A 51,048-nucleotide genomic window follows, 5' to 3' on the forward strand; every position below is an offset into this window, starting at 1 on the left:
TTGCTGAGAGAAGATGCTGAAATCTCCAACTGTGATTTTTGACCTGTCCCTTTTACCTATTAATTCTATCAATTCTTGCTTCATGTATTTTGAAGGTATGTTTTTAGGCACAAACATGTTAATGATTGTTTTATCTTTCAGGTGGATTAATTGCTACTTTTACTATTATGAAATACATCCCTTTATCTTTGGTAATACAGTTTTCCTTGACATCTGCTTTTTCTAATATTGGTAGAACTACATCAACTTTCTTTGCTTACTATTTAGTTTTGTATGTTGTTTCCATCCTCTTCCTTCCAACCTGTTGGTGTCTTAATATTTTAACTGTGGCTCATGTAGTTTGGTCTTTAAAAAATCCTTCTAACAATGTCTGTCTTTAAAATGAATTGTTTGGTCTATGGCCACGCCACCCTGAACAAGCCTGATCCCATCTGATCTCGGAAGCTAAGCAGGGTCGGGTCTAGTTAGTACTTGGATGGGAGACCACCTAAGAAGACCAGGTGCTAGAGGCGAAAAAAATAAAAAATAAGGGATTGTAAGCTGACAAGGTCCTTGCAATCTGCGAGGTCAATCAAGGGTTGCCTTGCCAAAAAAAAATAATAATAAGATGGATTGTTTGACAAATTTACACTTAATATAATTACTGATATGGTTGGATTTAATGCTACCATTTTTTTTGTTCATCCCTTCTCTTTTTTGTTTTTGCTCAACTTAGGCAAAATGTACATATGGAAAAGTGCACACATTTTAAGTATACAGTTTTATGAGTTACAACAAAGGTATACACAACAAAAGTCAACGTGAAGAAATAGAACATTTCCCTCACTCTCACAATTCTCCTTGCTCCTCTAGACAGTCAATTCCCTCCTCTATATTCTGCTCCCAAACGACAAATAGGTTAGATTTGCCTTTTATAGAATTAAATTTGAACAGAATCATATAGCATGTACTCTTCTGAGTCCATCCTCTTTTACCCAGCGTAATTATTTTGAGATTCATCCAAACTGTTGACTTTTTCAGTAGTTCATTCCTCTTTATTGCTGGGTGGTATTACATTGCACGGATGTGCCATAATTTGTTTAACCACTCACCTGGTGATGGACGTTTGGGTTGTTTCCAAATTTGGTTTATTATTAATGAAGTTGATATGAAAATTTATGTACAAGTCTTTGTGTGAACATATGATTTTAATTATCTTGGGTAAATAGCAGAAATGAGATTGCTGGGTCATATGGCAAGTTTAAGTTTAACTTTCTAAGAAACTGAAGAATGGGTTTTCGACATGGTTGTACCAATTTACATTCCCACCAGCAACATATAAACTTTCCATTTTGTCTATTATTCTCTTTTAGTCACCCTTATATCTTTCAATTTTATTCTTTTTCAAGTTTGATTTTCCTATTCTAGGTTCTTTGCATTTCCATATAAATTTTGGAGTCAGTTTGTCAATTTCTGTAAAAATCAGGATTTTTATTGGGCTTACAATGAATTTATAGAATAGTGTGGTGAGAATGTACATCTTAAGAATACTGGGTCTTTTAATCCATGAACATGAGATATTTCTCCATTTATGTAGGTTTTCTTTAATTTTTTTTATCAACCATTTTTGGTTGTTACTGTAAAGGTTTTGCACACATTTTATTAAGTGTATCACTAAGTATTTCATGTTTTGAGATAAATGATAGTTATTTTTAAAATTTCACTTTTCTTTTTTGAAATAGGATTTTCTACACATACAAACATGTCATCTCTAAATAAAGATAATTCTATTTCATTTTTTCCAATTCGTATATCTTTTATTTCTCTTTCTTTCACAGTGCACAGCCTAGGATTCCAAGACAAGCTTGAACAGAATTCTTTTACTGTTAACTATCACGTTAGCTATAGGATTTTTGTAGATTCTGTTTATCAGATTAAGAAAGTTTCCTTCTAGTCATAATTTTCTAAGAGTTTTTTTTATCATGAATGGTTGTTGAATGTTGCCAAATGCTTTTTCTGCATCTATTAAACATGATCATATTTTTTCCTTTATTTTATTAATATGATGAATGACACCGATTCATTTTTTAATGCAAAACAAATCTTTTATTATTGGATAAATCTCACTTAGTCGTGATGTATCATCCTCTTTATATAGTGCTGGATTAAATTTGCTAATATTTCATTAATTTTTTTCCTGCGTAACTTCACAAAGGATATTGGTCTATTGTTTTCTTTTCTTGTAATATTTTCATCTGGTTTTGGTATTGTTGGCTTCATAAAATGATTCACAAAGTGTTTCTCCTCCTGTACTTTCTGAAAGAATTTGTATAGGACTAGTAATATTTTTCCTTTAAGTATTTGATAGTATTCACTAAAAAACTCAGGTGAGCCTGAAGTTTTCTGTTCCACTTCTTTCATAGATTTAGGGATATTCAAGTTTTCTACTTCATGAGTCAGTTTTAGTAATTTGGTTCATTCAAGGAATTTGTCCATTTCATTTAAGTTGGCAAATTCGTTCATAAATATTGCTCCTAATATTCCCTGGTTATACTTTTTATAAGTTTTATTGGTATTAAAAGCTTTTGGTTTCATAGATTTTTCTCTATCATTTGTCCATTTTAAATTCTTTTCATTTCTGCTCTTATCATCATTATTTCTTATTACATAGTTAGTTTTTAATTTGCTCTTCTATGTCCGATGTCCTGCAATATTGTTCTATCAATTACTAAATGAAGAATGTTAAAATATTTACCTCTGATTGTGGATTTCCGTATTTCTCCTTTCTTTTCTGTGTTTTGTTTCATGTATTTTGAAACTCTTTTATTTGTAATACATATATATTTAGAGTTATTATGTTTTATTCATGAATTGACCCCTTTATCATTATCAAATATTCTCTATCCCATTATATTCCTTGTCCTGAAGTCTTCTCGGCCTTCTATTAATATAGCCACTCAAAATTTCTTAAGATTTTAGTTTGCATGGCATATATTTATCCGTCTTTTTACATTTTCATATCTACATCTTTATTTTTAAAGTAGATTTCTTATGCTTAGTATATAGTTTTGTGTTGCCTTGTTATCCAGTCTGACAATTTCTGCTTTTTAATTGAGCATTTAGACCATTTACAATGAACATAATCAGTGATATGGCTGAATTTAAACCTACCATCCTGTTATTTATATTTCTTCCATGTGTTCTTTGTTCCTCTTTCCATCTTTTCATGACTTCTTTTAGATTAATTTTTAGAATTCTATTTTATCTCCATTATACACACACACATATTAGATTTAGAATTTCTAATATATAATATGTAATGTATAACATGTAATAACATATAAATAATTTAAACTCATTTCACTTATAATATAATAGCATTGTAACAATATATTTCCATTACGCATTCATATCCTTTGTACTATCGTTGTCATATATTTTATTTCTATAGAGTTTATAAGCCCCACGGTATATTGTTAATATTTTTGCTTTAAACAGATTACGGTAATTTAAAGAAATTTTAAAATGTGAAAAATTATTTTATATTTATAGACATATTTTCCATTTCTTGGACCCGCCCTTCCTTCCTTCCTACCTTCCTTCTTTCCTTCCTTCCTTCCTTCTTTCCTTCCTTCCTTCCTTCCTTCCTTCCTTCCTTCCTTCCTTCCTTCCTTCCTTCCTTCCTTCCAAGTTTCCATCTGGTATCATCCTTCATTGTGGAGAAATGTCTTCAATGTTTCTTACAGTGCAAGTTTTCCTCTGACAACAAATTATCTCCATTTTTATATGTCTGAAAACATTTTTAGTTCGCTTTTTTATTGAGGTAAAATTGACATAATGTAAAATAAACAATTTTAAAGTGAATAGTTCAGTGTCATTTAGTGCATACACATGTAAAGGAATTTCCAAGGATTGAAATCAAGAGAGCGGTAGAAAAATTAGCCTTAGATAGGAGGGCAGAGCCCTCTTCCACAAAGGCATTAAATAGATAAAGATATTTGTTGCTGTAAATCTGAAGATGTAATATGGAGCAAGAAGCTGACAGACCTCTTGCCTGATGATCAGAGAGGAGAGGGGAGGGCATATCACAGAAAGCCTGGTAGGGCGTGAAGAGGACTTTGGCTTTGACTTTAAGTGAGATGGGAGCACTGAAAGGTTTAGAGAAGGAGAGACCCAATTGATACCTTATCACTACTCCTGAACTGGGGTTCTGCTGGGTTGATGATGGTGAAATAATGAGGCGATTTCAGATAATCACAAAGTCCAGGATCACTTGTTCAGGAAGTTTCTGGTGGGTTGACTTCGATGTCCTTACCGGAGGTACATACACTATGACTTCAAGGTCTGTGTACTCTCTATTGTTGTGGGACCTGATGGGCTTACCATTCCCATTTCCTGGCCTCTACCTTACCACTGGCCTCTTCGGCCTGACCTCATTCCTCCAATTCTGAGTCTTATTCCTTTAAGCTTGAAATCTGTCTTCTCTGTCTCTAGACCTTCCCTCACTCCCACTCCCTTTTGTAAGTTGGAACTCCAAACTGAGACCCTCATCTGACTCTGAGTTGGGCTCTACAGGTGCAAGTTTCTGTGTGTGGTTCCATGCAGCTGGAGAATGAGACCTTAGTGTCCCAGTTCCTTCTGGAAGGATTGACTGACACAGAGGAGTTGAAGCCCTTGCTCTTTGCCACCTTTCTGCTGGTCTACATAGTGGCTGTGGTTGGGAACCTGGGCATTGTCTGCCTTATTGTAATGGACTCCCGACTCCACACTCCCATGTACTTCTTCTTAGCCAACCTTTCACTGCTGGACACTGCCTATATCTCCAACACAGTGCCCCAGGTGCTAGTGCATTTGCTGGCACCAGTGCGGACAATGCCCTATTGTGCTTGTCTAACCCAGATATTCTTTCTCCACTTCCTGGCACCCTGGGAGTGCTTTCTGCTCACAGCCATGTCCTATGACCGCTATGCAGCCATCTGCCAGCCACTCCACTACCTAGTCCTCATGGGCCGAAGAACCCAGACAGGACTAGCTGTAATCTCCTGCCTTCTTGCCTTGGCCAATGGACTCACCCACACAATCCTTGCAGCTCTACTCAAGTTCTGCAGGCCTTGCCTCATCACCCACTTCTTCTGTGACCTCCCTCCACTTCTCAAACTCTCTTGCTCCAGCACACAAGCAAATGAACTCGCGCTATTCTTCTTCAGTTTTCTGGTGGCTCTTGCACCCTGCACCCTGGTTGTGATCTCCTATATACACGTTGTAGCTGCTGTTCTTAGGATTCGCTCTGCTGAGGGCCGAAGAAAAGCCTTTTCCACCTGTGGTGCTCATATCACTATGGTCTGTATTTTCTATATCACTTCAGTCCTCTGCTACATTCTTCCCAGCTCCGCATACTCTGGCTTACGAGACCGGGTGCTCTCTGTGTTGTATGTGGTCCTCACTCCCATGCTCAACCCTATCATCTACAGTATGCGAAACAAAGAGGTAAAGAGGGCTTTGTTCAAGGCCCTTGGGAAAGAAACTGACTCCTAAGCACTAGTCACATCAAATCAAGGCTACGCACCTTCTTCACAGTGAGGGTGGCACATGCTTAATGCTTTGGGGGTAAATCCAATCACACAGGAGTTTGAAATTTAACAGAGGTGGTCTATTTGGTGAATCCTATTTTGTGTGCCAGGTTTTCCCCGTTCCAGCAAAGATAAAATATTTCTGTTGCATGTTTTTTTGTTCTAAAACATTGTTTTCCATTTATGGAAGTAAAACATGGTCACCGAATAAGTTGTGCAGTTACAAAAACATTATATAATGAAAAAATAGCCTCCACAATCTTACCACCCAGAGAGAACCACCGTGAACATTTTGATAGTTCCCTTCAGGTTTCTTTTTGAGCTATAAATGTGTGTGCATTCATTTTTAAAACGAGGAAACACAATTGGAATTAGAATGTATTTAATTTTCTGGATGCTTAAATATTTTTAATTTTTTCAACTGTGATATATATTTATTATAAAATTATTCATACTTTATAAAAGGTGTCTTGTAAAAGTTTCTCATAATCTGAGTCTCTGCACTAACCACTACGAACAGTTTTATGTGTTTTCTTCCAGATTTTTTTCTAGGATATATTAACTTGCATTTATATTTTTGAGATGAATAGGGTCATATCACACACAAATTGGCTGTTTATAATTCTTATTCCATCAATTCCATGTTGCTGTCATTTGTATAATTTTCTACTGGGTTGTCTTTCATGTATTGATTTCTAAAAGTATTTTCATTTTATGAATACTAGCTTTAGTTTACTATTTAGGTTACTAATTTTTTTCCTAACATGCTTGTCTTTTCATTTTATTTATGATGTTTTATTCTGCAATAGAATTTAACGTTTTTGTGTAATTACACATTGATTTTATTTTTTTGGTTTCTGGATTTTATATCCTGCATTGTTTACTATTTGATTTATAAATAAGTTTCCCAATTGATTCCCAATTTGATGCTTTTATTGTGTTTTCTGCCATATATACACTTAATGATTCTTTGTATTAAAACTCAATTTTTATTTATGCACGACTTATGGGTTTTGTACGATGCATAAATTTATCAGTGGTTTTTCCTTTTATTTCTACAGTTTTGTAAGCTTTTATTCATTTGAAAATTTATTTTTCTGTAAAAAGCAAGGTCGTGACCAGCTTTTCCTTCTGATTTTACTAATCCAAGTAATTTCATCCTGTTCCTTATGTAGTCTTTGGTTTCACTCTGGTTTCTGACTTTTAATTTTACATTTTTTTCTCCAGGCAGATCTCTGATATAAAAGGACAGTTCTCAGAAAGAGAGATGCCACTGGCCAAATGTCATATGAATTGTTAAGCCACATTTGAAATCAAAAGAAAGTAAACCAATATTGAGAGATGATTTCGGTTACTATATGGGAAAAGGTTTAAAGTTTTGAAATTGTTTTGTTTGGGGTGTGTTATGGGCCAAATTATATCCCCCCTCAATTCGTATGTTGAAATCCTAATCTTTGTATCATTACGATTTTTAGTGTATGTGCTGCTGAAGCAAGTAAAAAAATCCTAATCCCTAATGTGACAGTATTTGGAGATAGGAACTTTAAAGAAGTGATGAAGGTTAAATGAAGCCATAAGGGTGAGCCCCTAATCTAATAGGACTGGTATAAGAAGAGGAACAGACACAGAGTGCTCCCTCTTTCTCTCTTCACACACACAGAGGAAAAGGCCATGAGGACGCAGTAAGAAGTTGGCTGTCTGTAACCCAAGGAGGAGGTCTCACCAGAGACCAGACCTGCAGAAATCTTGATCTTAGACTTCGAGTCTCCAGAACTATGAGAAAATAAATTTCTGTTGTTTAAGCCATCTAGTCTGTGGTATTTTGTTATGGCAATCTGAGCTCATCAAAACAGGCATACTTTAGATATGTTGCAGGTTTGGTTCCAGACCACCACAAATAAAGCTAATATTACAATAAAGTGAGTCACATATTTTTTTTGTTTTTTTTCCTGTGCATATAAAAGTTATGTTTACAGTAAACAGTAGTTTATTAGGTATGTTATAGCATGTCTAAAAATAATATACATACTTAATTAAAATACTTTATTGCTAAAAATATTAACCATAATCTGAACATTCAGAGAGTCATAATCTTTTTGCTGGTGGAGGGTCTTGTCTTGATATTGATAAAGTATAATAAGGTACCAAAGAATTAGAAACAACCTAAAGGCCTACATATGAAAATGGCTAAAATAACTATGGCATATACATTCTGTGAAATATTATATGGCCAATGAAAATAATGTGGAAGGCAAATGCTTCTTCATATCAACTGTGTGGGCCACTTCTGAGCCAATTTTGAGAGCACTTTCTGGAAAGAGAAGGTCCTGCTTCTGTTCCTTTTCCTCCAGCAGTCCCTGGTAGTCCCTCCCCATCTTCTTTGGAGTCTTAGCCACATACTGTCCCCCAGAAGCTATGAACGTGACCTAATTTGGAAAAAGGGTTTTTGCAGATATAATTAATTGTAGGATCTTTAGAGGAGACCACCTGGATTAAGGCGGGCCCTAAATCCAATGACAGGTATTCTTATAAAAGATAGAAGACACAGTCCCAGTGAAGCCATGTACAGGTAGAGGCAGAGACTGGAGTGATGTGGCCACAAGTCAAGGGACACTTGGAGCCACCAGAAGCTGGAAGAGGCAGTAAGGACCCTCCCCTGGAGGGAGCGCGGCCCTGCCAACACTTGATTTCATACTTCTGGGCTTCAGAGCCCTGAGAGAATAACTTTCTATTTTAAGTCACCCAGCTCACGGTCAGCTCTTACAGCAGCCTGAGGAGATTAATATACCTAGTAAGAGGGGCTTCGAGGAGACCAATCAGGACCTGTTGAGTGTCCCCTGGAACTGAAGGGTCAAAGGGGGCATCTAGTATCTGATGCGTCCCGAGGAATCTGAAAGTGGGAGCTGGGCTCACAGCCTAAGACAGCGGGGCAGAGACACAGGCTGAGCTGTCCCCATTCTTCTGTGAACTAGAGTAGAGGTGGGCCACATGGGATAGCGCCAGCCTGGAGCCCTTCCACATCCTGCCTAAGGAGACCGGCTACCTGGAGTAGGAGGCCAATCTCATTAGAAGCTTCCAGGACCGGGCTGAGGGAGTCTTTAACACCGGATGCACTTGGACGTTTGACTATCACACTGAACACCGCACTAACCCATCAGCAGTATCTGACCAACCACAGATCCCTCCCTAAGCTTCCAGAACAGCCACTCTCCTGGTTTTCCTCCTACCTCACTGGCCGCTCTTGCTCAGTCTCTTTCACTGAATCCTCATCAACCCGCTCCACCATGTTGTGGTGCCCTGGGGCTCTGCTCTAGGATCTCTTCTGCTCCCACCATGCCCAAGATTCTGGCTCAGTTGGTCTGGGGAAGAGGGACTCATGCATTTGCATTTTTAAGAAGTGGCCCTCCCTCCTTAGAGACAGGTTTCTATTGTGTGTCAAGGTCGAAGACTACTGCTGTCTATGCTTATTTAAAACTTCAAGTTTTCCTATTGGAAGTTACACACTGTGTTTGTATGAGTCAATATCATTAACTACAATATCTATAAACATCTCAAATGTTAAATTGAGAGCAAGTCAAACACTAGAATATTTAAAAACCTTGCCTTGATGTCAAGCTTGGAAGATCGAATACACTTAACATTGTGGTCTCTAGTAAGCGTTCCCAATGTTGATATAACTCCAAAAAAATCATTGTACTTTTTTTTGGCATGTAATTAAACAGAATCCCAGAACAAAACTCTGGGAAACACAAATATCACCCAAGGTAAAATTTCGCAATCTCTGGCATTTAATCTAACATTACCAGGTATGCAAAGAAGCAGGAAAATCCAACCCCATTGAGGAGAGAAGTCGATCACAAATAGGCACCCAAATTGGAGAGGAAAAAAGAAAACAGCAGTTATCAGCAGACGACCTAATCGTCTATGTAGCAAATCTGATGTAATCTCCAGAATAGCTACTAAGATATGAGCGAGTTTGGCAAGGAAACAAGATCTATTAGAGGGAGCTAACTCCTCCCTCCAAATGCTTGACTAATCATCTCAACTCTTCTTCACCGATCTGAAACGAGGTTAGAAAGTCACAAAATTCCAATTCCAGTGTTTCTGGGTTGTTTTATTTTCTCATGCACACTAAGTTTTTTCTTTTGGCGGAAATCTGATCGACTGATATAAGGAGGTGGGCAAACTCGAACTCTGGTGGGAGGGCACACTTTCTGAATAGCAGTTGTATTCTGTACACTAACAGACTTAGAAAATAAAGAGAAACATAAATTTTTAACTCAGTAATTCTTTAACATCTGAGGAAATAATTATTCAGGCAAAATCATACAGAATACCAAAAACATATTAAATGGTCTACAGTTACACGGTACTCCTTCTCTGCATCCAATTACATGTATTTTAATTTTTTTAAGAAGAGGAAAAGCTCATATTAAGTGAAAATAATTCAGAAAAAAATTTAATCCTGAACTTGCAAAAATTGTACATTATATTATTGTTATGCATTTCATATATAAATGCAACTCTAAAACTAAGAAAATATTCCAAAACACTGATAGCTGTTAATGCTGAATGACAAGACACAATTCAATTTCTTCCATTTCCTAAATTGGCTTTAACTGCGTCGTACCACTGGAATAGCTGAATCCCAGCCCTCCCCTCCAAACCAGGGGCGAAGGCAAGAAAATGAGGAGGCGCAATAGCTGACAATAAGCGTGGATGCAGAACAACAGTTCAGTTTTATTTTCCGCTGTAACAAGAAATAACCCCCTCCTCCAGCAACAGAGAAATAGCCCAAGACCCTCTACAAGCAAGCAATTAGAATTTCATAGTAACTAGCAACTACTGCAGGAATGACAGCTTAGGGATGGAGGCACTATCTGGGAAGGGACTCTAGGTTATCTTAGCCCCCTTTGCCAGGCTTGGGCTTAGGGAAAAAAGGAGGCACAAAGCGCTGCATGATCCGAAACAACAGGGAAAGCTGGTCGAGACAGGCGGTGACAGAAATTTGGAGTTGCTCAACGTCTTCAGTACTCAGTCGGCTAAATGAGGGAAAAAGAAAATCAAATTAAGTGTGATAACTCTGCACCTATCTCTCTCTGCTCCTCAGGTGGTGACAGGTTCAGTGTATCCCATGTACCTCCTTATACCTGACCTTTGAGTGTCTCCAATTCACTATCAGAATGACCCTCGGTCTCAGACAAGAAAAAACGAAAGGAGTTCATTACTAGCAAACCAGTATTACAAGAAATGTTAAAGGTACTTCTTTAAGAAGAAAGGGGAGAAAAAGAACATAAATATTAATAATAAAATGGCAATAACTATATACCTACCAATAATCTCTTTAAATGTAAATGCATTAAATATTCCAATCAAAAGACATAGGGCGGCTGAATGGACAAGAAAATAAGACCCAGACATATGCTATCTACAGGAGACTCACTTCAGATGGAAAAGATACAAAGACTGAAAGAAAAAGGGTGGAAAAAATATTTCATGAAAATGGAAACACACAAACAGAAAAGCTGGGGTAGCAATACTTATACCAGACAAAATAGACTTTAGAACAAATGCTATATTAAGAGACAAAGAATGACATTTCATAAAAATAAAGGGATCAGTCCAACAAAAGGACAGTACCCTAGCAAACATTTATGTACCCAACATAGGAGCACCTACATACATAAAGCAATTATTAACCAACATAAAGGGAGAGAGCCACAGTCATAGTCATAGTAGGGGACTTTTAAGTCTCATGACATCAGTGGATAGATCTTCCAGACAAAAATCAACGAGAATAAAGCAGCCTTAAATGACATACTAGACCAGATAGATTAATTGATATTTTTAGAGCATTTCCATCTGAAGCAGTAGAATATACATTCTTTCCAAATCCATACGGAACATTTTCCAATACAGACCAATTCTGGGCCACAAAACAAGTCTCAGTAAATTAAAGAAGACTGAAATCATACCACAATGGTATGAAACCAGAAATGAATTACAAGAAAAAAACTGAAAAACACATAAAGTCTAAATAACATGCTACTGAACAATGAATGATGAGATCAAGGAAGAAATCAAAAGATAACTTGAGACAAATGAAAATGAAAACGCAGTGACCCCAAATCTATGGAATACATTGAAAGCAGTCCTAAGAGGGAATTCCATAGCAATACAGGCCTACTTCAAGAAACAAGAAAAATTTCAAATAAACGATCTAACCTGACACCTAAAGGAACTAGAAAAAGAACAACAAACAATGCTCCAAGTGAGTGGAATGAAAGAAATAATAAAGATCAGAGTGGAAATAAAGGAAAGAATCTAAAAAACTACAAAAGATAAATGAAAACAAGAACTGGTTCTTTGAAAAGAAAAGATAAACCTTAAGCCAGATTCATCAAGAAAAAGATATAGGATCCAAATAAATAGAATCAGAAATGAAAGAGAAGTGACAACTGATACCACAGAAATACAAAGGGTTATAAGAAAATACTACAAACAGCTATATGCCAACAAATTGGACAATTTGGAAAAAATGGAAACACAAATCTTCCGAGATTGAATCAAGAAATAGAAAATCTGAACAGACAGATTACTACTAATGAAATGTAATCTGTAATAAAAAAAACTCCCAAGAGATAAATGAATTCAGTAAAGTCTCAGTATACAAAATTAATATTCATAAGTTGTTTGCATTTTTTATACACCAATAATGAACTATCAGAAAGAGATATTAAGAAAACAATCCCATTTACGATTGCATCAGAAAATACCTAGGAATAAATTTAACCAAAAGGTAAAAGACCAGTACTCAGAAAATTATAAGATATAAAAGTAAGAAATTGAAGATACAAATAAATGGAAGCATATTCTGTGCTCACGGATAGAAAGAATTAACACCATTAAAACACACATACTACCCAAAGCAATGCATAGATTCAATGCAATCCCTATGAAAATGCCAATGGCATTTTTCACAGAACTAAACCAAATAATCCTAAAATTTATAGGGAACCACAAGAGACCCAGAATAGCCACAGCAATCTGGAGAAAGAAGAAAAAGTTGGATTTTCATACTACTTAATATCAAACTATACTACAAGACTATAGCAATCAAAACAGCATGGGACTGGAATAAAAACAGACACACAGGTCAATGAAACAAAATAGAGAGCCCAGAAACAGATCCACACCTATATAGTCATTTAATCTATGACAAAAGAGGCAAAGTATACAATGCGGTAAATACAGTCTCTTCAATAATGGTGTTGAGAAAACTGGACATATATATGCAAAAAAAAAAAGAAGCTGGACCACCTTCTTCTTACACTATATACAAAAATACTCAAAATGAGTTAAAGACTTAAACAAAGACCTGCAGCCATAAAATCCCTGGAAGAAAACATAGGCAGTAAATCTCTGACATTGCTCTTGGTAACCTTTTTTTCTGATATATCTCACAGGCAAGGGAACAAAGAAAATATAAACAAATGGGACTACATCAAAGTAAAAAGGTTTTGCACACCAAAGAAAACAATCCACAAAACAAAAGACAACATACCTACCAAATGGGAGGAAATATTCGCCAAAGGTATATCAGATAAGAGGATAATATACAAAATTCCTAAAGAACTCACATGACACCAGAAAAACAAACAATACAATTAAATAATGGGGAGAGGACCTGAATGGACAGTTCTCCAAAGAGGACATACAGATGGCCAATAAACATATGAAAAGATGCTCAATATCAGTCAGTAAGCATCAGAGAAATGCAAGTTAAAACCACAATGAGATATCACCTCACACCTGTCAGAATAGCTATCACCAATAAATCAACAAATGAGTGTTGATGAGGGAGTGGAGAAAAGGAAACCTTCGTACACTGTTGGTGGGATTGCAAATTGGTGCAGCTGCTATGGAAAGCGGTTTAGAGGTTCCTCAAATAATTAAAAATAGAACTACCTTTTGACTCAGCAATTCCAATTCTGGGTATTTATCCAAAGAAATCCAAAACACTAATTCAAAAAGATATATGCACCCTTATGTTCACTGCAGTGCTATTTACAATAGCCAAATTATGGAAGCAACCCAGAAGCCCATCAATAGATGACCGGATAAAGAAGAAGTGGTACGTATATACAAGGAATATTACTCGGCCATAAAAAATGAAATCATACCACTTGCAAAACATGGATGGACCTAGAGAATATTATGCTAAGTGAAAAAAGACAGAGAAAGACAAATACCATATGATTTCACTTACATGAGGAATCTAAGGAACAAAATAAACTGACAAAACAAACAGACTCATAGATATAGAGGACAAACTGGTGATTGTGAGATGGGAAGGGAGTTGGGGGATCAGTGAAAAGGGGGAAGGGATTAAGTACAATTTGCCAGTTAAAAAAGTCTGAGAGATGTAAAGCACAGCAAAGGGAAAATAGTCAATAATATTGTAATAAGTATGTATAAGTGCCAGGTGCGTACTGGACTTATGGGGGGATCAGTACATAAATTATATAAATGAATAACCTATATACTGTATACCTAAAACTAATATAATACTGGATAAATACTGAATGTTGATAGTAAAACAGAATAAATTGAAAGAAATACTGAATAATAAAATAATACTGAATGTTAACAGTAAAACAGAATAAATTAAAATAAAACAAATAAAAAAAAAGAATGAACCCCCAGGAGATTGACCCTAGCCCCGCCCCCGCTGCCCTCTTTAGAACTAACATGGCTAGACTATTGCCAGACACTGTGATCTCCTTCCGAACCGCCCCTTGGAGTTGGACACGTGGGGCCATGGATCGGTGCGCCATCTCTGCCTCGATCCATGTGGGGAAAGGCACGGTCAGAAAGCTGGTGGAGACTCTGTTAAGGCGCCATCCGATACAGACTGTGCCTGGGCCTCAGGCCACCTCCGCCCCTCCCCCTCCTGGCCTCCACGGGCCCATTCCCCAGCCACCCGGGTCCCCCCTCTCTCGCTACCACTCCGTACCCCGAGAGACACCCTCTCCCCCGTCCCGTTGCCTGCCCCCCCCCGTCCCAACACCCCGAACATGCGGCCACGTGGCCACTCGGGTAGGATACAACTGGAGCATCTGTCTTCCTGGCCCTCCGGCTGCCGGCCCGGCCCGCACACCCACCTCCGAGGCGCCCTGCCCGGGTGCCGGGGGGGCCTGTGCAGCCTGGGGGGACCCCGCGGCTGCCGCACCGGCCTCCCGCGCGCCGTCTCCACCAGGGCCCTCGCGGCCTTCACGGCCGTCTGGGCCGCCAGAGTTACCCGGACCGCCTGGGCCTTTAGCCTTGCGGCCGCCGCCCCTGCCTCCAGCCTCCATGGTACCTCAGCCTGGACTGCCAAACTCCCGAGCTCTGAGAGGTGACGGACCGTTGAGCAATGGGGGCACCCCGGGAAGCTCCGCCCACAGGGGCGAAATTGTGCGGGTTCCCAGGGCGCCTGCGCAGACTGGCTGTCGCTGCGGCTCCTGAGGCCCTTCTTGGATGCCTCTGGGCACGTGACTGTTTCCTGCTAGCCCATGATTCCCAGTGAGCTACAAACCTTGTAATAGTGCCACTCTGCCACCCTCATGTGATACCAATTTGCTGACCATGGGTCAACTATCATTGAAATAAGAGAATGACTCAGGGACAACTGGGCCAGCCTGTCCCTTTCTCTGGTAGCAACAAATAGACCGATTCCCAGAAGGAGTCACTCCTATGCCTAGGCTGACCCCCGGGGACCCTCCAGCCTAGGCCCTGGGGGGGCCCGGATGGAAGGGGTTCACTCCTCCAGTGCCATTTTTCACTCCGGGCACTGTTGCTCCGTGGTGGCTGCCAGCCCCGGGAGAGGGATGGCCAGCAGTCCCACCACCTCTGCCCAGTGGCTCCTGGGCTTCAGGCACACACATTACAATGCCTCCAGGAGGCAGGCTTGGGGCCGGGTCACCCCAGGTGCTCAGGAAGGACCAGCCAGGCTGGAGGGCTGCAGTAAGGGGAGCACCACCCCAAGGACAGCTCCCAGTCACTTTACCCTCTGCTAGCACAGCCCTCATGGGCTCTCCCTTCCCCAAGAACAGTCTTTCAGCCCTCGGGGTAGGGGGTAGTGAGGGACAGGAAGAGACAGGGGTTCTCAACTGGGAGGCGACCCTATGGCTACTGACCTGCTGGATGATGGTTGATATCTGTGTCTGCAAGGGGATTATAGCAACAGGAAAGGTACAGCTGCAAGTGGGCAGGGCTGAGGATGATGGCAGTGCTCACAGAATGCATTCCCTGGAGCACCTCCAGTCTGTGCCAGGATCCCTTGATGCCACGGGGAGGTGCCTGGGCCAAGGTCTGGGCCTGGGCCTGGGCCTGAGGGGCGGGACAGGAACCTTAGTCCCGGCTGCTTGATCCCCACCCCATGGCTGCAGATATCTCCCCACCCTGCACATCCAGGTCCAGCAACCTCCCCTAGTGAGGAGCAGAGACCAAGGCAGCAGCTGCCCCTCCTTTTTACCAGAGTCCACATCCCCACTTTGACTCCCAGTTCCTCTCCAGTCCAGGATGTCCAGGTTGCAGGATAAAGCAGCCATATTACAGGGAGCTAACTCCCCCTATCCCAAATACTTCGCCAGGTGTTCCAGCCCTCTTTGTCCCTGACCTGAAGCAAGTCCAGTCAGCCCAAAATTTCTATTCTACTTACTGTCCCTGGGATTTATGTCATCTCTCTCACAAACTAAGCTCTTTCATGTTCAGAAAACACCCCGACGGCAACAAGAATTTTGGGAAACCAGAAATTTGGTGAGAGGCACATTTTCTGAAGAGCAGTTGTGATCAAGACTGTTAAAAAAGAAATAGCAAGTAAACACTCAGGTCAATATCTCGACCCTAGGAATCTATCTTTTGGGAAGAAGCACTCATGGAAAGTCTTCAATACAAGGATTCCATTGAAAAATTAGCCGCAAAAATTTAAGGAAAAGGAAATAATATAAACATTCAAGAATTACATTATTCATTTTCAAGTCTGTAAAATGGAGTGAACTGCCTCCTGCATGCAGTCACTGTGAGGATGCAGCGAGGCAAGAAGGTGGGAACACTCAGGTACAGAGTTGCAGCAAAACTGAACGTGTATTGGTCAGATGGAACTTGTCTCCCTGAGATCCCGCCTCACCCAAGCTACGAAGTGCCTGTAGCCCATTGACAAGCAGCCTCTTGTGCCCTGCTTGGCTCTAGGATTGTGCAGTCAGTGCAGGCAACAGATCTTGGCTAGCGCAATCAGTGCATTTCAAGGAAAACAGTTGTTGACAGACGACTGCTGCCTGTACAAGCTGTTATAGCTCTTGAGGAGATCGCAGGGATCTGTATTGGTCTGATGGCCCTTGAATCCCTGAGCTCTTGCCCTATCCAATACACAAAGTGCCCACCGCATGCTGATAGGCAGATGCCCCTGCCGTGGAGTAGCACATTTAGGCTCAAGGAGGGCAGCAGCTGACCTTGACACGAGTGGAAACTTGTACAGGGAGCCACACAGACAGCGTAGGCACGTAAACTGGCACTGCAGTGACAGGGGGAAATTTACTCAATAGACCCTGGAGACTCCCAGGGTTCCTGCACCACACAGCACGCGTATCACCCAGAGGTTCTAGTTTCTGAAACTTACAGGCAACAGACAGGCAGTGTCAGGCCTTGAGGAGCACTGGTCCCTCTGCTAAACTGCCCTAGGTCAGGGATGGGGGATAACTGGACAGCTGCCTACAGCCTTATCTCTTCCACTTACCTATAGATCCAGCATAGGCAGCAACCATTTGAAGACTGCTTTGTAATTCTCACCGGGTAGCTCTGAGCAATCAAAAGCAGTGGCTAACCTTGGTCTATGGGGGAACCCCTCCCAAGGGGCCATAAAACCAATGCATCCAGAGGCTGGCACTAGACCACAACAGAGCAACTCCTGACTAGACCCATAAGTGGTACACATAAAGGGTGGTATCAACAAGTACACGAGCCTGCTAGGATATATCCACCTCAGTGGGGTCAGCCGCACACAGCAACTCTTACCCTGTGGGTGCAGCCAGTGCCCACAATTAGTCACCCTGAGTGTTAATCCCATCCACTGATGTACTGACAAAAATAAAGATTTGGCAACAACAGAATATCACACACAACTCACACAAAGATAACGTTTGGAGTCCCTTGGCTTAGGGAATCAGGGAGTGTAGTGTGCACCACTTGGCCACAAAGGACACCTTCCACATTAGGCCATCTGGCCAAGGCTGAGAGATGAAACGAAATTCTTAGCACAAGGAAATGAACACAGGGAGGCTAATAAAATGAAAAAAAAAACCCACATAGAAACATGCCACGAATGAAACAACAGGAGAAAACTCCAGAAAAATAAGCTAAATGAAGTGGAGGCAAGCAACCTACCAGAGACATAGTTCAAAATAATGGTTATAAGGATGCTCAATGAACTTATGGAGAGAATGGATGAGCACAATGAGAACCTTAACAACATAAAAAAGGACATAGAAACCATTAAAAAAGAACCAGACAGAAATGAGGAATACAATAACTGAAATGAAGAATACACTAGAAGGATTCAACAGAAGATTGGACAAAGCAGAAGATTGGATCAGCAAATTGGAAGACAAGGTAGCAGAATATTCCCAATCAGAACAACAAAAAGAAAAAAGAATTTTAAAGAATGAGGATAGTTTAAGAGACCTCTGGGAGGGCATAAAGGATAACAATATCCAGATCATAGGAGTGCCTGAAGGAGAAGAGAGAGAGCAAGGGATTGAGAATCTATTCAAAGAAATAATGACAGAAAACTTCCCTAAGCTGGCAAAGGAATTAGACACACAAGTTCAGGAAACATGTAGTCCCAAAAAAGGGGAATTCAAACAAACCTACATCATGACACATTATAATTAAAATGCCAAAGGTCAAAGAGAAAGAACCTTAAAAGCAGCAAGGGATAGGCAGCTAGCTATTTATAAGGGTACCCCCATAAGAATGTCTGCTGACTTTTCAATGGAAACTTTTAGGCCAGAAGGGGATGGAAAGAAATATTCAAAGTTATGAAAAACAAGAATCTACAACCATGAATATTCTACCCAGCAAGGCTTCTGATTAAAATAGAAGGTGAGATAAAGAGCTTCCCAGACAGGAAAAAGCTTAAGGAATGCATCACTAACAATCCAGTATCATAAGTAATGCTAAAAGGACTTCTGTAAAAAGAAGAGTAAAAAAAGAAAATAGAAATAAAAATATGCATAATAAAATGGCAGTAACAATGTACCTATCAGTAATCACTTTAAAAGTAAACAGATTAAATGCTCCAATCAAAAGACATAGGGTAACTGAATGGATGAGAAAACAAGACTCATGTGTATGCTGTCTGCAAGAGACCCACTTGAGACCAAATGACATGCACAGACTGAAAGTAAAGGGATGGAAAAAGATATTTCATATAAATGGAAGTGAAAAAAAAGCCATTGTAGAGATATTTATATCAGACAAAATAGACTTTAAAACAAAGGCTATAATAAGAGACAAAAATGGGTGTTACATAATGATAAAGGGAATGATAAATCAAGAGGACATAACCCTAGTAAACATATACACACCCAACATAGGAGCACCTACAAACATAAAGCAATTATTGACTAACATAAAAGGAGAGATCAGTAGTAATACACTCATAGTAGGAGACTTTAACACCCCACTGACACCAATAGACAGATCTACCGGGCAAAGAATCAACAAGGAAACAATGGGCCTAAAACACACACTAGAACAGATGGATTTAAAAGATATTTTCAGAGCATTTTATCCCAAAGCAGCAAAATATACATTCTTCTCAAGTGCGCATGGAACATTTTCCAGGATAGACCACATGTTAGGACATAAAACAAGTCTCAAAAAATTTAAGAAGACTGAACTCATATCAAGAAGATGGTTGCGTCTTCTCCAATCACTATGGTATGAAACTAGAAATCAACTACAAGAAAAAAAAACTGGAAAATACACAAACACGTGGAGTCTAAAGAACATGTTACTAAACAATGAATGGGTTATTAATTAGATCAAGGAAGAAATCAAAAGACACCTAGAGACAAATAAAAATGAAAACACAAGGACTTAAAATCTATGGGACATAGTGAAAGCAGTCCAAAAAGGGAAATCCAAAATAATACAGGCCTACCTCAAGAAACAAGAAAAAGCTCAAATAAGCAATCTAACCTTACAATTAAAATAACTAGAAAAAGAACAGCAAATGAAGCCAAAAGTGAATAAGAGGAAGGAAATAATAAAAATCAGAGTGGAAACAAATGAAATAGAGTATAGAAAAACAATACAAAAGGTTAATGAAACCAAGAGCTGGTTCTTTGAAAGGATAAACAAAATTGACAGACCCTTAGCCAGACTCATCAAAGAAAAAAGAGGACTCAAATAAATAAAATCAAAAGTAAAAGAAGAGAAATAACCACAGACTCCACAGAAATACAATGGATCATAAGAAAATATTACAATTATATGCCAACAAATTGGACAATCTAGAAGAATTAGACACATTCATAGAAACATATAGTCTCACAAGACTGAGTCAAGAAGAAACAGAAAATCTGAACTGACTGTTTACCAGCAATGAAATAGAATTAGTAATCCAAAACCTCCCAAAAAACAAAAGTCCTGGACCAGATGGTTTCATAGGCGAATTTTATCAAACATTCAAAGAAGAATTATCACCTACTCTTCCCAAACTATTCCAAAAATTTCAAGAAGAGGGAAGGCTCCCTAACTCCTTTTATGAGGCCACTATTATCTTAATTCCAAAACCAGACAAAGACATTACAAAAAAACTATAGGCCAATATCTCTTATGAACATTGATGCAAAAATCCTCAATATAATATTAGTAAACTGAATACAGCAATGCATTAAATATATCATACACCATGATCAAGTTGGATTTATTCCTGAGATGTAAACTTGGTACAATATCCGCAAATTAATTAATGTGACACATCACATTAACAAAATGAAAGATAAAAACCATATGATCATATAAATAGATGTAGAAAAAGTGTTCAACAAAATCCAGCATCCATTTACGATAAAAACTCTCAGCAAAGTGAAAATAGAGGGAATATACCTCAACATAATAAAGTCCATATATGAGAAACCTACAGCTAACATCATACTCAATGGGGAAAGGCTAAAAGCATTTTCCTTAAGATCAGGAACAAAACAAGGGTGCCCACCTTTAGTACTCCTCTTCAACATTGTATTGGAAGTCCTAGCCACAGGAATAAGATAAGAAAGAGAAATAAAAGATATCCAAATTGGAAAGAAAATAGTAAAACTCTCATTATTTGCAGATGACATGACACTATATATAGAGAACCCTAAAGATTCCACCAAAAAACTGTTAGAACGGATCAATGAATTCAGTAAAGTAGCAGGTTACAAAATAAATTTTCAGAAGTCAGTGGCATTTTTATACACCGATGATGAACTTTGAGAAAGAGAAATTAAGAAAACAATCCCATTTACAATTGTGTCAGAAACTATAGAATACCTGGGAATCAAATTAACCAAGAAGGTAAAAGACCTGTTTTCAGAAAATTATGTCATTGAAAAAAGAAAATGAAAAAGATACAAATAAATGGAAACACATACCGTGTTCATGGGTAGGATCAACATTCTTAAAATGGCCATACTCCCAAAGCAATCTATAGATTCAATGCAATCCCTATCAAAATACCAATGGCATTTTTCAGAGAGCTACAACAAATAATCCTAAAATTTATATGGAGCAATAAAAAACTACAGCAATATTGAGAAAGAAGAACAAAGTTGGAGGTATCACTCTACCTAATATCAAAATATACAAGGCTACAATAATCAAAACTGAATGGTGCTGGCATAAATACAGATACATTGATCAATGGAACAAAATAAAGAGCCCAGAAATAAATCCACACCTATACACTCACTTAATATGTGACAAAGGAGGTAAGAATATACAATGTGGTAACGACAGTCTCTTCAATAAATGGTGTTTGTAAAACTGTATGGATACCTTTTGATCCAGCAATTTCTCTTCTGGGTATTTATCCAAAGAAAACCAAAACAATAATTTGTTAAAAACTATGCACCCCAATATTCATGGAAGCACAATTTATGATAGCCAAGATATGAAAGAAACCTAAATGCCCATCAACAGACAATTGGATGAAGATATGGTTCAAACACAATGGAATATTAATCAGCCATTAAAAATAATGAAATCCTACCATTTGCAACGACATGGATGGATGGACCTAGAGCTTATGATGCTGAGTGAAATAAGTCAGAAAGAGAAAAATACCATATGATTTCACTGATAAGCAGAATCAAAGGAACAAAAAGAACAAACTGGTAAAAAAAAAAGACTCACAAAAATAGTGGACAATTTAGTGACAGACAGAAGAAGGGGTTAGGAGGTGGGAATGAGGAGAAGGGTTAAAGAAGTACAAAATAATAGTTGATAGTTGGTCATGAGGATTCGTGGCACAGAAGATAAAATGGAGTTAGCATTAATATGATGGCTAGGCGAAGGACCAGGGGAGGCAGTGAACATAAGGGGGAATGTTTTATGAAACATATAGATTTCTAAACAATGTAAGGTACCCTTTAATCTAATTTAAATAAATAAATTTTGAAAAAATTAGAAAAAGAATTACATTATTTGCTGATATATTATTGAAGCACTTTTAGAAAGAGGTCACGTCCATATGTCCCACCAAAGATTTTCAGAAGAAATTAATGCTAAGATTGTGAAAAATACCTGATTAATAACGCTAAACCTTTCTCTTATTATTACACATTTAAAGCATAAGTACAAGTTTAAAAGACCAAAGGTATACCAAAATGTTGACTGTGCTTAATGCAAAATGTCAGGACGCAACTGATTTTCATTTTCTTGCATTTCTTAGGTGACTTCAGTGACTTTGTACCACTCTCTGAATCCCCAGCACCTCCCCTCCCCTCCAAGCCCAGGACAAAGGAAAGAAAATATGCAGGCGCTGAGGCTGAAAAGCAGACCCAGAATGCTAGCTCGGTTTTGTTTGCTGCACTTAACAAGTATTTAATCACTCTATTCCTGAAGCAACAGGGAAACAAACAAGTGGGGCTGGAGAAGCCAACAACAATATGGGCAAACAATGAGGCCCCAGGGAGAGAGAAGCACTGTCCAGGAATGAAATCCCTGCGCAGTGCCCAGCTGGGGGGTCGCAGGATTAGGGCCTAGCCCCCCTTCCGAGCCTCAGGGGAAAGAGAGGTCTGCTGTGCTGAATGTTTCGCATCACCAGAAAAAGCCTTTGGAAGAAGGAGTTGATGGAAACTAGGAGGGGACCCGGGTCTTCAGAAGTCCACCTGCTGAAAGTGAGGGGAAAAGTCAAGTTAGAGGGGATGACTCCCTCTCACCCCCGGCACACCGTGCCCCATCCTGAGACCTGACACTTGAGTGTTTCCTGCTATCCATTACACAGGCCACTCTCCGGCTAAGACTGGATCCTAGGCCCCCAGCACTGGCTGCCACCCCCGTGTGGCCCAATCCAGAACTTACACAGCCAGAATGCTGCCATGCACTCTGAACTCCTTTTGAACGGCCAGCTGGTATTGTGGAGTCTCTATGTCCATGGCCAGGTGGGCCATCTCTGCCTCCAGATGAGACCCAAACGGCACAGTGATGGTGCTGAGGGAGTCATGGTTAAGGCACCATCCATCAGTGGCTGAAGTGGCCGGTGCCTCAGGCTTGCTCACACCTCAGAGGCTGGCCTTCTCCCCAGGCTTCCCCTCCAAAAGTCTACCCCAATCTTGCCACACACCCACCCAGACATGCCAGCTCAGGCCACCTCGGCCTGCCTTCCTCTCCCTCAGCACATCCTGTCCCATCTCCACCACTCTGTAGTGCCTTCCTGCCCAACCTCCAGCCTTCGCTACTCTCCTACTAAACCCTGCCACGAGGCTATAGCAAGTTCTCCTTCCTGCTCCCAGTTTTGTCCCCCCACCCCACAACTGCCCGAGGTTGTCCTGTGCCCTGACCCCAAATTCAAATGCGGCCCTGTGGGATGGCCCTGACTCAACCCCTGGCCACCAGCATCAGGGCATCATTGGAAAGGATACAAGACAATGGGTTGGTCTTCTGGTCCTACAGCCTCTGGAGCTGCGTCTCCATCTGGACAAGAAGCATGTGCCTCCCGCGCCAAATTGGCAGCCCCTACGGCTACTAATCCCACCCTTTCCTCAATTTCAGCGCTGCCCAGGCCACAGTGGCCAGCCTGCTCATATTGCGCATCAGGGCCTCCTGGATGGTCCCGGGCATCCGCACCACCCTGGTCGTCATGGGCGCCAGGGCTACCCTGGTCATCTGGGACACCATGGCCTCCGGGTTGGTCACAGGCACTGGCGCCGTCTTGGTCTACATGGGCACCAGGTTCACTCTGGTTGTCTGCAACACCAGGGTCTCCCTCATTGCCAGGAGCACCTGCGCCGCCCTGGCCATCAGGACTGCCAGGGGCGCCCTGACTGCTGGGACCACCAGGGCTATCCTGGCCCTGAGGGCTGCCCGGCTCAATCTGGCCTTGGGGCCCACCGGGGCCACCCTGGTCTTCTGGGCCTTCGAGGACATCCCCCACACCAGCCACACCCCCTACCCCTTCTTCTGCGGCCCGGATGGCTGCTTCGACTTCCCTGCTCGCCTCAGAGGCCATCTTGACTTCGACGGCCTTTTCGGCCCCGCGCCTGAAGGAAAGGAGACCCCGACTGGACGTTCAACCGGTTCACGCACACCGCCGCAAGGGATCTCGGCGGTGCATTCACCAAGCACAGCGATCGAGAGCAAATGGAGTCAACTTGCTCACTCCAAGCCCTCCCAGAGAGCCCACGGATGACTTAGCCAATGAGGACACCCCCACGAAGCTCCGCCCTCCCAGTGCGCCTGCGCCAATGGAATGACACCCACCCGCCCCCCACCCTTTGATGAGCTAAGACCCTGGGAATGTGAGAGTTTCCCGCCAAGCTTGTCCGGCCCCACACTTGCCAGTGAACCTAAGAGCCTATGCCAATGGCAGGAAGTTCCCCCTCACGTGTGACAAGATTGCCGATCAGGTCCCCTTCCAAGCCAGCGAACCTGCATAGTTGACTGGAAATCATCCTTGGGGTGGTTCCCAGTAGGAGTAACACATGGGCCTTGCCTGACCCTGAGAACCCTCCAGCGCATTCCCTAGGAAAATCCAGATGGATGGACTTTGCTCCTCCAATGTTATTACTCACTCTAGGCACTGTCCGCTGTGATGCCTGCCAGCCCCGAGAGAGGTGTGGCTGGCAGTCCCGCTGCCTCGGCCCAGGGGCTCCCGAGCACCAGGCGCACACACTGCGATGCCTCCAGGAGGCAGGCTTGGGCCCGGGTCAGCCGAAGTACTCACGATGTAACAGCCAGGCACGAAGGGCCCCGCAGAGGGAGCACCACCGCTCGGACAGGTCTCAGTTGCTTTTCCCTCTGCTAGCACAGCCCTCAGGGGCTCCCCCTTGCCCAGGGACTGTCGTCCGGCTCTCGGGAGTGGGTGGTGCATAAGCTAGAGGTGCCAGGGATTCTCGCCAGGACTGTGACCCTATTGGCTAATGGACTGCTTAGTGCTGGTCCGCTTCTGTGTCTGCAAGTGGGTCAGGGCTACAGGTAAGGTACAGCTACAGGTGGGCAGAGTTAGGGACGATGGCAGGGCTCAGGGACTACATTCCCTGGGGCGCCTCCCGTATGTGCCAGGATCCCTTGATGCCATGGGGAGGTGCCTGGGCCAAGGTCTGCGATTGGGCCTGTTCCTGAGAGGCGGGATAGGAACATCAGTCCAGGTCACTTGATCTCCCACCCAGGGTTGCAGAGGCCCCTCCACCCTCCACATCCAGGCCCAGCAACCTCCCCTAGTGAGGAGCAGAGACCAAGGCAGCACCTGCCCCTCCTTTGTACCAGAGTCCACATCCCCGCTTTGACTCCCAGTTCCTCTCCAGTCCAGGACGTCCAGGTTGCAGGAGAAAAGCTGGGTCAGAGGGAGCTAACTGCCCCTATCCCAAAGACTACGCCAAGTGTCTCAGCCCTTTGAACCCTGACCTGAAGGAAGTCCAGTCAGCCCCAAATTACTATTCTACTGTCCCTGGGTTTATGTCATCTCTCTCGCAAACTAAGCTCTTTCGTGTTTTGAAAACACCCCAACGGCGACAAGGATTTTGAGAAACCAGAAATCTGGGGAGAGGCACGTTTTCTGAAGAGCAATTTTAATTAAAAGCCTTTTAAAAATAGCAAGTAAACACACAGGTCAACAACTCTCCCTCAGGAATCTATCTTATAAGAAGAGGTACTCATGAAAAGTCTTCAATACAATGATTCAATTAAAAAATCAGCCACAAACATTTAAGGAAAGGGAAATAATATAAACGTTCAGGAACTATATCATTCACTGACATATTCTTGAAACACTTTTAGAAAGAAGTCACATTCCTATGTTCAATGAAAACGTTTAATGATAAGCTTGCGAAAATACCTGAGTAATAACCCTATACATTTCTCTTACCGTTACAAATTTAACGCATAAGTACAAGTGCAAAACAGCAGAGATATTCCAAAATGTTGACTGTGCTTTATGCCAAATGAGAGAGCAACTGATTTTCATTGTCTTCCTTTTCAAATTGTTTTCGATTACTTTGTACCACTCTCTGAATCCTCAGCACATCCCCTCCCCTCTAAGCCCAGGACAAAGGCAAGGAAATATGCAGGCGCTGAGGCTGAAAAGCAGACCCAGAATACTAGATCGGTTTTGTTCGCAGCACTTAACAAGTATTTAATCACCCCATTCCTGAACCAATGGGGAAACAAACAAGAGGGCCTGGAGAACAAACGACAATATGGGCAAACAATGAGGCCTTAGGAAGAGCGTGGGGCTGCTCCAGAAATCGATTCCCTGTGCAGTGCCCAGCTGCGGAGATGTAGGATTAGGGCCCAGCCCCCCTTCCGAGCCTCAGGGGAAACTGGGGTCTGCTGTGCTGAATGTTTCGAATCACCAGAAAAAGCCTTTGGAAGAAGGAGTTGACGGAATCTGGGAGAGGGCCGGGGTCTTCAGCAGTCCACCTGCTGAAAGTGATAGGTAAAAGTCAAGTTAGAGGGGATGGCTCCCTCTCACCCCCAGCACACTGCACCCCCTCCTGAGACCGGACACTTGTTTCCTCCTATCCATTACAGAGCCCCCTTTCCAGCTAAGATTGGCTCTTAGGCCCCGAGCTGTGGCTGCCACCCTCATGTTAGTCCATTCCAGAACTTACACAGCCAGGATGCTACCATGCACTCTGAACTCCTTTTGAATGGCTGGGTGGTGGCGTGGGTCCTCTATGTCCATGGCCATTCGGGCCATCTCTGCCTCCAAGTGAGACCCAAAAGGCACAGTGATGGTGCTAAGGGTGTTGTGGTTAAGGTACCATACATCAGTGGCTGGACTTAGTGCCTCATGCTTGCTCATACCTCAGAGGTTGGCCTTCACCCCAGGCCCCCCTCGGAAAGTCTATCCCCATCTTTCCACATGCACACCCAATCTTGCCAGCTCAGGCCACCTTGGCCTGCCTCCCTCCTCCTTCAGCTCATCTTGTCTCACCTTCCCTCCTATCTGGGGCCTGCCTGCCCATCCTCCAGCCTTCTCTACTCTCCCACTGCCCCTGCCAACAGGCTACCCCAAGTTCGCCTCCCTGCTATTTTTGTCCCCCCACCCCACTCCTGCCCTTAGCTGTCCTGTGTCCTGTCCCCCATCCATGTGCGACCCTGTAGGATGGCCCTGACCCATCCCTTGGGCGCCAGGTCTCGGGGCCTCTTTGGAAAGGATACAAGACGATGGGTCGCTCTCCTGGTCCTACAGCCTCTGGAGCTGCGTCTCCACCCGGCCCGGATGCTCGAGGTGCCCGCGCCACATTGGCAGCCCCTACGACTGCTAATCCCACCCTTTCCTCGATGCCAAGGCCGCCCAGGCCACGGTGGCCAGCCTGCTCATATCGGGCATCAGGGCCTCTCGGATGGTCCTGCGCACCGGCACCACCCTGCTCGTCATGAGCGCCAGGGCCACCACGGTCATCTGGGACACCAAGGCCTCCAGGATGGTCACGGACACTGGCGCCGTCTTGGTCCACATGGGCACCAGGGTCACCCTGGTTGTCTGCGACACCAGGGCCTCCCTCATTGCCACAGGTACTGGCGCTGCCCTGGCCATCGAGACTGTCATGGGCACTGTGGCTGCTGGGACCACCAGGGCAATCCTGGCCCTGACGGCTGCCAGGCTCAATCTGGCAGTCGGACCCAACAGGGCCACCCTGGTCTTCTGGGCCTTCGAGGACATCCCCCGCACCAGCCACACCCCCTACCCCTTCTTCTGTGGCCTGTAAGGCGGCTGCAACTTCCTCGTTCACCTCAGAGGCCATCTTGACTGCAGCAGTTCTCTCAGCACCGTGCCTGACGTAATGGAGTCCCCGTCTGTACGTTGCACGGGTTCACGCCCACCGCCGCTAGGGGTCTCTGGGGCGCATGCGCCAACTACAGCTTTTCGAGAGCAAATGGAGTTGACTGGTTCCCGCCAAGCTGTGCTAGAGCGCCCACGGACGGCTTAGCCAATGAGGACGCCTCCATGTAGCTCCGCCCCTCCCCAGTGCGCCTGCGCCAATCGAATGGCGCCCACCTTCCTGATGAGCAGAGTGCCTCGGAATATGACATTTTCCCATGTATGGCTCCACACTTCCGGGTGGACCTAAGAGCCTGTGCCAGTGCCAGGAAAGTCCCCCTCACATATAACAAGCTTGTTGGCCTCGGCTCCCCTTACATTGTACTCTAGGAACGAGTTCAGGCAACAGGGTCAAGCCTTTCATGTGCTTGTCTCTGGACACCACGAAGGGCCCGAGGTGCAAGCCTGCTTAGTTGAGGGGAGACTATCCCTGGGGTGGTTCCCAGCAGGAGTCATATCTGGGCTCTGCCTGACCCCGGGAACCCTCCCGCCCAATCCCTGGGGGAGCCTGGATGGAAGGGCTTCACTCCTCCAGTGCCATTTCTCACTCCAGGCACTGTCGCTCTGTGGTGCTTGCCACCCCTGGGAGGGGGCTGGCCAGCCGTTGACAGCCTCTGCCCAGTGGCTCCTGGGCTCCAGGCACACACACCTCAATGCTTACAGGAGGCAGACTTGTGCCAGTGTCAGGCCAGGTGCTCAGGATGGAACAGCCGATCTAGAGGCCTCCCGTAAGCGGAGTACCACACTGTGGACACCTCCGACTTGCTTTCTCCTCTGCTGACACAGCCCTTATGTCCTCTCCCTTGACCAGGAACTGTAACTCGGCTGTTGGTGGGTGGGGTGTACGGCACGAGGTGCCAGGGGTTCTCGCCTGGGCAGTGACCCTATTGGCTGCAAAACTGCTGAGTGCTGGTCCACATCTGTGTCTGCAAGGGCGTCAGGGCAACAGGAAATGTACAGATGCAGGCGGTTAGGGTGGGGGACAATGGCAGGATTCACAGACTGCATTCCCTGGGGCTACTCTGGTTTGTGCCAGGATCCCCTGATGCACAGGGGAGGTGTCTGAACCAATGTCTTGTCCTGGGCCTGAGCCAGAGGGGTAGGAGAGAAACCTCGGTCCAGGCTGCTTGATCCCCACTTCATGGCTGCATACGCCTCCCCATCCTCTACATCCAGGCCCACCAACCTTCCCTCTGAGGGGCACAGACCAAGCCAGCAGCAGCCCTCCTTTGTACCTGGGTCCATGTCACTGCCCTCCATCCCAGTTCCTCTTCGATACACCATATCCAGGATGCAGGATAAAATTTATATGAGAGGGAGCTAACTCCATTATCCCAAATACTTCACCAGGTATTCCAGTCCACGATATCCGGGTTGAAGAAAAGCTATATCAGAGGGAGGTAACTCCCTCGATCTCAAACACTATGTCACGTATCCCAGTTTCTATGCCCCTGACTCTAAGTATGTCCAGTTAGCCTCAAATTCCTATTCTATTGTCCCTGAATTTTATTTAGTCTCACACACAAACTAATCTCTTTCGTGTTCAGAAACCATCCCGACAGCGACAAGAATTTAGGGAAACCAGAAATCTGGTGAGAGGCACCTTTTCTGAAGAGCAATTGTGATCAAGAGTCCTAAAAAATAAATACCAAGTAAACATGCAGGTCACCATCTATACCCTCAGGAATCTATCTTACAGGAAGAAGCACTCATGGAAAGTTTGCAATACAAAGATTCTATTGAAAAATGAGCCACAAAACTTTAAGGGAAATAATTGAAAAGATCAAGAACTCCATTATTTGCTAACATATTCTTGAAGCACTTTTAAAAGAGGTCACGTCCCTATGTTCCACCAAAGATTTTCAGAAATTAATGCTAAGCTTGCGAAAAATAGTTGAGTAATAGCCCTACACATTTCTCTGATCGGTACATATTTAACATATAAGTACAAGTTTAAAACAGCAAAGATATTACAAAATGTTAACTGTGCTTAATGCCAAATGTCAGAGCAACTGATTTTTATTTTCTTGCTTTTCCTAGTTTTCTTCAATTGCTTTGTACCACTCTCTGAATCCCCAGCACCTCCACTCCCCTCCAAGCCCAGGAAAAAGGCAAGGAAATATTCAGGCGCTGAGGCTGAAAAGCAGAATACTAGCTCGGTTTTGTTTGCAGCACTTAACAAGCATTTAATCACCCCAATCCTGAAGCAGCAGAGAAAAAAACAAGTGGGTCTGGTGGAGTAAACAACAATATGAGCAAACAATGAGGACCCAGGGAGAGAGTGGGGCTGCTTCAGAAATCAATCGATTCCCGGTGCAGTGCCCAGCTGGGAGGTCACAGGATTAGGGCCCAGCACCCCTTCCAGGCCTCAGGGGAAAGCGGGGTCTGCTGTGCTGAATGTTTCGAATCACCAGAAAAAGCCTTTGGAAGAAGGAGTTGATGGAATCTGGTAGGGGGCCGGGGTCTTCAGCAGTCCACCTGCTAAAAGTGAGGGTAAAAGTCAAGTTAGAGGGGATGACTCCATGTAACTGGAGCACACCTCAGCCCCTCCTGAGACCTGACACTTGAGTGTTTCCTGCTATCCATTACAGAGCCCCCCCCTCTCCAGCTTAGACTGGCTCTTAGGCCCGGAGTACTGGACACCAACCCATGTTGGCCCATTCCAGAACTTACACAGCCAGGATGCTTCCATGCACTCTGAACTCCTTTTGGATGGCCGGGTGGTGGCGCGGGTCCTCTATGTCCATGGCCAGTCGGGCCATCTCTGCCTCCAAGTGAGAACCGAACGGCACAGTGATGGTGCTGAGAGTGTTGTGGTTAAGGCGCCATCCATAAGTGGGTGAACAGGCCAGTGCCTCAAGTTTACTCACACCTCTGGAGTTGGCCTGCACCCCAGGCTGCTTCTCAGGATGTTCGCCCCCACCTTGCCTCACATGCACCCAGTATGGCCAGCTCAGGCCACCTTGGCCTGCCTCCCTCCTCCCTTAGTTCATCCTCTCCCACCTCCCCAAATCCGTGAAGTCTGCCTGCCCATCCCCCAGCCTCCTCTACTCTCCCACTGCCCCTGACACAATGCTACACCAGGTACGCCTCGCTGCTCTCAATTTTGTCGCCCAACACCACACCTAACCTGGGCTGACTTGTGCTCTGTCCCTCACAGGCATATACTACCCTGTAGAATGACCATGACCCATCCCTTGGGCATCAGGCCTCAGGGCCTCTTTGGAAAGGATACAAGACGATGGGTCGGTCTCCTGGTCCTACAGCCTCTGGAGCTGCGTCTCCACCTGGCCCGGATGCTCGAGGTGCCCGTGCCACATTGGCAGCCCCTACGACTGCTAATCCCACCCTTTCCTCGACGCCAGGGCCGCCCAGGCCACGGTGGCCAGCCTGCTCGTATCGGGCATCAGGGCCTCCAGGATGGTCCTGTGGACCAGCGCCGCCCTGCTCGTCATGGGACCCAGGGCGACCACGGTCGTCTGGTACACCATGGCCTCCGGGATGGTCACGGGCACCAGCGCCGTCTTGGTCTACATGGACACCAGGTTCACGCTGGTTGTCTGCGACACCAGGGTCTCCCTCATTACCATGGGCGCCGGCGCCGCCCTGGCCATCGGGACTGCCAGGGGCGCACTGGCTGCTGGGACCACCAGGGCTATCCTGGCCCTGAGGGCTGCCAGGCTCAATCTGGCTGTCAGGCACACCGGGGCCACCCTGGTCTTCTGGGCCTTCGAGGACATCCCCCACACCAGCCACACCCCCTACCCCTTCTTCTGCGGCCTGGATGGCTGCTTCGACTTCCTCGTTCTCCTCAGAGGCCATCTTGACTGTGACGGCTTTCTCGGGCCCGTGCGTGACGGAACGGAGGCCCCGTCTGTACGTTGCACGGGTTCACGCACACCGCCGCTGTTGACTTCCTGGGCGCATGCGCCAACCAGGGCGCTCGCGGTCAAATGGAGTCGACCGGTTGGCTCCAAGCCGGCCCAGAGAGCCCGCGGACAGCTTAGCCAATGAGAACGCCCCCACGAAGCTCCGCCCTCCCAGTGCGCCTGCGCCAATATCATGGCGCCCAACCCCAGCTTGGTCCAAGGCCCTGGGAATGTGACAGTGTCCCACAAAGCCTGCCCCACTAGTGAAAACGCTTGCCAGTGAAACTTAGAGCCAGTGCCAATGCAGGAAGGTCCACCTCACATGTGACAAGCTTGCCGACCTCCGGGAAAGAGTCCGGGGCAACATGGCCACGCATTTCATGTCTTTGTCTCTGGGCGCCACACAGGGCCCCAGTGCATGTTTGAGTGGAGACCATCCCTGGGGTTGTTCCCAGCAGGAGACACACTTAGCCTCTGTCTCAACCAGGGGACGCTCCAGCACAGTCCCTAGGGGAGCGTAGATGGAAGGGCTTCACTCTTCCAGAGCCATTTGTCACTCCAGACACTGTCATGCCATGGTGCCTGCCACCCCCCAGGAGGGGACTGACTGGCAGTACCACTGCTTCTGTCCAGGGGATCCCGGGCTCCAGGTGCACACACTGTGATGCCTCCACGAGGAAGGCTTGGGCCCGGGTCACCCCAGGTGCTCAGGATGGAACAGCCAAGCCGGAGGTTCCCCGCACATGGAGCGCCACACTGTGGACAGGTCCAAGATGCTTTGCCTCTGCTGGCATAGCCCTCATGGGCTCTCCCATAACCAGGAATATCGTCCAAGTTTCGCAGATGGGTGGGGCACGGGGCTAGTGGGGCCAGGGGTTCTTGCCTGGGCAGTGACACTACGGGCTGCTGGACTGACAGCTGAGTGCTGGTGACTTCTGTGTGTGCAAGGTGGTCAGGGCAACAGGAAAGGTGCACCGCTGAGGCCAAAACGGGGACCATGGCAGGGCTCACAGACTGCATTCCCTGCGGTACCTCCGGTCTGTATCAGGATCCCTTGCAAGATGCCATAGGGAGGTACCTAGGCCAGCGTCTAGGCCTGGCCTGGGTCTGATGGGGGGTCAGCATCCTCTGTCCAGGCTGCTTGATCCCAATCCCATGGCTGTAGACACCTCCCCACTTTACACATCCAGGCCCAGCTACCTTCCCTTGAGAGGTGCACAGACCAAGAGAGTAGCTGCCCACCCGTGCATCAGGGTCTAAGTGCATGCCCTCCCTCCCAGATCCTCTTCAGTCCATGAAATCCAAGTTACAGGGTAAAAGCATATTAGAGGGATGTACTCCCCATGTCACAAGCTGTCCCAGCCATCTTAGTCCGTGACCTGAGGCAAGTGCTATCACCCCAAATTCCTATTCTATTGTCCCTCAGTTTAATGTCATCTCTCTCCCAACTAAGCTGTTTCTTGTTCAGAAAATACCCCAACAGTAACAAAGATTTTGGGAAACCAGCAATCTGGTGAGAGGTACGTTTTCTGAAGAACAATTGTGATCAACAGTCCTAAAAAAGAAATAGTAAGTAAACACGCAAGTCGACATCTCTATCCTCAGGAATGTATCTTGCAAGAATAACCACTCATGGAAAGTCTTCAATACAAGGAGTCCATTGAAAAATAACCGTAAAATTTAAGGAAAGGGAAATAATTTAAAAGTTCAGGAATTTCATTATTTGCTGACATTCTCGAAGCACTTTTAGAAAGAGGTCATGTCCATATTTTCCACCTCGTTACACATTTAACACATAAGTACAAGTATAAAACAGCCAAAATATTCCAAAATGTTGACTGTCCTAAATGGTGAATGTCAGAGTGACTGATTTTCACTGGCTTGCTTTTCCTAGATATCTTCAATAACTTAGTACCGCTCTCTGAATCCCCAGCACCTTCCCTTTCCTCCCAGCCCAGACAAAGGCAAGGAAATATGCCGGCGCAGAAGCTGAAAAGCAGACCCAGAACGCTAGCTTGGTTTTGTTTGCTGCACTTAACAAGTATTTAATCAACCCATTCCTAAAGCAACAGGGAAACAAACAAGTGGGACTGGAGAAGCAAACAACAACATAGGCAAACAATGAGGGCCCAGGGACAGAGAGATGTTGCTCCACAAATCAATTCCCTGTGCAGTGCCCAGCTGGGGGGGGATCCTAGGATTAGGGTCCAGCCCCTCTTCCAAGCCTCGGGGGAAAGAGCGGTCTGCTGTGCTGAATGTTTCGAATCACCATAAAAAGCATCTGGAAGAAGGAGTTGACAGAATCTGGTAGGTGGCCGGGGTCTTCAGCAGTCCACCTGCTGAAAGTGAGGGGTAAAAGTCAAGTTAGAGGGGATGGCTCCCTCTCACCCCCAGCACACCGCACCCCGTCCTGAGACCTGACACTTGAGTGTTTCCTGCTATTTATTACACAGGCCACTCTCTGGCTAAGACTGGCTCTTAGGTCCCGAGCACTGGCCACCAACCCATGTTAGCTCATTCCATTACTTACACAGCCAGGATGCTGCCGTGCACTCTGAACTCCTTTTGAATGGCCGGGTGGTGGCGAGGGTCCTCTATGTCCATGGCCAGTCGGGCCATCTCTGCCTCCAGGTGAGACCCAAATGGCACAGTGATGGTGCTGAGAGTGTTGCGGTTAAGGTGCCATCCATCAGTGGCTGAACTGGACAGTGACTCACACTTGCTTAAACCTCGGAGTGTGGCCTTCACCCCAGGTCTCCTCTCGGGGTGTCCACCCCTACTTTGCCTCATACACACCTACCTTCCTCCTCCCTCAGCTCATCCTGTCCCACCTCTCCCACCCCCGTGAGGTCTACCTGCCCATCCCCAAGCCTCCTCTCCTCTCCCACTGCCACTGCCACCAAGCTACCACAGGTTCTCCTCACTGCTCCCATTTTTGTCCCTGCCACTACACCTGACCCAGGATTTCCTGTGCCCTGTCCCTCAAAGGCATGTACTACACTGTAGGATGGCCACGACCCATCCCTTGGGAACCAGGCTTCGGGGCCTCTTTGGAAAGGATACAAGACGATGGGTCGGTCTCCTGGTCCTACAGCCTCTGGAGCTGCGTCTCCACCTGGCCCGGATGCTCGAGGTGCCCGCGCCACATTGGCAGCCCCAACGGCTGCTAATACCACCCTTTCCTCGATGCCAGGGCCGCCCAGGCCACGGTGGCCAGCCTGCTCGTATCGGGCATCAGGGCCTCCAGGATGGTCCTGGGCACCGGCGCCGCCCTGCTCGTCATGAGCACCAGGGCCACCACGGTCGTCTGGGACACCATGGCCTCCGAGATGTTCACGGGCACTGGCCCCGTTTTCGTCTACATGGGCACCAGGGTTATCCTGCTTGTCTGCAATACCAGGGTCTCCCTCATTGCCACGGGCGCCGGCACCGCCCTGGCCATCAGGACTGCCAGGGGTGCAGTGACTATCCGGGCCACTAGGGCTATCCTGGCCCTGAGGGCTGCCAGGCTCAATCTGGCAGTCGGGCCCATCGGGGCCACCCTGGTTTTCTGGGCCTTCGAGAACATCCCCCGCACCAGCCGCACCCCCTACCCCTTCTTCTACGGCCTGGATGGCTGCTTCGACTTCTGAATTTGCCTCAGAGGCCATCTTGACTGCGACGGCTCTCTCGGGCCCGTGCGTGATGGATTTGAGGTCCCGTTTGGACGTTCCACCAGTTCACGGACACCGCCGCTACGGATCTCGAGGACGACTGCGTCAAGCACGGAGTTCTGAGTGAAAATGGAGTCGTCCAGGTGGCTCCAAGAAGTCCTGGAGAGCCCGCGAACGGCTTAGCCAATGAGGACGCCCCCACGAAGCTCCGCCCTCCATGGGCGTCTGAGCCAATGAAATGGCTCCCAACCCCCTCACCTCCCCCCCCACCACCCTGGCTTGGGCTTAGGCACTGGGAATGTGAGTTTCCTCCCAAGCTTGTTTGGCCCCATGTTTGCCTGTGAACCTAAGAGCCAGTGCCAGTGCCAGGAAGGTCCCCCTCACATGCGAAAAGCTTGCCAACCTCTGGTCCCCTTTCATCGCTCTCTGGGATAGAGTCCGGGGCAATAGCGCCCAAGACTTTTCATGTCCTTATCTCTGGACCCCACACAGGGTCCAAGTCTGCGAGCCTGCTTAGTTGAGTGGAGACCATCCCTGGTGATGTTCCCAGCAAGAGAAACACCTGGCCCTTACCTGACCCCAGGGATGCTCCAGCCCAGTCCCCCGGGGGAGTGTGGATGGAAGGGCGTCACTTTTCCAGCACCAATTCTCACTCCAGGCAGTCTCCGCCCAGGGGCTCCGGGGCTCCAGGTACACACACTGCGATGTCTCAAGAGGCAGCCTTGTGCTTAGGTCATTCCAGGTACTCAGGATGGAACAGCTAGTCTGGAGGCCCCCCGTTGTGGAGAACCACACTGTGGACAGATCCAATTGCTTTGCCTCTGCTGGCATAGCCCTCATGGACTCTCCCTTGCACAGGAATAGTCATCCAGGTTCCGCAGGTGGGTGGGGCATGGGGCTACAGGTGCCAGGGGTTCTTGACTGGGCAGTGACACTACTGGCTGCTGGACACTGAGTGCTGGTCCACTTCTGTGTGTGCAAGGGGGTCAGGGCAACAGGAAAGGTACACTGAAGAGGCCGAAACGGGGACCATGGCAGGGCTTGCAGACTGCATTCCCTGCGGCAACTCTGGTGTGTACCAGGATGCCTTGATGCCATAGAGAGGTGCCTAGGCCAGCGTCTAGGCCTGGCCTGGGTCTGAGGGGTGGGACAGGAACCTCAGTCCAGGCTGCTTGGTACCTACCCCATGGCTGCAGACACCTCCCCACTTCCACATCCAGGCCCAGCTACCTGCCCTCAGGAGGAGCACCAACCAAGGCAGCAGCTGCCCACCCTTGCATCAGGGTCCAAGTGCATGCCCTCCCTCCCAGTTCCTCTGCAGTCCAAGATATGCACGTTACAGGATAAAAGCACCTTAGAGGGATGTAACTCCCCCTGTCACAAAATATTCAATGCTGTCCCAGGCCTCTTTGTCTGTGACCTGAGGCAAGTCCCATCAGCCCCCAAATCCTATTCTACTATCCCTCGGTTGAAAGTCATCTCTTTCCCAACTAAGCTCTTTCATGTTTGGAAAACACCCCAAAGGCGACAAGGATTTTGGGAAACAAGAAAAATGGTGAGAAGCACCTTTTTTGAAGTACAGTTGTAATCAACAGTCCTAAAGAAATAGCAAATAAACACACAGGTCAACATCTCTACCCTCAGGAATGTATCTTGCAGGAATAAGCACTCATGGAAAGTCTTCAATACAAGGAGTCCATTGAAAAATAAGACGCAAAAATTTAAGGAAAAATAAATAATTTAATGGTTCAAGAATTCCATTATTCGCTGACATACTTGAAGCACTTTTAGAAAGAAGTCATGTCCATACGTTCCACCAAAGATTTTCAGAGAAATTAACACTAAGCTTGCAAAATACCTGAGAAATAACCCTATACATTTCTCTTATCTTTACACATTTAACGCATAAGTTTAAAACAAAGATATTCCAAAGTGTTGACTGTGCTTAATGCCAAATGTCAGAGCAACTGATTTTCATTTTCTTGCTTTTCTTAGTTTTCTTCAATTGCTTTGTACCACTCTCTGAATCCCCAGCACCTCCCCTCCCCTCCCAGCCCAGACAAAGGCAAGGAAATATGCAGGCGCTGAGGCTGAAAAGCAGACCCAGAATACTAGCTCGGTTTTGTTTGCTGCACTTAACAAGTATTTAATCACCCCATTCCTGAAGCAACAGGGAAACAAACAAGTGGGCCTGGAGAAGCAAATGACAATATAGGCAAACAATGACACCCCAGGGAGAGTGTGGCTCTGCTCCAGAAATCAATTCCCTATGAAGAGCCCAGCTGGGGGGTCACAGGATTAGGGTCCAGCTCCCCTTCCAAGCCTCAGAGGAAAGCGGGGTCTGTTGTGCTGAATGTTTCGAATCACCAGAAAAAGCCTTTGGAAGAAGGAGTTTACGGAATCAGGTAGGGGGCCGGGGTCTTCAGCAGTCCACCTGCTGAAAGTGAGGGATAAAAGTCAAGTTAGAGGGGATGACTCCATTTCACGGCTGCACCTTAGCCCCTCCTGAGACCTCACACTTGAGTGTTTTCTGCTATCCATTACACAGCTCCCTCTCCGTCTAAGACTGACTCTTAGGCCCTGAGCAAGGCCGCCATCCCCATGTTGGCCCATTCCAGAACTTACACAGCCAGGATGCTGCCATGCACTCTGAACTCCTTTTGAATGGCCGGGTGGTGGCGAGGGTCCTCTATGTCCATGGCCAGTCGGGCCATCTCTGCCTCCAAGTGAGACCCAAATGGCACAGTGATGGTGCTGAGAGTGTTGCAGTTAAGGTGCCATCCGTCAGTGGCTGAACAGGCCAGTGACTCACGCTTGCTTAAACCTCAGAGGGTGGCCTTCACCCCAGGTTTCACCTCGGGGGGTTCACCTCTACCTTGCCTTATATGCACCCAGTACAGCCAGCTCAGGCCAACTTAGCCTGCCTCCCTCCTCCCTCAGGTCATCCTGTCCCACCTCCCAGACTCCGTGGAGCCTGCCTGTCCATCCACCAGCCTCCTCTACTCTCCCACTGCCACTGACACCAAGCTACCCCGGGTACGTCTCACTGCTCCCATTTTTGCCCCCTGCTACACACCTGGCCTGGGCTGTCATGTGTTCTATACCTCACAGTCACATAATACCCTGTAGGATGGCCACAATCCATTCCTTGGGCATCAGGCCTCAGAGCCTCTTTGGAAAGGATACAAGACGATGGGTCGGTCTCCTGGTCCTACAGCCTCCGGAGCTGCGTCTCCACCTGGCCCGGATGCTCGAGGTGCCCGCGCCACATTGGCAACCCCTACGGCTGCTAATACCACCCTTTCCTCGACGCCAGGGCCGCCCAGGCCACGGTGGCCAGCCTGCTCATATCGGGCATCAGGGGCTCCAGGATGGTCCTGGGCACCGGCGCCGCCCTGCTCGTCATTGGATCCAGGGCGACCACGGTCGTCTGGGACACCATGGCCTCTGGGATGGTCACGGGCACCGGCGCCATCCTGGTCTACAGGGGCACTGGGGTCTCCCTCATTACCATGGGCGCCGGCGCCGCCCTGGCCATCAGGACTGCCAGGGGCGCACTGGCTGCTGGGACCACCAGGGCTATCCTGGCCCTGAGGGCTGCCAGGCTCAATCTGGCTGTCAGGCACACCGGGGCCACCCTGGTCTTCTGGGCCTTCGAGGACATCCCCCACACCAGCCACACCCCCTACCCCTTCTTCTGCGGCCTGGATGGCTGCTTCGACTTCCTCGTTCTCCTCAGAGGCCATCTTGACTGTGACGGCTTTCTCGGGCCCGTGCGTGACGGAACGGAGGCCCCGTCTGTACGTTGCACGGGTTCACGCACACCGCCGCTGTTGACTTCCTGGGCGCATGCGCCAACCAGGGCGCTCGCGGTCAAATGGAGTCGACCGGTTGGCTCCAAGCCGGCCCAGAGAGCCCGCGGACAGCTTAGCCAATGAGAACGCCCCCACGAAGCTCCGCCCTCCCAGTGCGCCTGCGCCAATATTGTGGCGCCCAACCCCAGCTTGGTCCAAGGCCCTGGGAATGTGACAGTGTCCCACAAAGCCTGCCCCACTAGTGAAAACGCTTGCCAGTGAAACTTAGAGCCAGTGCCAATGCAGGAAGGTCCACCTCACATGTGACAAGCTTGCCGACCTCCGGGAAAGAGTCCGGGGCAACATGGCCACGCATTTCATGTCTTTGTCTCTGGGCGCCACACAGGGCCCCAGTGCATGTTTGAGTGGAGACCATCCCTGGGGTTGTTCCCAGCAGGAGACACACTTAGCCTCTGTCTCAACCAGGGGACGCTCCAGCACAGTCCCTAGGGGAGCGTAGATGGAAGGGCTTCACTCTTCCAGAGCCATTTGTCACTCCAGACACTGTCATTCCATGGTGCCTGCCACCCCCCAGGAGGGGACTGACTGGCAGTACCACTGCTTCTGTCCAGGGGATCCCGGGCTCCAGGTGCACACACTGTGATGCCTCCACGAGGAAGGCTTGGGCCCGGGTCACCCCAGGTGCTCAGGATGGAACAGCCAAGCCGGAGGTTCCCCGCACATGGAGCGCCACACTGTGGACAGGTCCAAGATGCTTTGCCTCTGCTGGCATAGCCCTCATAGGCTCTCCCATAACCAGGAATATCGTCCAAGTTTCGCAGATGGGTGGGGCACGGGGCTAGTGGGGCCAGGGGTTCTTGCCTGGGCAGTGACACTACGGGCTGCTGGACTGACAGCTGAGTGCTGGTGACTTCTGTGTGTGCAAGGTGGTCAGGGCAACAGGAAAGGTGCACCGCTGAGGCCAAAACGGGGACTATGGCAGGGCTCACAGACTGCATTCCCTGCGGTACCTCCGGTCTGTACCAGGATCCCTTGATGCCATAGGGAGGTGCCTAGGCCAGCCTCTAGGCCTGGCCTGGGTCTGAGGGGTGGGACAATAACCTCACTCCAGGCTGCTTGGTACCTACCCCATGGCTGCAGATACCTCCCTACCTTCCACATCCAGGCCCTGCTACCTGCCCTCGTGAGGGGCACCAACCAAGGCAGCAGCTGCCCACCCTTGGATCAGGATCCAAGTGCATGCCCTCCCTCCCAGTTTCTCTGCAGTCCAAGATATGCACGTTACAGGATAAAAGCACCTTAGAGGGATGTAACTCCCCCTGTCACAAAAAATTCACAAGCTGTCCCATCCCTCTTTGTCTGTGACCTGAGGCAAGTCCCGTCGGCCCCAAATTCCTACTCTACTGTTGCTGGGTTTAATATCATCTCACTTGCAACTAAGCTCTTTCATGTTCTGAAAACACCTCAATGGCCAGAAAGATTTTGGAAAAACCAGAAATGTGGTGAGAGGCACCTTTTCTGAAAAACACTTGTGATCAAGACTCTTAAAAAAGAAATAGCAGGTAAACAGATCAACATCTCTACACTCAGGAATCTATCTTTCAGGAAGAAGCACTCATGGAAATTTTTCAATACAAATTTTACATAGAAAAATTATCTGAAAAATAAAAGGAAAGTGAAATGATTCATACCTTCAAAAATTCCATTATTTGCTGACATTCTCAAAGCACCTTTAGAAAGACATCAGTTATGCCCATATGTTCCCCCAAGGAATTTCCGAAATTAATGTTAAGCTTGCAAAAAATACCTGAGTAATAACCTTATACATTACTCTTATTTTTAACATTTAACCCATTAGTACAAGTGTAAAATAGCAAAGATATTACAAAATGTTGACTGTGGTTAACACCAAATGTCAGAGCCACTGATTTTCATTTTCTTGCTTTTCCCAGTTTTCTTCATTTACTCTGAACCACTCGCTGAATCCCCAGCACCTCCCCTCCCCTCCCAGCCCAGACAAAGGCAAGGAAATATGCAGGCGCTGAGGCTGAAAAGCAGACCCAGAATGCTAGCTCGGTTTTGTTTGCTGCACTTAACAAGCATTTAATCACCCCATTCCTGAAGCAACAGAGAAACAAAAAAGGGGGTGGTGAAGCAAACCACAATATGGGCAAACATTGACACCCCAGGGCGACAGTGGGGCTGATCCAGAAATCAATTCCCTGTTCAGTGCCCACTTTGGGGGGTCGCAGGTTTAGGGCTCAGCTCCCCTTCCAGGCCTTAGAGGAAAGCGGGGTCTGCAGTGCTGAATGTTTCGAATCACCAGAAAAAGCCTTTGGAAGAAGGAGTTCACAGAATCAGGTAGGGGGTCTTCAGCAGTCCACCTGCTGAAAGTGAGGGGTAAAAGTCAAGTTAGAGGGGATGACTCCCTCTCACCCCCAGCACATCTCAGCCCCTCCTGAGACCTGACACTTGAGTGTTTCCTGCTATCCATTACAGAGCCCCCCCCCTCCAGCTTAGACTGGCTCTTAGGCCCCAAGCACTGGCCACCCCCGTGTGGCCCATTCCAGAACTTACACAGCCAGGATGCTGCCATGCACTCTGAACTCCTTTTGAATGGCTGGGTGGTGGCGCGGGTCCTCTATGTCCATGGCCAGTCGGGCCATCTCTGCCTCTAGGTGAGACCCAAAATGCACAGTAATGGTGCTGAAAGTGTTGCGGTTAAGGCGCCACACATCATCAGCTGAACTGGCCAGTGACTCAACGTTGCTCACACCTCAGAGGGTGGCCTTCACCAAAGGTTTCCCGTCCGGGTGTCCACCCCTTCTACCTTGTCTCACACACACCCAGTCTTGCCAGCTCAGGCCAACTTGGCCTGCCTTCCTCCTCCCTCAGCTCATCCTGTCCCACCTCCCCCACTCCGTGGAGCATGCTTGCCCATCCTACAGCCTCCGCTCCCACATCTCCTGCCACCAAGCTACCCCAGGTTTGCCTCTCTGTTCCCATTTTTTCCCCCGCATACACACCTGGCCTGGGCTGTCTTGTTTCCTGTCTCCCAAAGCCACATGCCACCCTGTAGGATGGCTCTGACCCATCCCTTGGGCACCAGGCCTTAGGCCCTCTTTGGAAAGGATACAAGACGATGGGTCGGTCTCCTGGTCCTACAGCCTCTGGAGCTGCATCTACACCTGGCCCGGATCCTCGCGGAGCCGGCGCCACATTGGCAGCTCCTACGGCTGCTAATCCCACCCTTTCCTCAACGCCAGGGCCGCCCAGGCCACGGTGTCCAGCCGGCTCGTATCGGGCATCGGCACCACCCTGCTCGTCATGGGACCCAGGGCCACCACGGTCGTCTGGGACACCATGACCTTCGGGAAGGTCACAGGCACCGGCGCTGTCTTGTTCTGCATGGGCACCAGTGTCACCCTGTTTGTCTGCAACACCAGGGCCTCCCTCATTGCCACGGGCGCCAGTGCCTAGCTGACCATCAGGACTGTCACTGGCGTAGCGTTTGCTGGGACCACCAGGGCAATCTTATGTATGAAGGCTACCAGGCTCAATCTGGCAACCGGGCCCACCAGGGTCACCCTGGTCTTCTGGGCTTTCGAGGACACCCCCACACCAGCCACACCCCCTACCCGTTATTCTGTGGCCTATATGGCTGCTGCCACTTCCCTGTTTGCATCGGAGGCCATTTTGACTGAGACGGTCCTCCCGTCCCCACGCCTGATGGAACTGAGGGTTCACGCGCACTTCCGCTAGGTATCTCCGGGGCGCATGCGCCAACCACGGCTTTTGGCGAGCAAATGGAGTCGAATGGTTCCCGCCAAGGTGTCCTAGAGAGCCCACGGAAGGCTTAGCCAATCAGGAAGCAGTCACGAAGCCCCGCCCCTCCCCAGTGCGCTTGCGCCAATGGTATGCCCCGCCCCTCCCGCTAGGGCTAAGGCCTTAGGTCTGTGACGATTTCCCGCCAAGCCCGCTGAGCGCCACATGTGTGGATTACCATAAGAGCCTGTGCTAGTGCCATTATGGTCCCCCTCACGTGTGACAAACTTGCCGAAATCAGGTCCCCTTTTATCGTGCTCAGGGAATGAGTCCAGGGCATCGGCACCAGGCCTACATGCCCAATGTCTGGATGCCACACAGGGCCCAGGCCTGTGACCCTGCATAGTTGAGCGGAGATCATCCCTGGGTTGATTCCCAGCAGTAGTCACAACTGGGCCGTGAATCACCTGGGGATCCTCCAGCCTTCTCCCTGGGGAAGCCCGGATGGAACAGCTTTGCTTCTCCAGTGCCATTTCTCACGCCAGGAATTGTCGCTCCTGGGTGCCCGCCACTACCCAGAGGGGGCTGCCCGGCAATCCCGCCGCCTCTGCCCAGGGACTGCCGGGCTCCAGACGCACACATGGCTATGCCTCCCGGAGGCAAGCTTGGGCCCGGGTCAGCTCAGGCGCTCAGGATGGAAAAGCCAAATTGGAGGCCTCCAGCACTCAGAGCACCACACCTTGGACATGTCCAAGTTGCTTTGCCCTCTGCTGGAACAGCCCTCGTGGGCTCTCCCTTACCCAGCAACAGTCGTCCAGTTTTCTGATGTGGGTGGGGTGTGGGGCTAGAGTTGCCAGGGGTTCAGCCTGGGCAGTGACCCTACTGGCTGCTGAACTGCTGAGTGCTGATCCACTTCTGTGTGTGCAGGGGGGTCAGGGTAACAGGAAAGGTACACTGTAGGGGCCGGAATGGGGAACATGGGAGGGCTCGCAGAATGCATTCCCTGCGGCACCTCTGGTCTGTGCCAGGATCCCCTGATGCCACAGGGAGGTGGCTGAGCCAAGGTCTGTGCCTGGGACATGGCCAGAGGTGGGGGACAGGAACCTCAGTCCAGGCTGCTTGATCCCCCATCCCATGGTTGCAGCGCCTCCCCACTCTCCACATCCAGGCCCAGCAACCTTCCCTCAGGAAGGGCACATACCAAGGCAGTAGCTGCCACTCCCTTGTAACGGGGTCCATGTCCCTGCCCTCCCTCCCAGTTCCTCTCAGGTCCACAATATCCAGGTTATAGGATAAATGCTATATGTGAGGGAGCTAACTCCTCATGTCCAAAACACTTCACCACGTGTTGGAGTCCATGACATCCACGTTTCAGGAGAAAAGCTGTATTGGAGGGGGCTAACTCCCCTGATCATAGAGACTACACCAGGAGTCCCAGTCCTCTTCTCTGACCTGAAGCAAATCCAGTCAGCTGCAAATTCCTATTCTACTGACCCTGGGTTTTATGTCATCTCTCCCGTAAACTAATCTCTTTTGTGTTCAGAAAACACTGCAACAGCGACAAAGAATTTAGGAAACCAGAAATCTGGTAAGAGGCACATTTTTGGAAGAGCAATTGTGATCAAGACTATTAAAAAAGGAATAACAAGTAAAAATGCAGGTAAACATCTCTACCCTAGGAATCTATCAGTAAGAAGTACTCATGGAAAGTCTTTGATACAAAAATTCCTTTGAAAAATTAGCTGCAAAAATTTAAGGGACATAATTTACTTTCAAGAATTATATTATTATCTGACATATTCTTGAAGCACTTTTAGAAAGAGCTCCCATCTATCTGTCCCACCAAAGACTTTCAAGAGAAATTAATGCTCAGCTTGTGAAAGATACCTGAGTAATAACCCTACACATTTCTTTTACCGTTACCCATTTAACGTATAAGTACAATTGAAAACAAAGATATTCCAAAATGTTAACTGTGCTAAATGGTGAATAGCAGACGCAACTGATTTTCATTTTCTTGCATTTCTTAGGTGACTTCAGTGACTTTGTACCACTCTGAATCCCCATCCCCTCTGCTCCCCTCCGCGCCAAGGACAAAGGCAACAAAATATGCACGCGCAGAGGCTGAAAAGCAGACCCAGAACACTAGCTCAGTTTTTTTTTTTTGCATCATTTAACAAGTCTTTAATCACCCCATTCCTGAAGCAATAGAGAGACAGAGAAGAAGACTTTGAAAGCAAAGGACAATATGGGCAAACAATGGGGCCCCAGGGAGAGAGAGGCCTTGTCCAGAAATTGGTTCCCTGGCACTGCCCAGTAGGGATTTACAGGATTAGGTCTGAGCCCTTCTTGTGGACCGCAGGGGAATGGGGGTACTCTTGTGCTACATTTTTTACAGCAGGAGGGAAAGCAGTTGGAAGAAGGTGTTGACAGACTCTTGGAGAGAACTGGGATCTTCAGCGATCCACCTGCTGAAAGTGAGAGGTAAAAGTCAAGTTAGAGAGGATGACTCCCTCTCTACCCCCAGCACACCACAGCCCCTCCTGAGACCTGACACTTGAGTGTTTCCTGCTATCCATTACAGAGCCCCCTCTCCGGCTAAGACAGGCTTTTTGGCCCCGATACTGGCTGCCACCCCCTTGTTGGCCCATTCCAGAACTTACACAGCCAGGATGCTGCCATACACTCGGAACTCATTTTGAACGTCCTGGTGCTGGCTCGGGGCCTCTATGTCCATGGCCAGGCGGGCCATCTCTGCCTCCAAGTGAGACTCAAATGGCACAGTGATGGTGCTGAAGGAGTCACGGTTAAGGCACCATCCATCAGCGGTTGAAATAGCCAGTGCCTCAGGCTTGCTCACACCTCAGAGACAGGCCTGCACCCCAGGCTTCCCCTCTGAAAGTCCACCCCGACCTTGCCTCACATGCACCCAATCCTCCCAGCTCAGGCCACCTTGGCCTGCCTCCTTCCTCCCTCAGCTCATCCTGTCCCACCTCCACCACTCCGTGGGGCCTGCCTGCCCATCCTCCAGTCTCCTCTACTCTCCTACTGCCCCTGCCACCAGGCTACACAAGGTTGTCCTCCCTGCTCCATTTTTGTCCACCCACCCCACACCTGCCCGGAGCTGTACTGTGCCCTGACCCCAAATCCAAATGCAGCCCTGTGAGATGGCCTTCACCCATGCCTTGGTCACCAGGCCCCTGGGCATCATTGGAAAGGATACAAGACGATGGGTCGCTCTCCTGGTCCTACAGCCTCCGGAGCTGCGTCTCCACCCGGTCCAGAAGCACGCGCTTCCCACGCCACGTTGGCAGCCCCTATGGCTGCAAATCCCATCCTTTCTTCTGGGACTACAGGGTCTCCCACATGGCCAGGGGCACCGGCGCCACCCTGGCCAACAAAACTGCCAAAGGCGCCGTGGCGGCTGGGGCCACAAGGGAAAACCTGGCCCTGAGGGCTGCCAGGCTCAATTTCACAATCGAGGCCACCCTGGTCTTCTGGGCCTTCGAGGACATGCCCCACACCAGCCACACACCCTACCCCGTCTTCTGCGGCCTGGATAGCTGCCTCGACTTCCCTGTTCGCTTCAGAAGCCATCTTGACTGCAACGGCTTACTCTGCCCCGCAACTGATGAAATGGGCGTCTGGACGTTCAACCGGTTCACGCACACCACCACTAGGATCTCCGGGGTGCATGCACCAAGCACGGCGATCGAGAGCAAATGGAGTCGACCGGCTCGCTCCAAGCCCTCCCAGAGAGCCCACGGACGACTTAGCCAATGAGAACGCCCCTACGAAGCTCCGCCCTCCCAGTGCTCCTGTGCCAATGCAATGATGCCCACCCCCTTTTGATGAGCTAAGGTCCTGGGCATATTACAATTTGCCACCAAGGCTACTCAGCCCTACACTTGCCAGTAAATCTAAGAGCCTATGCCAATAGCAGGAAGGTCCCCTTCACATATGACAAGTTTGCCAACCTCAGGTGCCCTTTCAACGTTCTCTAGGAAAGAGTCCGGGACAACGGGTCAGGTCCTTCATGTCACTGTATTTGGGTGCCATACAGGTCCCAAGCGTGCGAGCCTGCGTAGCTGAGCAGAAACTATCCCTGGGGTGGTTCCTAGTAGGAGTAACACCTGGGCCTTGCCTGACCCCGAGAACCCTCCAGCGCATTCCCTAGGAAAATCCAGATGGATGGACTTTGCTCCTCCAATGTTATTACTCACTCTAGGCACTGTCCGCTGTGATGCCTGCCAGCCCCGAGAGAGGTGTGGCTGGCAGTCCCGCTGCCTCGGCCCAGGGGCACCCGAGCACCAGGCGCACACACTGCGATGCCTCCAGGAGGCAGGCTTGGGCCCGGGTCAGCCGAAGTACTCACAATATAACAGCCAGGCACGAAGGGCCCCGCAGAGGGAGCACCACCGCTCGGACAGGTCTCAGTTGCTTTTCCCTCTGCTAGCACAGCCCTCAGGGGCTCCCCCTTGCCCAGGGACTGTCGTCCGGCTCTCGGGAGTGGGTGGTGCATAAGCTAGAGGTGCCAGGGGTTCTCGCCAGGACTGTGACCCTATTGGCTAATGGACTGCTTAGTGCTGGTCCGCTTCTGTGTCTGCAAGTGGGTCAGGGCTACAGGTAAGGTACAGCTACAGGTGGTCAGAGTTAGGGACGATGGCAGGGCTCAGGGACTACATTCCCTGGGGCGCCTCCCGTATGTGCCAGGATCCCTTGATGCCATGGGGAGGTGCCTGGGCCAAGGTCTGCGATTGGGCCTGTTCCTGAGAGGCGGGATAGGAACATCAGTCCAGGTCACTTGATCTCCCACTCAGGGCTGCAGAGGCCCCTCCACCCTCCACATCCAGGCCCAGCAACCTCCCCTAGTGAGGAGCAGAGACCAAGGCAGCACCTGCCCCTCCTTTGTACCAGAGTCCACATCCCCGCTTTGACTCCCAGTTCCTCTCCAGTCCAGGACGTCCAGGTTGCAGGAGAAAAGCTGGGTCAGAGGGAGCTAACTGCCCCTATCCCAAAGACTACGCCAAGTGTCTCAGCCCTTTGAACCCTGACCTGAAGGAAGTCCAGTCAGCCCCAAATTACTATTCTACTGTCCCTGGGTTTATGTCATCTCTCTCGCAAACTAAGCTCTTTCGTGTTTTGAAAACACCCCAATGGCGACAAGGATTTTGGGAAACCAGAAGTGTGGTGAGAGGCCCCTTTTCTGAAGAGCAATTGTGATCAAGAGTCTTAAAAAAATAGCAAGTAAACACGCAGGTCAACATCTCTACCCTAGGAATCTATCTTATCAGAAGAAGCACTAAAGGAAAGTCTTCAATTCAAGGACTGCATTAAAACATTAGCCACAAAATTTAAGAAAGGGAAATAATATAAATATTCAAAAATTATATTATTTGTTGACATATTCTTGAAGCATTTTTAGAAAGAGGTCACGTTTACATGTTCAATGAAAGAGTTTCAGGAGAAATTAATGCTCAGCTTGCGAAAAATACCTGAGTAATAACTCTATACATTTCTCTTACCTTTACACATTTAATGCATAAGTACAAGTTTAAAACAAAGGTAATCCAAAATGTTGACTGCGCTTAATGCCCAATGTCAGAGCAACTGATTTTCATTTTCTTGCTTTTCCTAGTTTTCTTCATTTACTCTGAACCACTCTCTGAATCCCCAGCACCTCCCCTCCCCTCCCAGCCCAGACAAAGGCAAGGAAATATGCAGGCGCAGAGGCGGAAAAGCAGACCCAGAATACTAGCTCGGTTTTGTTTGCTGCACTTAACAAGCATTTAATCACCCCATTCCTGAAGCAACAGAGAAACAAAAAAGGGGGTGGAGAAGCAAATGACAATATGGGCAAACATTGACACCCCAGGGAGACAGTGGGGCTGATCCAGAAATCAATTCCCTGTGCAGTGCCCAGCTGGGGGGGGTCGCAGGATTAGGGCCCAGCACCCCTTCCAGGCCTCAGGGGAAAGCGGGGTCTGCTGTGCTGAATGTTTCGAATCACCAGGAAAAGCCTTTGGAAGAAGGAGTTGATGGAATCTGGTAGGGGGCCGGGGTCTTCAGCAGTCCACCTGCTAAAAGTGAGGGTAAAAGTCAAGTTAGAAGGGATGACTCCATGTAACTGGAGCACACCTCAGCCCCTCCTGAGACCTGACACTTGAGTGTTTCCTGCTATCCATTACACAGCTCCCTCTCAAGTTAAGACTGGCTCTTAGGTCCCGAGCACTGGACACCAACCTATGTTAGCTCATTCCAGAACTTACACAGCCAGGATGCTGCCATGTACTCTGAACTCCTTTTGAATGGCCGGGTGGCGGCGCGGGTCCTCTATGTCCATGGCCAGTCGGGCCATCTCTGCCTCCAAGTGAGACCCAAATGGCACAGTGATGGTGCTGAGGGAGTCACGGTTAAGGTGCCATACATTAGTGGCTGAACTGGCCAGTGACTCATGCTTACTCACACCTCTGGAGTTGGCCTTCACCCCAGCCTTCCCCTCGGGGTGTCCTCCCCCACCTTCCCTCACATGGACTCATTCCTGCCAGCTCATGCCACCTTAGCCTGCCGCCCTCCTCCCTCAGCTCACCCTGTCACACCTCCCCACTCCATGGAGCCTGCGTGCCCATCCTCTAGCCTCCTCTACTCTCCCACTGCCCCTGACAGCAAGCTACCCCAGGTTTGCCCCTCTGCTTTCATTTTTGTACCCCCACCCCACCTAAGTATACACCTGGCCTGGGCTGTCCTGTGTCCTGTCTCCCAAAGCAACATGCAACCCTGTAGGATGGCTCTGACCCATCCCTTGGGCACCAGGCCTCAGGGCCTCTTTGGAAAGGATACAAGACGATGGGTCGGTCTCCTGGTCCTACAGCCTCTGGAGCTGCGTCTCCACCCGGCCCGGATGCTCGAGGTGCCCGGGTCACATTGGCAGCCCCTATGACTGCTAATCTCACCCTTTCCTCGACACCAGGGCCGCCCAGGCCACGGTGGCCAGCCTGCTCGTATCCAGCATCAGGACCTCTAGGATGGTCCTGGACTCCAGCGCCACCCTGGTCATCATGGGAGCCACGGCCACCACGGTTATCTGGGACACCATGGCCTCCAGGTTGGTCACGGGCCACCGGCGCCGTCCTGGTCTACGTGGGCACTGGGGGTCTCCCTTATTACCATGGGCGCGAGCGCCGCCCTGGCCATCAGGACTGCCGGGGGCGCCCTGACTGCTGGGACCACCAGGGCTATCCTGGCCCTGAGGGCTGCCAGGCTCAATCTGGCTGTCAGGCACACCGGGGCCACCCTGGTTTTCTGGGCCTTCGAGGACATCCCCCGCACCAGCCACACCCCCTACCCCTTCTTCTGCGGCCTGGATGGCTGCTTCGACTTCCCTGCTCGCCTCAGAGGCCATCTTGACTGCGACTGTTCTTTCAGCCCCTCGCCTGAAGGAACAGAGACCCCGTGTGGACGTTCTGCGTGTTCACGCACACCGCCGCAAGGGATCTCTGGGGCGCCTGCGTCAAGCACAGAGTTTTGCGTGCAAATGGAGTCGTCCAGGTGGCTCCAAGAAGTCCCGGAGAGCCCGCGAACGGCTTAGCCAATGAGGACGCCCCCACAAAGCTCCGCCCCCATGGGTATCTGAGCCAATAATATGGCTCCCAACCCCCTCACATCCCCACCCCCCCCACCCCCGCTTGGGCTTAGGCACTGGGAACGTGAGTTTCCTCCCAAGCTTTCCTGGCCCTATGCTTGCTGGGGAACCTAAGAACCTGTGCCAGTGCTAAGAAGGTCCCCCTCACATCTGAAATCTTGCCGACCTCAGGTCCCCTGTCA

General features: G+C 48.0%; 7 protein-coding genes and 3 pseudogenes across 8 annotated transcripts; 2 read left to right on the forward strand and 8 right to left on the reverse strand.

The window, feature by feature from the left end:
* The first annotated feature begins 393 nt into the window (after nt 1-393).
* On the forward strand, nt 394-512 carry LOC118608275 (annotated as a pseudogene).
* A 4,066-nt stretch (nt 513-4,578) lies between these two features.
* LOC107504316 (olfactory receptor 139-like) lies at nt 4,579-5,514 on the forward strand. Its single transcript, XM_016133443.2, has one exon. It carries the CDS (start codon nt 4,579-4,581, stop codon nt 5,512-5,514), a length of 936 nt encoding a protein of 311 aa, XP_015988929.1.
* Nucleotides 5,515-10,492: 4,978 nt separating this feature from the next.
* Nucleotides 10,493-24,410, reverse strand: LOC107504321 (putative cuticle collagen 145). Of its 2 annotated transcripts, XM_016133449.2 has the most exons (4): nt 23,720-24,410; nt 23,160-23,288; nt 22,900-22,969; nt 10,493-10,591 (listed from the first exon to the last, which is right to left on the reverse strand). In XM_016133449.2, the coding sequence occupies exons 1-4, from the start codon at nt 24,304-24,306 to the stop codon at nt 10,577-10,579; spliced, it is 801 nt and encodes a 266-aa protein (XP_015988935.2). In that variant the 5' UTR covers nt 24,307-24,410; the 3' UTR covers nt 10,493-10,576. The 2 variants fall into 2 exon arrangements, with proteins under 2 accessions (XP_015988935.2, XP_015988934.2); XM_016133448.2 differs by lacking the exon at nt 10,493-10,591 and having other exon boundaries at nt 22,668-22,969.
* Nucleotides 24,411-25,898: 1,488 nt separating this feature from the next.
* Nucleotides 25,899-28,058, reverse strand: LOC107504320 (cancer/testis antigen 1-like). The gene is made up of 3 exons (XM_016133447.2): nt 27,459-28,058; nt 26,906-27,034; nt 25,899-26,717 (listed from the first exon to the last, which is right to left on the reverse strand). Exons 1-3 carry the CDS (start codon nt 28,043-28,045, stop codon nt 26,579-26,581), a joined length of 855 nt encoding a protein of 284 aa, XP_015988933.2. The 5' UTR covers nt 28,046-28,058; the 3' UTR covers nt 25,899-26,578.
* A 2,145-nt stretch (nt 28,059-30,203) lies between these two features.
* On the reverse strand, nt 30,204-31,951 carry LOC107504325 (cancer/testis antigen 1-like). The gene is made up of 3 exons (XM_016133453.2): nt 31,358-31,951; nt 30,796-30,924; nt 30,204-30,603 (listed from the first exon to the last, which is right to left on the reverse strand). Exons 1-3 carry the CDS (start codon nt 31,942-31,944, stop codon nt 30,465-30,467), a joined length of 855 nt encoding a protein of 284 aa, XP_015988939.2. The 5' UTR covers nt 31,945-31,951; the 3' UTR covers nt 30,204-30,464.
* Nucleotides 31,952-34,020: 2,069 nt separating this feature from the next.
* Nucleotides 34,021-35,739, reverse strand: LOC107504324 (putative cuticle collagen 145). Its single transcript, XM_016133452.2, has 3 exons — nt 35,055-35,739; nt 34,522-34,650; nt 34,021-34,330 (listed from the first exon to the last, which is right to left on the reverse strand). The coding sequence occupies exons 1-3, from the start codon at nt 35,639-35,641 to the stop codon at nt 34,192-34,194; spliced, it is 855 nt and encodes a 284-aa protein (XP_015988938.2). The 5' UTR covers nt 35,642-35,739; the 3' UTR covers nt 34,021-34,191.
* Nucleotides 35,740-37,714: 1,975 nt separating this feature from the next.
* Nucleotides 37,715-39,397, reverse strand: LOC107504322 (cuticle collagen 10-like). The gene is made up of 3 exons (XM_016133451.2): nt 38,831-39,397; nt 38,270-38,398; nt 37,715-38,081 (listed from the first exon to the last, which is right to left on the reverse strand). Exons 1-3 carry the CDS (start codon nt 39,388-39,390, stop codon nt 37,943-37,945), a joined length of 828 nt encoding a protein of 275 aa, XP_015988937.2. The 5' UTR covers nt 39,391-39,397; the 3' UTR covers nt 37,715-37,942.
* A 2,175-nt stretch (nt 39,398-41,572) lies between these two features.
* LOC107504323 lies at nt 41,573-43,154 on the reverse strand (annotated as a pseudogene).
* A 2,242-nt stretch (nt 43,155-45,396) lies between these two features.
* LOC118600326 (EKC/KEOPS complex subunit LAGE3-like) lies at nt 45,397-46,929 on the reverse strand. The gene is made up of 3 exons (XM_036227043.1): nt 46,448-46,929; nt 45,888-46,016; nt 45,397-45,695 (listed from the first exon to the last, which is right to left on the reverse strand). The coding sequence occupies exons 1-3, from the start codon at nt 46,819-46,821 to the stop codon at nt 45,617-45,619; spliced, it is 582 nt and encodes a 193-aa protein (XP_036082936.1). The 5' UTR covers nt 46,822-46,929; the 3' UTR covers nt 45,397-45,616.
* A 2,228-nt stretch (nt 46,930-49,157) lies between these two features.
* On the reverse strand, nt 49,158-50,662 carry LOC118607815 (annotated as a pseudogene).
* Nucleotides 50,663-51,048: the final 386 nt, after the last annotated feature.

This window comes from Rousettus aegyptiacus, unplaced genomic scaffold (genome assembly GCF_014176215.1).
Source record: "Rousettus aegyptiacus isolate mRouAeg1 unplaced genomic scaffold, mRouAeg1.p scaffold_m13_p_9, whole genome shotgun sequence".
Lineage (NCBI taxonomy): Eukaryota > Metazoa > Chordata > Mammalia > Chiroptera > Pteropodidae > Rousettus > Rousettus aegyptiacus.

Bases quoted from the DNA above. Each gene is read 5' to 3' on its own strand.
- LOC118600326 (XM_036227043.1), bottom strand. From the start codon at position 46,821: ATGGCTTCTGAAGCGAACAGGGAAGTCGAGGCAGCTATCCAGGCCGCA. The intron at 46,017-46,447 runs GTATCCTTTCCA...TGACTCCTTCAG, and splicing joins GGAGAGCGACCCATCGTCTT to CACCATCACTGTGCCATTTG. The intron at 45,696-45,887 runs GTAAGTTCTGGA...TCTCACTTTCAG, and splicing joins TATGGCAGCATCCTGGCTGT to CAGGTGGATCGCTGAAGATC.
- LOC107504321 (XM_016133448.2), bottom strand. From the start codon at position 24,306: ATGGCCTCTGAGGCGAGCAGGGAAGTCGAAGCAGCCATCCGGGCCGCA. The intron at 23,289-23,719 runs GTATCCTTTCCA...TGACTCCCTCAG, and splicing joins GAAGACCAACCCATTGTCTT to CACCATCACTGTGCCGTTTG. The intron at 22,970-23,159 runs GTAAGTTCTGGA...CCTCACTTTCAG, and splicing joins CATGGCAGCATTCTGGCTGT to CAGGTGGACTTCTGAAGACC.
- LOC107504325 (XM_016133453.2), bottom strand. From the start codon at position 31,944: ATGGCCTCTGAGGAGAACGAGGAAGTCGAAGCAGCCATCCAGGCCGCA. The intron at 30,925-31,357 runs GTATCCTTTCCA...CAACACTCTCAG, and splicing joins GGAGACCGACCCATCGTCTT to CACCATCACTGTGCCGTTCG. The intron at 30,604-30,795 runs GTAAGTTCTGGA...CCTCACTTTTAG, and splicing joins CATGGAAGCATCCTGGCTGT to CAGGTGGACTGCTGAAGACC.
- LOC107504324 (XM_016133452.2), bottom strand. From the start codon at position 35,641: ATGGCCTCTGAGGCAAATTCAGAAGTCGAAGCAGCCATCCAGGCCGTA. The intron at 34,651-35,054 runs GTATCCTTTCCA...CAACACTCTCAG, and splicing joins GGAGACCGACCCATCGTCTT to CACCATCACTGTGCCATTTG. The intron at 34,331-34,521 runs GTAAGTAATGGA...CCTCACTTTCAG, and splicing joins CACGGCAGCATCCTGGCTGT to CAGGTGGACTGCTGAAGACC.
- LOC107504322 (XM_016133451.2), bottom strand. From the start codon at position 39,390: ATGGCCTCTGAGGAGAACGAGGAAGTCGAAGCAGCCATCCAGGCCGCA. The intron at 38,399-38,830 runs GTATCCTTTCCA...CAACACTCTCAG, and splicing joins GGAGACCGACCCATCGTCTT to CACCATCACTGTGCCATTTG. The intron at 38,082-38,269 runs GTAAGTTCTGGA...CCTCACTTTCAG, and splicing joins CATGGCAGCATCCTGGCTGT to CAGGTGGACTGCTGAAGACC.
- LOC107504320 (XM_016133447.2), bottom strand. From the start codon at position 28,045: ATGGCCTCTGAGGTGAACGAGGAAGTTGCAGCCGCCTTACAGGCCACA. The intron at 27,035-27,458 runs GTATCCTTTCCA...CAACACCCTTAG, and splicing joins GGAGAGCGACCCATCGTCTT to CACCATCACTGTGCCTTTTG. The intron at 26,718-26,905 runs GTAAGTTCTGGA...TATCACTTTCAG, and splicing joins CATGGTAGCATCCTGGCTGT to CAGGTGGACTGCTGAAGACC.
- LOC107504316 (XM_016133443.2), top strand. From the start codon at position 4,579: ATGCAGCTGGAGAATGAGACCTTAGTGTCCCAGTTCCTTCTGGAAGGA.